Source organism: Helianthus annuus, chromosome 15 (genome assembly GCF_002127325.2).
Source record: "Helianthus annuus cultivar XRQ/B chromosome 15, HanXRQr2.0-SUNRISE, whole genome shotgun sequence".
Taxonomy (NCBI): domain Eukaryota; kingdom Viridiplantae; phylum Streptophyta; class Magnoliopsida; order Asterales; family Asteraceae; genus Helianthus; species Helianthus annuus.
In genome coordinates this window covers 22,065,811-22,136,865 of record NC_035447.2, presented here as the reverse complement: position 1 = coordinate 22,136,865, position 71,055 = coordinate 22,065,811, and the positions used below count along the sequence as shown (strand labels likewise).

Below are 71,055 nucleotides of genomic sequence, written 5' to 3'. Positions count from 1 at the left end.
AGCAATCAATTGTGCAAATTAAACAGCTAAACAATATTTGAACGTGCAATAAATGCGAAATAAGAATCTTGGAAATTCGAGTTGTCACATTATCCCCAACTTAAAAGAAATTTCGTCCCGAAATTTGGTACGCACTCACTGAGGAAGCTAGGTAAGCTGTACTTGTTCACTGGTTTTCCTGGGGTGTCACATCATCCCCCCGTTGATTTGGAATTTCGTCCCGAAATTCAGTAGTAGTAGCTTCAGCCTCAGTAGTGGATGTATTGGTTTCGAATAACTGGGGGTACTTTTCTTTCATCTGATCTTCGCGTTCCCAGGTGTACTCTGGGCCACGTTGGGAGTTCCAACGAACTCGAACAAGAGGGATTCTCTTGTGTTTGAGGACCTTAACATCCCGGTCCGTGATTTCAATTGGTTCCTCGACGAACTGCAACCGCTCGTCGATAGTGAGTTCCTTAAAAGGAATGGTGAGGGTTTCATCCGATAAGCACTTCTTTAAGTTCGACACATGAAAGACATTGTGAACTGCTCCGAGTTCAGCTGGTAAGTTCAACTTGTAGGCTACTTTGCCAATCTTTTCTAAGATTTCGAATGGTCCGACGTACCGCGGATTCAGTTTGCCCCTTTTGCCAAAACGTACCACACCCTTCCAGGGTGAGACTTTCAATAATACCCGGTCCCCGACCTGAAATTCCAAAGGCTTTCTACGCTTGTCCGCGTAGGCTTTTGACGGTCGCGTGCTGCCGCCATGCGTTGTCGTATCTGTGCTATCTTTTTTGTGGCGTCCACTACAATCTCTGGACCCGTAATTTGACTATCCCCCACCTCTGCCCAACAGAGAGGTGACTGGCATTTACGTCCGTACAATGCCTCGAATGGAGCGGCTTGAATGCTGGTATGGTAACTGTTATTGTACGAAAACTCCACCAATGGGAGGTGTTTTTCCCAGCCGTTGCCGAAATCGATAACGCATGCCCTAAGCATGTCTTCAAGTGTTTGAATCGTTCGCTCAGACTGCCCATCCGTCTGAGGATGATATGCTGTGCTCATGTCTAAACGTGAGCCGAAAGATTTATGCATTGCTTGCCATAGCTCTGACGTGAATCGTGCATCGCGATCCGAAATAATAGAGGTGGGCACTCCGTGCCTCGAAACAACTTCTTTAAGATAGACGTCTGCGAGAGTGGAGAACTTATCCGTTTCCTTAATCGGCAGGAAGTGTGCAGACTTGGTGAGTCGATCAACTATGACCCATATTGTATCATTCCCACGCTGAGATCTAGGTAAGCCTGTAACAAAATCCATGGAAATTTCTTCCCATTTCCATTGCGGTATCTTAGGCTGCTGAAGTAGACCAGCTGGTTTCTGATATTCAACCTTGACTCTCGCACAGGTCAAGCACTTGCCAACATAGGTGGCGATGTGGGCTTTCATACTTGGCCACCAGTATGTTGTTTTGAGATCGTGGTACATTTTACCCGACCCTGGATGTACCGAGTAGCGAGACTTGTGTGCTTCATCCATCACAAGTTCTCGTAAATCGCCATGGGGTGGGACCCAAATACGCCCCGTTACATAGTAGGCGCCGTCTTCCTTTTGTTCCATACGTTGCTTTGAGCCGCGTAAAGCTTCAGCCTTGACGTTTTCGGGTTTCAATGCTTCTATCTGAGCAGCTCGTATCTGTGCAGGAAGACTGGACTGAATAGTAAGCTGTAGCGCTCGCACGCGCTTAGGTAGAGTGTCTTTCCGACTGAGGGCATCAGCCACAACATTGACCTTGCCTGGATGATACTTGATAGTGCATTCGTAGTCGTTCAGTAGTTCAACCCATCTCCGTTGACGCATATTCAAATCATTTTGCTTAAGAATATGCTCGAGACTCCTGTGATCGGTGTAAATTGTGCACCTGGTACCGTACAGGTAGTGTCGCCATATCTTAAACGCGAAAACAACAGCTCCCAGCTCTAAATCGTGCGTCGTGTAGTTCCGTTCATGAACCTTGAGTTGACGAGAGGCGTAGGCAATAACTTTATCCCGCTGCATCAATACACAACCAAGCCCCTGTATCGATGCGTCACAATAAACCACGAAGTCATCCGTGCCCTCGGGCAATGAGAGTATAGGTGCGTTGCATAGTCTCTCCTTCAAATACTGAAAAGCGGTTTCCTGGGAATCTCCCCAACGGTAGGTGACACCTTTCTGTGTCAGCATAGTAAGTGGCTGCGCGATCTTGGAGAAGTCTTTGATAAATCGCCTGTAGTAACCTGCCAAACCCAAGAATTGGCGTATTTCAGTCGGTGTACGCGGTGCTGGCCAGTTTCTGATCGAATCAACCTTGGATGGATCGACATGAATCCCATCCTTGTTTACCACATGGCCTAAGAAGTGGACTTCACGAAGCCAGAAGTCGCATTTTGAAAACTTGGCGTACAGTTGCTCCTTTCGAAGAAGTTCCAAAATAAGACGCAAATGCTGCTCGTGCTCCTCCTGATTCTTGGAGTAAATCAAAATGTCGTCGATGAAAACGATGACGAACTTGTCAAGATAAGGTTTGCACACCCTGTTCATAAGATCCATGAAGACTGCAGGCGCGTTTGTAAGCCCAAATGGCATGACAAGAAACTCGTAGTGACCGTAACGAGTTCTGAAAGCGGTTTTGGAGACGTCCTCATCCCGGACTCTCAGCTGATGATACCCTGACCTCAAATCTATCTTGGAGTAATAACACGACCCTTGCAACTGGTCGAATAAGTCATCTATGCGCGGAAGAGGATAACGGTTCTTCACCGTCACCTTATTGAGTTCACGGTAGTCGATGCACATTCTGAACGTACCGTCTTTCTTCTTTACAAATAACACTGGAGCTCCCCCAAGGCGAAGAGCTTGGACGAATAAAGCCCTTTTCCAAGAGCTCTTGTAGCTGCTTCGACAGTTCTTCTAGTTCGGTTGGAGCTAAACGATACGGTGCGCGGGCTATTGGTGCTGCTCCAGGAGCCAACTCAATCTGAAACTCAACTTGACGATGAGGCGGTAAACCGGGTAAATCTTCAGGAAACACCTGAGGGAAGTCACGTACAACTAGGATATCCTCCAGCTTCTTTTCCTTTGCTGATGCGTCAGTAACTAGAGCCAAAATTGCGGTGTGGCCCTTCCGCAAACATTTCTGAGCCTTCCAGAAAGAGGTGATGCCAACCATAGCACCACTCTTGTCGCCTTGAACTTCGAGAGGTTCTTGACCCGATTGAGGAATGCGAACAATCTTTTCTTTGCATAGGATTTCTGCTGGCTGTTGCTGCCGGCGATTCCGATTTGCAGGTCGTGGACTCCTGAATCCTTGGCTTCTGCTGTGCTCTGGTGATCACTATTCTTGCGCTGCTGCTATGCTTGAGACTGAACGGTAGCCGAACCCTTGCTGGAAGTGGTAGCAGAAGTGGTAGCGATAGTAATAGGGATGATACAACTAGGCAGCCTGTTATGTTCCACTGCCTGGTCCGTGAGGCGATGAGCAAGACGCTGAATGTCTTGGATATTGTCGAGGTTAGCCGATGTATCATGGCTCTGAATCTCTGAGGCTAGACCCTTGAGGTACAATTCGATACACTTGCTTGGAGGGTCCACCATGGTTGGACACAAGATGGCCAATTCGTTCGTCCGTTTCGTATAAGCATCAATTCCTGACCCCGTCATTTTCAAATGGTAAAGCTCCACTTCCAACTTGTGGATGTCATAACGTGTGCAGTGTTCCCTTTTAATGCGTTCTTTGAATTCGTTTCATGGGGTGGCGTTAGCAGTTGCCAACCCTAGTATCCGTACTTGCGCGTTCCACCAGATTAGCGCGATTTCTTCCAAAGTACCAGTGGCGTACTTGACCCTGCGAGCCTCAGGGCATTCACACATCTCGAATACCGACTCGAGCTTCCCAAACCAATGGAGTAGTCCAACTGCTCCTTCTGGGCCACTGAATGTGTTTGGACGACAGTCCATGAAGTTCTTGAATGTGCAGGCATGTTGCTATGCGTTCTGACCCGTTGCGCGAGAAAGATAGGTCAAGGTTAAGCGCGAGAGTTGGGTCACGAGAGTAGGATCTAACATCTTAGAATAGGTCTGGAATAGCAGGTTATACCTCCTGCTTGTGCGGCTGCAAGTGCCGCAGCAACTTGTTCGTTAATGAGAGCCGTCAACTGGGCTTGAGTCATGTCAACACGTCCAGACATGATCGAACAGTAAAGATAGCATAAGTAAGAATGGTTCACGAATAGTGCGATGACAGAAGAGTGTAAGCACGTATGTGTTCTCAAGCAATAACAAGTTGTGAGCAAAGTAATGTAAGCATACTACGAGCAAAGTTCTATGCAGTTCTAGCAAGCAGGTAACAAACATAAACCTTATTACCTAGGATGTCGAGTCTTGCACGTGGAGCGAAGCGTCGTTGTGGATCGTTGAGAGCACTGTTCTGGTTATAGTCTGGTTTTAATAAAAACGTTTTCCCATATTAAAACCAAGTTCTCTATAACCAATGGCTCTGATACCAATCTGTCACACCCCCAAAATCCACCTGCGGAGTATCACCGCTTGGGAGCGTGACTGACCAGGATCAAGCCACCAATCATATTGAACATGTAATTAATATTAAGTAAAATAAATGTAAACCATCCATCCAATACGATAGGTGTTCAAAACATAACCATAGTTTCAAAGTGTAGCGGAAGCATAGTAAATAATCCAACAATAGTTAATAGTTTTAAATGTCATAATAGTTCAACGTAGAAACCACGATCCTTGTCCACAACGACCCGCTTCTCCAGTGCAAGCTCCTAGTACCTAACGATCTGCAAGGCATGTAACAGAATGATCAACAAACTAGTTGAGCGAGTTCACAGTAAGTAAGTGCGTAACAGTAAGTAACGGGTGGCTCTACTGGGCCAATAGTAAGTTATACAGGTGGGGGCTTCCCATGTTATGTGACCACTAGACTATCCGTATCAACTACTCGTATCATCCCTGTTCTTCATCCGAGAACAGTAGCGCGTATGGGGTGTACGTAGGTTTTACGTACGTATCCTTCATAACCGAGGATAGGAGACGCGGGGGTGTACGTGGGTTTCACGTACGTATCCTTTGTACCGAGGATAGAAGTAATGCGTACACGTAGGTTTTACGTGCGTGCCTGACATCCGAGGCAGTAATTGGCATATGACCACGTAGGTGTTATCCTAACCTACGGAACCGTCCTGACATCCGAGGACCATGATAGGTGATAGTCTAGGAAAAGCATTTGTACGTTCTAAGTCAATTGAAACCTTTAACCCATTCCCACGACCCGGGAATCCCATGCCTTAGTAGGAGTGTGAACTCACCTTGGTTTGCTCGGTATGTTATTGCTTCTAGGGTTTATAAATCTCTAAGTCCGTAACACACGACCTAGGATGTGTTGCACATGATACGATGTAAGTGTTTGCATCAAATAGGGTTTGCAAATCGTTGTCATTCAAGCAGTTGTGTCTTGTGTGTTTATTGTGTACATGATGATATCATATAGAATGTTCACGCATGTAAAATCATACAATTATACATATACAGAATCATCCCTCACACAAACGGTTAATCATATTCACATAATTCATGTGTCACGTCTTTGTTTTCATAGTTTAGTCTAACGTGTATAACAATTTAAGGATCACCGTTATCATACTTAACAGATTAACATCAACTAAACTTCACAAGTTTAACGTAGTCAGGGAATCAAGGTGTCATACATAGCTTAACAGAATCAGCATAATATATCATGCAGCTACTTGTTTCAAATTGATCATTATACAATATCAGGCAGTTACACATCATCAGGTAATTACACAGCATCAGACATAGCACAACATCAGACAAGTGTGGGGGGGGCTTCCCCTGTTTGAAAGTCGGACATTACTTGGTCTCTTATACTAAAACTCGGTCCATATGTTTATCAAATAACTCGGTCCATAACACTGGTATATAACTCGGACTGAACTCTATTTAATTAAACTCAGACATAAGACTTTAATACATAAAGTTCGGACCAAACAAGGGCTGCTAAACTCGGACCATATGCATTAGCAATTAAACTCGGACATAGGGGCTTTGGGGAGTTAAACTCGGACTAGGGGGGTTTCTTAAACTCGGGCAGCCTTTAAGGTGTTTAAACTCGGACATGGCATGGCACCTTAATAAACTCAGACATCAGATTCATCAATTAATTCGGACCATCTAAGCCCCAAACAAATTCGGACCACATGAAGGCATTATATTCGGCCCACATTGAGTTCATTAAACTCGGACCACTTGGACTTATTATACTCGGACCACTTGGCTTTATTAAACTCAGACGAATAATCAAACTCAGGCAAATAATAACTCAGACTAATCAACATACGAATGTTCAATACAGAAGACAATCACATCGGTCACGTTCTCATACGACACAAAACCCTAATTCATACACACTGGCGGCAGAATCAAAATCAACTGATCGATGTCAAGCAACAGTAATCATCTCAAGAACAATCTATCAATTACGCAGTTAATCATCATCATAATCACAATTATCCATCATCAAACCAAAATCACAGAGTATAATATGAGGAACTAGGGTTTTCCATGAACACATACTCAAGAAATCTATAAACAATAATCATTTGATAGAACCAAGAAATCAACAAACAATAATCAATTACCTTGTGATAATCCTAGAGAAATGTAGATTCAAAAGTGATGAATGCCTTGTGCCAATGATGGTGGTGATGATGATTGCTAGAGAGATGAATGTACGTGCTTTGGTTTTTGTGCCAAATGATTAGTGAAAGAGTTTAGGGTTATGTATTACTAGAATTCCCCTAATTGTCCTCTACGTCCTCAAGTATTATATTTTATAATAGTGCACTATTCCAATTAATTACACAGTTTCACCACCAAGTTTACACATTTGACAAGTTTCTCATAATTAACACATAGTCATGCACAATTACACAATACACTTCACTATACCAAAACGTTTATAATTCCATAGCAATCAATTGTGCAAATTAAACAGCTAAACAATATTTGAACGTGCAATAAATGCGAAATAAGAATCTTGGAAATTCGAGTTGTCACAATAGTAGTCGCGCTGTAGCAACTATCAAATATTTACACGCGCGCGTCTACCCAACACAAAGGAAGCATTTTTAGCACTTTTTTTTCTAAGTCCAGAGCTCCAACCACTTGCCTCGCGCATGGTGCAGCACTGCACTGGGGGGACTTGAAGGGGTATGGTCCTAAAAAGCCGCGCAGACCTTCATTCAGGTCACGCGCAGGACCATACTCCTTATTCATCAAGTTGCTTATTGCCAACCTCGCGCGGGTGACGTCATCATGTATTGATCTCGCGCAAGGTCTCAACAAGAGAAAACACTACATTCAACACTTAGCATTCTGAATAAGAGCCTTCAACCACCCATGCCCTGCGCGGGCTAGTTACGTGTTCAGCAAGGGTCGCGCAGGGCCATGGCGCAGGGCTACTTCAGAAGGCACACAAGGTACAAGTGGCAGAAGAAAATGGCCAATCCGCGTCCTCCAGGCTTTGCTCAATCGTGCTCCACGATCGTCTGACGTGCAGGAGACAGAAAGTACTTAAGGATGCCTACGTGGCACCAATCACCTGGCAGAGACACCTGCCCCGCGATCTCCACTTACCTGCTGATGGCAGAGGGACAACAAGGCCGACAACAGTGACACGTGGCTCCACTCATGGTGCGCCAGCACCGGAGAACTTCTAGAAGCCACTAACGGTCGACGCCTGTGAGACAAAGAGCATATCCTCTAAGTTGTCGCCTTACGGCCCAAGGCCCATCAGCTCATCTCCTCTTACACCTCTCCTGCTATAAATAGGACCCTTCATTCACAGGTTAAACCATTCTCTTCTCTTCACTCTCACCCTTTACCACACACTTATTTCCTCAAAGCAGATACCTATTCTCACGCCGGAGTCTGGTTAAGAGAGAAACCCCCATATTCCCCTCTTAACGAGCTAATGGTGTTCTGTTTTGCAGGATTAGCGGATCATTAAGGAGCTCAGAAAGTTGTAAGAAGATTAACCCTTATGGCAGAAACATAAACCAAACTAATTAACCACCGAATTAGTTCAGTGTTTCTTCAGCGTAAAAAACGGGTTGTAAAAAACCAGGTGATAAAACGGGGCGTTAAAAAACGGCGCGTAACACCGGGCGTAAAAAACGGAGCGTAAAAACGGCGCGTAAAAAACGACGCGTAAATACGAATATTAAAAAACGGCGCATAAAAACGGGGCGTAAAAACGGCACGTAAAAACGGGTCGTAAAAAATTGGGCAAAAAAACGACGCGTAGAAAACGAGGCGTAAAAAACGGCTTGTAAAAACGCTTTTTGTAAAAAGAATCCTGAAAAAAATTGTTTTTTTGTAAAAAAATTAGATTTTAAAATGTTTTTAATTAAAAAATCTGATTTTAATAAAAAAAACAATTAATTTAATAAGACAAAAAGTAATAAAAAACAATAAAGACAAAAGAAACAAACTTACTAAACTACCCTTTTGACATTAAATTATTAAAAACATAATAAGACAAAAAGAATTTAATATTGTTTTTATTTTTTTTAACGGCCAACAAACTCAATCCCGAGCACTCTCGGGGCACCCACTGGACAAACGGAGTACTCCGAGAGTAACCTGAGTCCACCACCAATTCCGGGGAAAACCCGGTAACCCACCCGCCCGTAGGCACGACAGTGAAATTACCGGTAAAACCCGTTTGGCTCAAGGATCCAACTCAGGTTTCCCTGGGTCTCCTATCATTGCCCACCACTGCCTCACTCTGCACCAAGTGGGAGTCGAACCTGCATCTCTCAAGAGAAATGCAAGCCCTCCACCACTTGATCTAGAGATCATTGGCTATTACTTTTAATCTCATCTATCCATCTTTTAATCTCATCTATCCATCTTCCAAGATCAATAGTTGGAAAGTGGTTCTTGTGGTTCTCTTAACTGAGAGTGGTTTTCATTTTAGCGGCCCCCTGTATGTATAATTTATATGTGTGTATATATGTGTGTGTGTGTGTATACATTTCTTTTTTTTGAAAGGTGTCAATTATTCGTGAATTGATAGAAAACGTTTGAGAGGTAACGAAAAGTTGTATTGAGGAGCGAGAGAACAAAACACAATGGAGGCATTAGGTAAAGTGTAATCTCGCTCGTTCTTTTTCCTCAAGGTGTTTAGATTGCCATGTGGCATTTAGAGGTATAAATTTACGCCAAGTGGCCAAAGTTAGTTTTCATTTATGATAATTTATTTATAGATTATATATTATAAACATAGATTATAGATTATATTTGAAGGTATAAGATCTAACTCATAAATCAAGAAAAAACCGTGTCTATGTTTTAATTTGTGATCCAACATGACGTCCCCTTTGCCTAGAACAAGTCCTTGGTACTTTCTAAAGTTTGGATAAGATTGTTAGAGAAGCTTAAAACAATACTAGTATATCAAGTTTTTTATTGGGTAAATTGCATTATCTCCTTTAACTTTTAACAAAATTTTAAGGGTTATCCTTTAATTAATAAAATTAAAACTGATGTCCTTCATATTCTAATTTTTTAGTGTCCTTTCTCCCTAAATATTATACATACTCTTACAAAGTAGTTAAAATATCATATATATCCAACTAGGTTATAATCTCGTGTATTACACTGGTTGAATAAATGTAATTTTATATACTAAATTAAAAAAAAAATTATTCTTTAAAAATCTCGTTTATTACACGGGTTGAACAAATGTAATTTTATATATTAAAATTATGTCTCTAAGAATCCCATGTGTTGTACTGAATAAATGTAATTTTATATACCAAATAATAAAAACTCGTGATTTGTACGGGTTGAATAAATCTAATTATATATACTAAATAATAAAAAAAAATATATATTTAAAAACACTGTGTATTACACAGGTTAAATAAATGTAATTTTATAACCTTGTATATTACTCGGGTTGGATAAATGTAATTTTATAAACTAAATAATAATAAAAAATATATCCATATAAACCTCGTGTATTATACGGGTTGAATAAATCTAATTATATGTACTAAATCATCATCATCATACTCAGTAAATCCCACCAATAGCAAATCTAAGGTAGGGTCTGAGGATGGTAAGTTGTAGAAGCTGCTTTCAGTGAGACCCCGGGCTCGATAGTAGTTTTGCATCAAGCCTTGGACATAAAGCACATAACACTCAGCAATCGGGACAAAGACCGATTAATGCATGTTCCCTTTTGTCTTTCTGTTATCAATGCACCACATGATGATGATGATGATGCATTATTAACCGTCCGCCGCTTTTAACGTTATTTTCACGAACTTAGTAAAATAACGTTAAAATTAGTGTAGTTTCATTTTTGCCCTCCGAGCATCCACACATATATATTATATGCGCATACCGCAAGCGAGGCCAATATACGACGTTCAATGTTTATAAAAAAATATATAATATGTGCAACATCTTAAATGTTTGTTGTTAGAATCAATTCAATGTTATGAATAAATAAGAAAGATAAAATACGAAGGGAAAGAAAGCATTATTTAAAAAATATCTTTAATTTATAACTTAAATTTGAAGATAATATATTATTAGAAAAAATATAATATTTATAGCTTAAATTTGAAGATAAAATATTATTAGAAAAAATAAAATGATTCTATCCGACATTCAAAGTAAGATAAGATTTAATATTAATTGATTATTTATTATTTAATTAATTGACATAAGATAAGTATGAAAATGCAGGAAATTACAAATATAGACGTCTTCAATGAATGACACGTATCACTTATTGGTTTCTTTTATTATATAGTATAGATATAGATTCATTAAAACAATTTAATAAATGACAATATTACCCTCGTTTTCTAAAACTTTGAAATCTCATATATGACAATTAACTTCAAATATCATATTTCCTCATTTCTAGCATAATTTATTTAGCTTAACTATTATATATGGAGTAGGGGAGGGTTATCTTGAGAATGCTAAATATTGCGAGAACCGTGAAAACGAATGAAAAACTAATCAAAATCAATTTTCTAATACAAACTTTATTATAGTTAGAATACAATACTTAAAAAAAAAGAAATTACTCTTTAAATAATTCACCTTTCCTCTCAAAATCACTCTTAATACAATTTTTACCCATGTGTAAATACAACAAATTTACACATGCGTAAATTTTCATTATTTCCGAATACATGTAAATTTAATAGTGTAAATTTAATTTCTAATATTGTATTTGAATAATAACAATAATAATAATAATAATAAGTGTAAAAAGAAAATTTTGAATTTGAAATGTTTTTGACCAAGTTTTTGCAGTTTTTTCATTCGTTCTCACGGTTCTCGTGATATTTAGCGTTCTCATTTAAACCTTTCCCATATGGAGTATAGTATTGTTTATGGGTAAAATTAAAAAATATATAAAAATAAAAATGGGTAAAAACAAATTTAAGCTAAAAATGTGTTATATAAAAATATGAAGTTAAAAGACGAGCATATATGAAAAGTTGAAGTTTATAAAAAAGTATAGGTAAAATGATCATTTATTAGATTGTTTTTAATAAATTTGGTATATTTGATGATGTTTTTGGTTTTGGTACGGTATATATGAAATTTTCAAAGTTTGTAAGGGTGTATATGAAATTAATCTTTTTTTTATGTCTATACTTATTGGGTTATTAAGGGTCTGTTTGGCAACCTCTTAATGGAACCATTAAGAGGCTACCGGCGAGATTTAAGGGTGTTTGGTTCATCAAAATAAAACATCTGAATGGCTGAATGAGCCTCCGAATCGCTCCGTTGTAAAACAACGTAAAATGAAACTGAATGAAAAACAAGACACATCTACCCTCGTTGTTCACACCCCCACCCCCACCTCCCATCCTCGTCGTTCTCTTCTCCCCACACCACCCTTTACCCTCGTTGTGTCCATCGAATTCAGGTATGTACTAATTTCTTCAATATGTGCAATATTCAGACCTAGGTGCTTCGATATAGTATTTATTTTTGCCCTAATTTCAACTTAATGTGATGAATTTGATGTGATAAAAGAACCATAAGTCAACTTATTTCCTACATGCATATGGCTTTCCTGTTTTCTTTAGTATCCTCAAGATTAATGTCACAATTCTTGCAAATAATGATTATTAGAAATATATATACATGTTCCTGTAACCTTACAACTATAATGATAAATACAAAGTTTAATTTGGTGATGGAGCTTTGTAAAAATACAAAGTTTTAGTTTATTATTTTGGTGCCCTTCATGATTTTTTCATATTGCAACTGTCTTGTTTGTAAGGTCCTTAGATCATGTAAGATAGAATTTTATAGACTTTCTTATTTCATATTTGCCAAATGCCTAGCTGGAGTTGCATCATGTTCATCCTCAACGTGAGCCCCTTCTTAAATAGAAAATGTAAAGCCATATTTTTAGAGATGATGATTTTAGGTGGTAACTAGTTGATTGGTTTTATGAAAATTTTATGGTTGTTTTGGTCGATTGTAAAAGAAAATACAATCAAAATAATCTATATTAATGGGTTTATGTGGTTTATAGATTATGACGCAATTTCATAGCGGATCAAATACAAATGAAGAACCGTTGTGATTCTATGATGTTTTGTAAATTTTTTTTAATTATTCATCATTCAGTACAGTCACTTAGAGCGCTAAACAAACACATATATTTCATTTAGCACAAAGTAGTTCATATGGGTAAAAAAGTCATTTTCCACAGTCATTTGAAGGTCTAACCAAACAGCGCTTTACTGGCTCAGCACTTAGTGGTTCATATGCTGCATGGTCTGAAATTCCAAAAAACATAGGACTCGTCATAGAGAATAAATACTATATTTGTCCTTGTAACTGATCGGTAAAGTTGCAGTTTCGATAACTAGTGTGATTAATAACATTTGGTTATATATGAACATCAATAGATATGCAATGTCGCAAGTCTAAAGCAACACCACATCATAGACCATTATAGCCTTCTTTCATCATCCCCCAACATTATATATAAATAAAACATAATTACGCAATGTTTTCTGTATGTGCCTGTACAGTTATGGATGAGCAAATGGTATCGGGTATCAGTTCGTAACCGGTACCGAATTTCCCGAATTGACTCGGTACCGATTCGGTACCGACATTTAGGGTTTTCAGTACTTGTCCGGTACCACTTCAGTGCCGGTATTTACAGGTTGTTAAATTCAAATACCAGTCTGTCCGTACCGGTACCATGCCGGGTATTTTCGGTAAGGGTACCCACAAGAATTTTCAGCTCCGGTACCAGTTGGTACCGATCTCATCCCTACTCTGAATTAAATAACAAAATCCGTTAATGGTCTAACCCTTAACCAAGCAACAACTTAAATACGATATGAAACTTATCAGTTTTTGTACATAGAATATAACATATGTTTAACCATATGTAAAACCAAACTAATCAAAAGCCGTTAACCCGTCTATTTAAACTGGCCAGCTTACCAACCTATTTACGACTTGCTTACCCAATTATTAAAACTCGTTTAAAACATTTACAATTTGATTGCAACCTATTAACTGCCAACTAACACGTTTGATGATACAACCCGCGTATCTGACACACGAGATTGCTATTATTTGGATATGAACTTATAAAACATACCCTTAAACACCAATATCGAAAGTACTTTACCATAACATAAAATTCAACTGAAAAAAGGTTCCGTTGATGTGCATTTTTCACGATCAACCAATCCCAAGCCACCTTTAAGAATTAATAAAAAGCAATACAAGAGTACACTGCATTTGCTGCTTATATGAAAACGAAACGAGAGAAAATTATAAAGATATAAAAGAGTCGTTAATTTATTTAAGTACAAAATGCAGCCTCACGTTACATAATTTGATCCTACTTCGTCCATTACCTTTAACGGCATTGTAGACGTCCAAATTTACCTAGACTTCTTACTCCGCATGCCCATCCTCGATTTAGCAAACCTAAGTTTATGGTCAAAGGAAACATGCCCTAAAAATATTTATTAAAAAAAATAAACGGGTCAACCCATGAACCCGCCAGGTAGAATGAAATACAACACGTTTAGATAAACAGGTTCACGGGTTCAACCTGAAACTGACTCCGACCCGTTTGGAATGAACCCAAAATAGTGAATTTTATGTTAGTTTTTGAACTCAGAAACCACATGATATTGTTTGGGAACGATATAAATGAACAAAACGGGTCAAAAAAGAAAGCAATTGTGGACTTAAAAGGATACTCTAACCGCATCCCTTCACCAGCCACCGATGAGTGTAGAACGGTGCCTTGTAACTGATTCAAAGCTTCGCTAGAACACGCAGTATCCTGCAACAAATTGTCAAGTATACCCCATATAATTAAATTCCATGTATTAGAATATTCGCAGAATCTATACTATATAATAAAAGAAACCAATTTTGGGACACATGTCATTCATTGAAGGTATCTTCATATTATTACTTATCATATATTAATTAAATAAATAAATAATAAATTAATATTAAATCTTAATAATTAATAATCTCAAGCGAAGCTGGTTAACAACGATATTCCTGCATTTAATTAGGAAATCTCATATTTGTATAAAAAATTTAATCATGAAATCAAATGAGTAGATGACCATGAATTAATTAAAATCGTAGATTATCATATAATAATTGCATTTGAATTCTTCCATCTATTTTTTATAGATAATTAATATCAATTAAACGATAATTATAAAATTAAATTTAATAAAATATTAATCAATGTTTATTGGTTCTATACTTTTATTTTTGTGTTCAACTCCCAACTCAAATACAGTAATCAATATGTTTACGTGACATTTATAAATACCATCACCGCAATCACTCCATCCAACGTATATCGAGTATATCCGTTAGTTTTTTTTAAAGATATAATTTTTTATTAGATTCATTCAACCCGTGTGATAAACGGGTTTTTTAAAGATATAACATTTTTATTTTTTATTATACAAATTACATTTATGCAACTCGTGTAATAGACGGGGTTTTTAAAAATATAACTTTTTTTATTATGTAGTATATAAAATTAGATTTATTCAATCCATATAATACATAGGGTTTATAAAGATACAACTTTTTATTGTTTGATATATAAAATTACATGTGCTCAACCCGTATAACACATGAGGTTCTTAAAAATGTAACTTTTTTCATTATTTAATATATAAAATTATATTTACTCAACCCGTACAATACACGAGATTCTTAAAAATACAACATTTTTTTATTATTTAATATATAAAATTACATTTATTCAACCCATGTAATAAACGAGATTTTTAAATATATATTGTTTTATTATTTGATATATAAAATTACATTTATTCAAACCATGTAATAAACGAGATTTTTAAAGAGATATATATATATAGGGGTAGGTTAACATACAAAAGGGCTTATCATACTTCACGTACGCTACGCTTCCAACCGTCCGATCAGGGGAATAATCACGCTTTGGACATGTAATCACGCTTTGGACATGTAATCACACATGGGGGTTAGTTTTTTTGGGAAAATCACGCATGGAACCAAAAATAACGCACGTTATTTTGCTCAAAAATGTAATTACGCACGTTATATCCTTTGTCGCGTACGATAATGTAGGATAAGGCCTTTTGTACATTATACTTATTCTATATATATATATATATATATATTATTCGGTATATAAAATTACATTTATTCAATCCGTGTAATACACGGGATTCTAACCTAGTGAAGATGTATAAGAAAGATACAAATTATATGTACAAAACCAACATACCGCAAAGTCAACAAATGCCACTGGGGTCCCGTATGTACTCTGAATCTTTAATTTCAAAAATCCACGACATCTGCAGATTAACAATGACGGTAACAAACAAGAAAGTTATGCCAAGCTCCATACTTGTATTTAAAAATAAAAACTAAAAAACCGACGAATAAAATGTCCCCGAACCTTGAAAATACTTGAGTAAGCTCTTGCTCAGTACAAGCGGGTCCCAAATTAGCCACAAATATTGTTGGACATGGGGGAGCGGAAGAGTTTCTCTAATCACGCATATGAATTGGCTAGTGTTAATAATCTAAACTTAAACTAGGGATGAGCAGAAAACTGAAAAGACCGAACCGAAACCGAAAAAAACCAATTTAACCGAACCCAAAAAAAAGAACTGCACAAAAAACCGAAAAAACTGAACCGAAACTTACGATTCGGTTACTGTTTTGCATTTTATGAAAACCGAAAAAAAAAAGCAAACCGAACCAAATAACCTAAAAATCAATTTTTTTAATGTTTGTTATACATTGATTTAGGAATTATTAGTTTTATTCTCAAATTTTAAGTATTTATAATAAAAACATTAACATGTTTATTTATCTTTGAAATGATTTATCCATTGCCTACAAAAAAGAACAAAATTTAACATAAAAATTAAATGATTTTCAAAGTATTATAAAAGAAAATGACTTAATAAAAACTTTGGAGAAATACAAAAATAGATTAGAAGTTTGGTTTATGAAAACGATATTAATAATAACTTAAATTTAAACATCTAAGAAAGATTAAATCTTGGATTATACTTTTTTTTAATCTTACTTAATTTTGTTCCAAAAACCGAAAAAAAAAAAAACAAACATATCGGTTATGGTTTCGATTTTACCATAAAACTGAACCGAACCGAACCAAACCGTGCACACCTCGAAATTAAACAAAAATAATAATAATATTAATAAAAGAAACATCGGAACATACCACGCTTGCACCAGTGTTCTCAGGTCGAACATCAAAGCTTCCGTGACTGAACAATTAAAAAGAGAAGTATGTATCTTATTAGAGAGAGTTGCTAATTCTACACGATGACATATGTGTCCTTTTTCCGGCCATTTAATACTAGAGCAACAAGCAATCATGTAAGTACATGTGCGAGTTACGGTTTAAGAAAACACGTTTTAGACAAAAGTAATAAAAATTGTGCTTAAGCAGTGCAGATGACCTTTGTGCAGATGGATAACCAATCATGTTGTAAGCGGAATTACTCAATCCAGGCAAGTGAACGCTGCCAACACCTGCTAGTGCCCAAGCATGTGCAAAACATGTGCAATGTGAGCTTCTAAAATGACGTGTGTACCCCTTACTAACTCGCTATTATGTGATTTTGTCTGGTCATAGATATCAGAAAATAACTGCACGACTAACAACTTGAAAAGTAGCAAAAAACTTTATTCGTGTTCTCTGAACATTTAATTTACACATGACGTGTTTACCCCTCACTAACTCACCAGGATCAGAAATGCCCCTTGTATATGTTGATGACCCTTTTGCCCTCTTGTCAGATCCATGCCTTTCATCATCTAGTTTTACAGTTAACCAAGTTCAATCAAATATGTTTGCCAAATAGATATTAATAGGTAAATATAACTTAATTAATAATAATAATATACCTATTCTTGAGCGTTTAGACCTTGAATTTGATTTTGCGAGGTCAATATGTAGTGTTGAACCCTTCTCGAGATCGAAGACCATCCCCTGAAAACAAACAAGGTGATGTACACCACAAAAAGATAACATTTGCTTATGTTTTTTTTCCTTTGGAGGCAGAAAGCATATGAGAACCTTGGTTTAAAAAGTGTGCCTAGACGTGAGGCCGCCCAACTCAAGGCGTGCGTTTTACAAGAAGCGCACCTGAGAGGAGTTTTTTTAGCAAAAAGTACGCCTCATGTATTTCCAACATTTATGTGCAGCAAATTGTTGTTGTACAGCATGCTTTTCAGGTTGTACATGTATGTAACTTCAATATTAAAACATATATAAAGCTTATTTGTGTCTAAATATCGGATAAATGATGCTAGAAACCTATAGGAAAAATATAAAGAATTATATAATTATTTGTCTCCGTACGAAAAGCGGTGCGCTTTTGCACTTGGCGCCTCGGTTTTAGACCTTGTCGCTTTTGTGCGCTTCTCGCTATTTAAAACCAAGATGAGAACACAAACATCAAAAAGATTTGATATTATTGTAGGTTACTTGTTTTGAAGCAATTTTATCACAAAAAAAGGAACTACGATGCAACTATTTCTGTTTTAGTTTCCAGTATAAATGGATAACAAAGAGCAAAGTGTCATTTTTCACAACTTCATAACATGAAGTTGGAGTGTGTTTGTTGTAAATGCAACATATTACAATTTGCAAATCAGAATTCAGGTTTTAACATATATTATAATTATAAATAAAACATAATGCAAATCGAAATTCTGGTTATAACATATGCTCTAACTTACGTCGTTTATTACTCTAGCCTATAAGATTCCACGTTAAGGATATTACAGCCAAAAATAGCTGACATCATCAAATATGATCTTAGCACATGAGACTTGAGAGTAAAACAAAATACATGCTACCTAAAAAGTTATTATTATCATCTCGACTCTCGAGATACTTCCACAGAAACTCGAAGATGAAAGATAATGGTGCTTACATGTAGGGCGTGCAATGCTGCAAGTGCAGAAGGCTGATCCACGAAGACGGCAAACCCAAATGGCTGGTTAAAACCCATAAAGTTAATTAGAATCATCAACACAAAAATGCAGATAAATAGATAATAGCCGTCTCAAATATAAGTAAATAAATCCCACCCGTAACTTGATAACTTGCTTTACATTTCTATTATCAATCCAAGCAGTTGAAAGCACAATCAATTACAATATGGTCAAGATAATCAATATAACCGAACCATACAAAAAACTAACGGTTCGGTTTCAACTTACACTATTTAGCCAGTGTTTTTGGCAAAACCTAAAAAAGGAAATTGAGCTGTGCCCATCATGAAAACCGAAAACCAAACGGCTTTTTAAAACCAAATTTTCGGTTTTTGGTTACCTAATTGCCGAAATTTTATTCGGTTAACAACCCCTGCAACCCACACTTTATATCTCCATACAATTTCTTACCTTTTTTGTCTAATTGTCACACTTACATGTGCTTGACAAATAACAACCATTTAGAAAATACAATTTTTAAAAAAACTCCAAGATACCTGTGTTTGTGTAGGACTAGGGCTACGAAGGTGACACGATTCATAACCAGGAAACTCACGAAACAAGTTATAAATCTCACGAGGCTTCACGTCATCAGGAAGTCCAGCAATGAACAGCGTACGAACTTCGTCTTGAAACGACGGCGTATACAGCGGTGGAGCGTACGATGCGAATGGAGGTTGCTGCTGCTGGTGGTGGGGGTGGTGGTGGTGGTACGGAGGTACGGCGGCAGGTGGTGGTGGTTGTGCCGCTCCCGGTGGCGGAGGGGGTGGGTGGTGGTAGGAGTATTGCGCCGGTTGTAGGTAGTATGCAACCAGATCGTCCATTGAGGGTTTGAGTTAGATTGTTTGAGCCCTAATTCCCCAAATTGTGGGTTAATGTTTTTGTTGTACAAGTGTTGTTTTGTTGATTATTTTTTGGAGTTAATTATTGTTTTCGTCCATTTGCTTTCTCAAAAATCACTATTTCAGTCAAATAGTTTAAAAATTACGATTTCAGTCCCTGTGGTTTCGCTTTCATAACCATTTCAGTTTATCTCATAACCATTTCAGTCCATGTACTAACAGAATAAATGGATTGAAATAGTTACGAAAGTGAAACCACATGGACTGAAATGGTTACGAAAGTGAAACCACATGGACTGAAATCGTAGTTTTTAAACTAATGGACTGAAATAGTGATTTTTGATAAACCACATGGACGAAAACAGTAATTAACTCTTATTTTTTGTGTTTTGATGTTGCGTGTTTTGTCCTTTAGTTTTGGAAAATGTGATTACGGTCCCTCGAGTTGGTGGTTAAAAGGATTTAGGCGAGAATGAGCCGTTGAGGTTAGGGATGTGTGTGGGTCGGTTTTGGCCGAAAACCATAATTATAACTACGATGTCAGTTAATGGATAACCATAACCGATCGGTTATGGTTAATTGATTTTGAAGGTTATAGTGGGTCGGTTATGGATGGTTAACCACTAATTTGGGCTTAGCTAAAAATAACTCAATTTTTATTAACATAAAATAAATATTATAACATATTTCTGTAAATTAGCATATTACATAGTATACATATAATTTATAATATTAATACAAATTATTACCGTATATTCAAGCAAAGTTATATGATTTATTCCATAAATTAATATAAACATTCAACCAAAACGATATGGAATTAACCAATAACTACTAAAAATGTTCAACCAAAAACATTATACATTAAAAAAATGGTGAAAAGTCCTAAATCCGACAAAGATTCTACTGCATGTCGGTTCGGTTCGATTATGGTGGGTATGAAAACATTGATAACCATAACCGACCCACTACTTTTGGTTTTCATAAAAACCATTAACAAACCCATTGTCTTTTATTTGGTTCGGTTTTTCGGTTAATTCGATTATGAGTCGGTTAATTCGATTTTTTGCACACCCCTAGTTGAGGTATGATATTATGTAGGCGTTAAGTTAAATGGTAAACAGTAAAAGATTACTGTTGCCCCCCTCTCTCTCTCCCTACTGAATATTCGAATTAAAGATGCTTTTAAAGCTTTAAACTAGTTAATCAATCAATTAAACATATAAAAAGAAAAGGAAAAATATTAAAAGGAGGTGAAATCAAGCATATAAGCACTAAACTAAAATTCAGCTTCTTAAGCATTGTGTTGTGTGCAAGTGTAACTCAAATAGAGTTGTAAGCGTTCGATATGGCCCGTTTAAAAAAAAAAGACCGAACAGCTAAGTATAGTTTTGAAAAAGTAGAAACCAAACCAACCAAATGAATTTTTCGGCTAAACTAGTAGCTTTTACAGATTGACAATTTAACAGCTGGATTTTATTGATTGAACAATTTTAATTTTTTTCAAACCCATTAGTTTATACATAAATAATAAAGGTTAACTATACGGTTCAGTTTGCAGAAGGATTCCACGTTTCAAGACGAACCAATCTGTTAAAACTACAAAACCGTAAAATGATATGTTTGGATCTCAAACAGGCTAAACCGTCAACTTGTTTTGACAGTGCAGTCAGTTTCATCGGTTTTAACACCACTGAACTCAAGATGCTGATTATAATGAGTGCTCAAAATTTGACAAAAAAACAACCTTCTCCAAATCATATTTTACCAAACTCTCAACTTGAGCTCACATCAAGCGTGCCTTTTAGACTGCTGGATGTGGGCGTTGGAGGGTGGGCGTTTTGGCTCTTCAAAGCCGGGTATTCCACCCCAGGTTGGCGTTTTAGTTGGCGTTGCCCGCTTGGCGTGGAGATTCTGCCTGGCGAGGGGGCTGGGTGATATGGCGGGCTATGGTTGGCTGGTTCAAAGTAGTTTTTTTTTTAATTTTCTTTGTAGTTTTTTAAAAAATTCCACATGGCTAGCCACGCCCAGCTAAGCGACGCCCAATCACACCCCTAGTTTTTGAGTATTAGCTTGTGGATCCCACCCTCGCCACGTGTCAAGCAATGCCCCCAACCCAAAGCCCTTCCACACCCCATAGTCTTAGTGAATAGTTTGAGCTTTTGAATCTAGCTTACCGGCTAAAAAACACCAATCGTGCAGGACATACGCCTGAGGTTTGAGCGATTTGGATCCACAAAATCAAAAGCAAATGCATCTCTCGATCAGGGTGTGGCCTTCATCCAATCACCCAATATGCATAGCTATTCAAATGCAACAGTGGATGACTGATCAATTTATGCCCTGATCACTGATCTACAATAAGCTCATAAGCGGCATAAACAGATCTACAACCCAGAATATGTTGAAACAGTAGAGCACATAACCACATTAAGATTTTCTTTTCGAATATTAAAATAAGTTACATCCAAGAGAAACAGGCGTCACAGAAAATCATCAAAAGTTCATCAAGATGGTCGTCCTACATGAAATTAACACAAACGATAGCAAACCATGATTTCATCTAAACGAGCGCGGGATATTGCTTTGCTTGCTGGCGGACCCGTTTCTTGTACTCAACAGTATCCTGCATTCATTTTAAGCATCAATCAGAGTTCAAGATCAAAAATCTCAACTTTAGGCTATTTCTTTATACCACTAATAATTCACTATATGATGACACAATCTGATCCCTATGGAAGCCATCATGATATGTATTGCAGTATTGCAGATATTGAAAATGTAAGTAAATATTTTAGGTAAACATGGTTACTTGGATAAAGAGGTGATATCCATCGGTCTGGGCAGGATCAGCAGGGTTGGGGGAATCCAATAAATCCTGGATGCCGACTAGAATTTGTTTAACTGTTATTGCTGGCCTCCAACCCTAGAGACAACAGATATACACAAAATAATAAATCAAAAATAGATATTATTTACACGACAATGATGTTGTGAAGGAGATGTGAGAACTTACACTGTCTTCGTTAAGGATGGACAAACAAACAGTTCCGGAAGGGTAAACATTGGGATGAAAGAAGCCCGGAGGGAATTTACATTTGGGCGGTTTGCTCGGGTAGTCCTCGGTGAAGTGGAGGGTTAGGGGGTAATAGCCGCCCTCCCAGTCAGTCTGCAACAGTAAGACGTAATAAACGAATTACAAATCCATTGTCTTCATACAAGGCTGGCCTAGCTACAAACATTGATGACATACAAATACCTACTTGTAATATACGTTCGAAAAGATACACGAATTTTGTGACAAACAACAGTCTGCATGCAGTAATAGATTCTTGAAATTACTATACTAAATCAGTGAATCTTATTTAGGTTTAAAAACTCGACTACGACACTCACCGTTGGCTTTCGTTTAACTAAGTGTAGTAATCATCACAAAGGACCTAAAACTAGCTACTACCTAATGAAATACCCATTAACATAAGCTGTCATATAATGCTGTAAGATATGAAACCTTCAAAATGTCACAAAAGTCAATGGTATATATGTGAAATCAAAATCTAACAGTGATGCTATACAAACGCCACCCCCAATAGTGTAAACTAGTTTCTGTCACATCATACGTGCCATATGATGTTAAATCAATTCTGCACACCAAAGCATATCACATCATACAGGCTGTATGATAGAGCGAAAAATGGTCATACACGGTACGCCTAATCTATGTTGTCAAAGACGCAAGGCGCAGGCGAGGCGCATTGGCCTCGCCCGTAGCCTAGGCGCAAAAAAAGCGTGGGCTTTTTTAAGAAAAGCGCACAGAGAGAAAAAAAATTATAAAAAATATCTTATGCTTTGAAAATAAATAAGATTCCACATATAAAATAAAAAAAAAAACTATTATATATGCCATCTAAGATCATGTAGGTAATAGTTAGTAGCAAAAGTTTAGGACTTATACACACGTAATGATGCCAAAAGTTACTAGGACTTATACAAACGTTTGCGGTTACTAAAACATTTAAACTAATAGTTCATCATCAATCATCAAAGTCATCAGAACTTCCTTCAACATCAATTGGATATTCAGCTTCGCCTCGCCTCGCCTCGCTACGCCCGAGCGCCTAGGCGCGCGCCTTTTGCGCCTGAGCACCGTTTTTACAAAAAAAAAAAAAAAAAAAAAAACCCATTTCTGCGCCTAAGCTACCACCAGGCGCTATAAGCGCGCCTCGCTGCGCCCGAGCGCCTAGGCGCGCGCCTTTTGCGCTTTTGACAACTATGCGCCTAATGACTTTGTCAGTGATCACATCAGTCAATTCATTGTCAGTCAAGCACATCATACAGGTCGTATGAACTATGATGTGGCGAACACCAACTCATACGGCCCCTCATACAATCCATATGACCAACCCAAATGACCATTTTCCCCTATCATACGACCCATATGCCCATTTTCCCCTATCATATGACCCGAATGACCATTTCCCCCCTATCATACGACCCGAATGACCAGTTCCCCCTATCATACAACCCGAATGACCATGTCCCCCTATCATAAGACCCGTGTGACCATTTTCCCCCTATAATACGACCCGTCTGACCATTGTCTCCTTATCATACGACCCGAATGACCATTTTTGCCCTATCACACGGCCCATATGACATGTCAGTTGTTTGTTTATTAGCACCGACCAAAGCCAAACCTTGGGCATCCTAATTCTGGAAACCGACATACGTACATGACACGATTTGCTAGTTGGGACATATGAATAGATGCAATACTCTCATCAAATATATAAAAAAAAACTTTATTAATGAAACTCACATAATATCTTAAACAAACTTTAATTAAATTCCAGCATACTGAAGCAACATGACAATTCTTAATTCATAAACATGAAAAGTTCAATTAACAAACACAAATCAAAGAAGAAGAACTTACCCCAGTCTTACCGGGAATCGTACAATGCCAAATCATCAAATTCACAGAACCATCAGGCAAACTCTCAGGCTTCGCCACAAAACCCTAGGTACCAAAACTCAAAATCAAACTCAATTCCAAAACCAAATTGAACATCATAAACATATTATGAAAGGAGAAACAAAAGTGAAGATGAAACGATGTGGTTTAGAAGACGAACATGCGGGTGATTCTTTCGCCATGCTTTGCGTTCTTCGGTGAGACGACCACGAGCGATACCACCGGACATGGTTACTTTGGGGTTTCTGGATCTGTTAGTGGAAGAAGAATTGCAGATTGTGAGAAGTCTGCAACTGCAACTGACTTTTTATTGTGGTGAAGAAGACCAAAGTCTTATTCTATTATTCCTCTCAACAACACTCCGCTCCACAATCAATGATGGTCATCAAAAGTAAGAGATTTAGGGGTTATTATGGTTGATTTTATATTTTTTTTTAAATGTACATTTTTCTTCTTTAACTAAAAATAAAACTCTTGAAAATCTAACTAAAAATAAAACTCTTGAAAATCTATCTATACTTTCTATAAAAGGAGAAATCCCAGTGACATAAGAAAAGTTGATGTGTCAGCAAGAGAGCATGTCCAACAAGGTTTTTCTTATGTCATTATTACATCATAAAGCCTAATATATAAATCAGTTTAAAATACATTTAATGCTCTATCAAATCATTGTCTTGTGTATTTTCAAATTTTAAAGGTCTGGCCCACATTCTAAAGGGCAAACCACTGCCCATCTACGAGAAAGTAGCAGCTGGTTCCTTTGGCAAATGTATACTTAGCAGCAGTTGTTGTTATCTTCCGTAATACTTTTAGATCAGCAGATGTTTAACGCTAATTACCGGGAAATTCAAATTCAAATATGCATGGAAATAAGTAATTAGCAATTAATGCATGTCACTCATATTCAACCTCCTGTCAATCATCCTTCTTATATAAGGCTTTTCTTCTCATTTCCCTCTTTATATTTCATCACGCTTTCATCTTCTCTGATTTTGAAATTTGAAATTTAATCACAATCCGAATTCTAAATTAGAAGCATGTTAATATCAGTTGACAATAATAATCTTAGTTTTGTTAACGAATTGAATCCTGTGAAGGATATGTGGAACATGAAGGCGAGAATTATTCGAAAATGGAATCAGGGTTACAAGATGGAGATCATCTTCATTGATGAGAAGGTAATTTGTATCTCTGTTTTTCCGTTTTATTTTAGAAAATGTAGTGTTGTATGCTAAGAAGATAATTTTTTTAAATGTTCTTCAGGGTGCTAAGATTCAAGCAGGTATTAAGAGTCATCTGATACCTGTTTTTGATGGACAGCTGCAAGAAGATGTTGTTGTGATTCTGTTGAAATTTGGTGTTGGTGAGAATAAAGATTTATATAAAATAGTAGTGCAGCCTTATAAAATCAACTTTTATAGATGCACAACTGTTACTCGTGTGAGAGGTTGGCAATGTGTTGAGTATGGTTTCAATTTCAGAGCTTATGAAGATATTCTTCAAGGAGAGGCGTTAAACGCTTTGAGTGTTGGTAGTGTATATTTTTGTAATCGTGTCTTGCTTGTATAATATTAGAGAGTTTTACTTATATTCTTGTATAATGTGATCATATAGATGTTGCTGGATCTGTGATTTCTTGTGGAGATCTTGAAATCTTTGATCGACCTCCAAAGGAGACTAAGAAGATGAATTTCGATATTGAAGATTTGGAATAAGTTGTTGTTTATATGTTCAGTCATGTAGTGATCATAAAATGTATTTAATGATGTTAATAAATAAGATGAAGAATGTTTGTATTTAGTGTGGGATCATGTAATGGTAATAAATGAGGTTTATATTGTTTGTATGTAATGTTGAATCATGGTAATAAATGAGGTCTACAGTTTATTCTTAGGCTGTAGGGTATGGGGAACATCCCCCACCCCGTCGAGCTCCAGCGACGCTGGCACACCACGCCGACCCCCTCCCGTCCCGTCCTCAGCGGCAGCATCTGGACGTTGGCGACGAAGCAAATCTGGTGGGCCCCCTTTGTTTGTGTTTGTGTTTAATTTGTATTTGAAGGTTTAGGTTTCTGCTGTATATTAATGGCGGATTGTATATAGATATAAGAGTGATGTGGGGAAGATGAGAGTACCAGTTGTATATTATAATATATAATATATATTTTAGCCCAAGTATAGCCTTATTTATTTGTTTTGTGACCTGTAGCCTGTAGGTCCGGTCAGCAAAGAGAATTCACATGGGCTAAAAAAGTCATGTTTTTTTTAACTTTTTTTAAGTCTATGTTTTTTTTAAGTTTATGTTTTTTTTTAAGTTTATGTAATGGATTTTAATATTAATAAAATTTTTTTGTTAATTTATTTGTTAAATATTAAAAAAAAAGTAGAAGATTAAAAAATAAAAAAACATAAAAGTGGTGGGGTAGAATCATCTAGGACCATCCTCCTATACCCTCTAATTTTGTGAGATGGACCATCCTTGAGAGGACTATGATGTGGTGCCTACGTGACGAATCATTCTTCAAAGGAGGATAGACACCATACCCTCTGGTCTTAGTGAATATAGTACTTAATTTATAGCTCATTTGTTACTTTAATAAATGTTATAGTTTTACTGATTTATTTTCTGTTTTTATTCATTCAATGTTGTTTTGATATGAATACTCTTTTCATGTAGTGGTAAGGTTTTGCGGTGTACTGTGGGCCTATGGGGCGAGTCACTAGTAATCATTAAACCCTATTGCCATTAGGCTAATGGGCTTGTATGATATGGGTTGGCTTTAACTGACCAACACTAATTTTTACTAACTTATAATAGACTCGTAGATGTTAGACTTGTTCCAAGACTTACATCATAAGATTAAAAGAAACCAAGCACAAGACTTTCGTAACTGGTAACCAAACACAAAAGTATAGGCTAAGTTAACCAAAAAATTCACATGACATAAGTTAAATGCCAAATTCAATCCAATCAACACATTCGGTTATGGTTCATTTAAAATGGAGTAAATTTCAAAGTTCGTCCTTTATGTATGTCTAATATATCAAAGTATGTCCTTTATCTTTAATAAGCTCAGAAAACATCCTTAATGTTTGAAAAACCAATCAGGTTATGGCCTTTACCCTAAACCTTGTTTGTTTTCCCAGTTAAGTCAGGTCACATGTGAAGCACATGAGGGCATTAATGTCATTCTACCTACCAATATATATATATACACCCACACATACATACAGAACACACACACTGTCATCTTTCTCTCTGCTCTCTCTCTCTCTCTCTACTACCACTACCACCACCACCCCACCACCACCACTACCACCACCGCAAAACACAACCTGCAACAATACACCTCCGACTAACACCACTTCAGCCACCACCACACTTCAGCCACCGACCACACCACATCAGTCCCCCGTCGGTGACCATCACCTCCACAAACAAAAACAAAATCAAATCCAAATTAACGAAAGAATCAAATCAAATCAAATCCAAACAAACCTACAAACAAAATCAAACATACACAGGCCTCTGCCACCGCGCCACCTGACCACCGCCGCTGCCACCGCGCCACCTGACCACCGCCGCTGCCACCGCTCCCCCTACACAACCCTTTTCCACCCGAACCTACACCGTCTGAGTCATCAAACTCGCCACCACCACCGCCACGTAAACCACCAGCCACCACCAATTTCAACCGCCGGTCTGCCAACACCACCTCCACTTGCAATATCTATCACGAACAAAACCTGCCACCATCTTCCAAAAGCCCGATTCCTTTGATTAGATGATGAATCAGTAGGGTTTTCGAGTTTTTTTTTTAGGTCAACAAAAATCCCCAAATTTCACCACCACAACCGTTAGATTAGAAAGACAGGGTTTTTCTTTTTGTTTTGTAGAGAGAGATGATAGTTTACAAAAACTTGAAATTGAAGAGGATTGTAGGGTTTGAGTTTTCGTAGAGAGAGAGAGAGAGAGGGGCTGGTAGTAGAGAGAGAGAGAGCAGAGAGAAAGATGAGAGTGTGTGTTCTGTATGTATGTGTGGGTGTATATATATATTGGTAGGTAGAATGACATTAATGCCCTCATGTGCTTCACATGTGACCTGACTTAACTGGGAAAACAAACAAGGTTTAGGGTAAAGGATATAACCTGATTGATTTTTCAAACATTAAGGATGTTTTCTGAGCTTATTAAAGATAAAGGACATACTTTGATATATTAGACATACATAAAGGACGAACTTTGAAATTTACTCTTTAAAATGCATAACTAAGCCATGTACACCCTTACCCATGGTTTTCAAGACCGAACCGACCGCTTAAACCAGGTAAACAGAGAATTGGACGTCATACCGTTAGACAAAAATAGACAATTGTGTTATGGACCATACAATTTAGAGATTCCAGTCGAACTACTAGACACGATTTACATATAATCTGAGCATACCATAGAAAAGCAGATCTAGACGTATCACAATGAAACAAATCTAGGCATGGGGGTGACCATGGTGACTCCCACACAAGTGGTTGCACGTAAACAAAAACAAGGTTAACACGATTAACTAAGACTGCGGGGTGTAGGGGGCTTGAGTTGAGGGCATTGCTCGACACGTGGCGGGTGCGGGTCCACAAGGTAATTCTTTAAAAGGAGTGTGGGGTGGCGTGGCCAGCCATGTGGATTTTGATAATTTTTTTTTGTTTTAACTATTTAAAATATCATTTAATTAAATTAACAAACTAACTAAAATAGAAGATTTGCATATATTTTTTAAAAACTACAAATAAAATAAAAAAAGTTACATAAAATAGAAAAAAAGATTAAAAACTTCATGATTTATACATGTCATATTTTTTCAAGATTTCTTGTTTCATTTGCAACGTCAATTCCAATTTTGAGCCGGTAAGGTGATTGACGGGCATGACGAGAAATTTCATATCTTCGCGTTTTTCTTTTAGAGATGTTTTTTATCATACGACGCTTGGATATTTTTCCTCATCTCGATCCTTTGTTGTTGGATGATTCTTTTAGAGATGTTTTTTTTATGGTACGACGCTTGGATAGTTTTGGTTAAATGGATGTATTGTAGAGAATTAGGTGGGTTGAATTTATAAAAAAAAATATAGAGATAGAATAAGTAGAGAAGTGGTAAAAAATTGGTGAGTATTTATAATTTTTAAAAAAAGAAATATTTTTTTTAAATAAAGTAACCGTTTGGCAACGGCTAACCCAAATGGTCATCTCTCACCAGCCAATACAAGCCAGCCACCTCACCTCCCCCCCCCCCCCCCGCCCCACACCAGACTTCAAATCCATACCAGCGGGGCAACGCCATAGCCAATGCTAATCTGGTGCGATTTAACAAGCGTTGCTTGGCAACCCTCGCCTCAACCACGTCTCGTAGCCTAATAGCAAAAACCACTTTCAATTCCATGTGCTCTAACAATATAATAAAACAAAAAATGAAAACCTTCACTATATACACTTTGCCAATTGGATTCCACCATTAGAGTAGGTACACTGAGTGAGTAACCAACCGTAATCATAATCTCCGGCACCACCATCACCATGACCACCAATTTCCAATCAATCCCTCTCATCGGTAACTTTCTTCTTTCATCATACAATTTCTCCTACTTCCACACCAAATCAATCCATTCAAACACAATATTATCAATTCACTTCACCTTATCTGCATTTATAAATAATTACATAAAGTAGATTCAGATTCATCTTTATCGGCACAAATTGTATTATAAATCTAGAAGCATATATTCCATTTTTGAGTAAGAATATAGTCAAAATTGATGAGAATTCGTTTAGTTGCACAGAATTTGGTGATTCAATTAGCAATCAGAAAAAAAAAAAAATTAATAATAAGTGTCTAGATTTATATCATCTGCTAATATTATAGTGTTACATAGCATCTCCTTATTGCGTTTCTGAATGTTTTGATAACGTAGATTCAGATTCGCCTTGCGATATTCATCGTCAATTATCGGCACTGATATGTGTTATGAATCTGGAAGCATATACTCCATTTTGAATAACAACACATAAGAATTGATGAGAATTTGTTTGTTGCAGACTTATAAATAAATTAGCAGTTAGAAAACTATGATTTGGAGCTATATCTTGTTTTAGATTTGGAAAGTAGTTTTCTGGATTCAGGAAACATTACGTTTTGATGTTTTGTTTTGTGTGAATTAAAAAAAAAAAAAAAAAAAAAAAAAAAAAAAAAAAAAAAAAAACCTGTTGATTTGTAGTATCTGGTTTACTTTTCATGATGTGGCAGATATTAGTCCTCTGGTAGCTAAGTGCGATGATCCAAACGCCATGGAGGACAAAGGTTTCGCCGAAGTTGTTAGACTTCTAGATAGTGCTTGTAGGGATGCCGGTTTCTTTTATGTGGTAATTTCTCTCACCTTTGTTTGCAACCTTGTATAAGCTTCTTGATCGTTTAACAAACAGATATTAATCTGTTATTTAAACAGAAAGGTCACGGCATTCCTGATTCTCTTATCAAAGACGTAAGAGATATAACACACAACTTCTTCGATCTACCTTACGAGGAGAAACTCAAGATTGAACTATCTAGTGAAACTGGATACAGGTTTTCCCTGAATTATATTAACATCTTCACTTCATCAAAGTTAATAGAAAATACATTTTTACAATCATCCGATGTTTAAAGCGCAGGGGATACCAGCGAGTTGGTGTGAATGTAACTAAAGGTGTACCTGATAGGCATGAAGCTATTGATGTAAGCTTTATATTGCTGCCTTGTGTACTTCAAACTTTATAGGTGGTTCTAGGGCTGTAAATGAACTGAACAAACATGTACAGAGGCATGTTCGTGTTCGTTCATTTAACTTTAACCGAACACGAATGTATAATCGAACACATTTTTTTGTTCGTGTTTGTTCATTAAGAAAATGGGCATGTTCGTGTTCGTTTAAACCTAAACGAACATAAACAAACAAACTTAAAGGAACATAATTTAACAAACATAAAACAACACAAATAAACATCATTTAACAAAAACAAACGAACACGAATGAACATAATTGACCAATCATAAATGATCACAAACGAGGATAAAGTAGTTGTTCATATAAACTACTGACTAATTATGATAAATTTTATTGGACAACCCAACTACTAATTAGTTTAAGAAGTTAGAAAGGTCTTTTGTATGTTTATATTTATATAAATATAACTACTTATGTAATTTATTAAGATCTAAACGCACATAAATAAAACGAACATAAGCGAACGTTAACGGACATAAATGAATGAACAAAAGGTGTGTTCATGTTTGTTTGTTTAGTTAAATGAACAAAAAAAAATTGTCCATGTTCATTCGTTTATTAAATAAACGAGCTTCCCGCCGAACAGGTTCACGAACAGTTCATGAACGTCCGGTTCGTGTACAGCCCTAGGTGGCTGTATATGGCATAAACTTTATAATTAGTTCCATTTTTTGGTTCTTCGCTTAAATTGATAAGAATGTAATTCATGGTTCTTTAAGTGTAAGCTTGTGCAGGTCGTCTCATGTACGACTTCTATCCACTTGGTAGATGTAGTAGAATTTGTTTCTTATCATCTTATAATTGCCTTTTTTAATAGTGTTACAAAGAATTAAGCAAAGGGATGTATGGAGATCTTGGCGACCCGTTAGTCGGTACCAACAAATGGTATGTGACACTTTGAACTCCCACATTCATATCACAACTTGGGATTGTTATCATTTACAAAAGAGTAAAGTACACAAACAGTCCCTGTGGTTTTCCATAATTTTGGATTTGGTCTCTAGCTTTCCAAAAGTACACAGATGGTCCCAGTGATTTGCACTTTGTAACGCATTTAGTCCTCAACTTTTGCCAAAATACATGGATGGTCCATGTGGTTTGCCCTTTGTAACGCATTTAGTCCATAACTTGAACCTCCTGAAACCTTCGGATTTGTTGGTTGAGGACTAAATGCGTTACAACCACAGGACCATCTGTGTACTTTTGGAAAGCTATGGACTAAATCCAAAATTTTGGAAGACCACACGGGCTATTCGTGTAGTTTACTCTTTACAAAATTTGGTCTTAGAGTTTTAGTAGATCCATACTTGAGCGGCCTATGCACATGTTAAGCTCATTGTAAATGTTATCTTTTGTATATATAGGCCAACGGACCCCCCTAACTTTAAGAAACTTATGGAGGAGTATCTTGTCCTCTGCACAGGTATCTTAATTTAAATGCCATTCAGTGTTATTGTTTCTATGAATCATTGATCATCGATTGCTCGTAACTAGAGTTATCAAGAAAAATCATGCGAGGGATAGCTCTGGCACTTGGTGGCTCCGTAGATGCATTTGAAGGAAAAATAGCCGGAGATCCATTTTGGGTGTTGCGTATAATAGGTTATCCTGGTGTCACGCCTATAAGTGATGAGTGCTTGCCAAAAAATGATATCGGATGGTAATTCAGTTAGTGGTATCGATTATCGAACAGTTTCGTTTTTTTTTTTCCTTCAGATTTGCTGGCTCTCATTATGTTTCTTTTCTTGTTATGTTAATTGTTACCATCTCTTGTCCAAATCATCCAGTGGGGCCCACACAGATTACGGTAAGTTTCTCAAATTCAGACTCCGGAGTCTCTCGTTTACAGTGTCGTTAAAGGAATTTATGTGTCGTGTTGCAGGTTTATTGACATTGGTTAATCAAGACGATGACAAAACTGCACTTCAGGTATCTGTTTTCTTAAAAATAAATATTTTTGATTATTCTTAAAAATGCTAATTTGCAATTACTGGATTTGTGAAGGTGAGAAACCTTTCAGGCGAGTGGATATCAGCAGTTCCCATCCCTGGAACATTTGTCTGCAATATCGGTGATATGCTTAAGGTACATAATACAGAAGGGCCCCCACTTTATGCACTAAACTTGTTGAATATCCTATATAATGTTCGATATACTGCAGATTTTAACAAATGGTGTTTATGAATCAACGCTGCATCGGGTGATTAACAACTCTCCAAATTTCAGAGTCTGCGTAGCGTACTTTTATGAGGTCGGTCTTTCTTTTTGTGTTTTCTTGTTTGTTGTTGTTTTGATCTTCAATTGCGTATTTTCATACTGTGAGCAGACAAACTTTGATGCTGTTATAAGTCCCTTGGATGTTTGCTTAACGAAGACGGGTGGAAACAAGAAACTTGCAACAGCTGTTTATGGGGAGCATCTAGTTAGTAAAGTTACCACTAATTTTGCATATTGATGTTCAATTGAGGACAGAATTGCTATTCCATATTTATATCAAAGTGTATAATTAAAACAAAATGTGGTTTTGTAACAACCGGTATCAGCTATAAGGTGTTAAGTTCACTTCCGGGCGCTTTGTTTTCACATAAAGAGGGAACCGAACACCACGAGCCCGAAGCCGATCAACCACGCTATAAAGATACTCAAAACTGAGCTTCCGTTTAACATTGAAATCATCGCGTATATCAGGATGCGTCTCAAACCATTTCCTTAACATCCCGTAAACATGAGCAATTATAATATTCCATCGAACAGGGTACTTCTCGCAAAGCTTTAAGTACTCAACCACCAAGTCACCACGATCCAGTTTTCCGTCTTCGAAACCATCTTCACCATCTTCAACCCATTCACCACTTCTGAATCCACCAAATAGTGCTGGGTTGTCAAGGAGAGCCTCTGCTGACATCACTCCTTCAACACCTGTAGTTGCATGTTTTGGTTAACCTGACTCGTATTTTGTATATGATATGTTCCCCAATATAACCTGTAACCCGTTACCAAACCTCTGGGTGAGCATGGGTTGGTTCGGTTATGGGCTAAAACTGAACGCTAACCAAGTTTCGGTTTCTAGATTTTCATAAATAATCGGTTTTGGTTATAAACAGTTCGGCCGGATCGTTTATTAGAAAAAAAAAATGGTTCAGTTAATTTGGTTATTAGAAAAAATGGTTCAACTAATTCAGACATGACTAGATTCAGGCTGATTTCAATTAATATATTCAATCATATTTTGATCACATAAAATATAAATATTATTAATCTTTTTATATTATAAATGAGAATAGTGACAAGTAATATGTTTTTATATAAAAATATGACAAACCTTTCCCGGCATAAACCCTTGTGTATGCAGGAGCTTCGTGCACCGGGTTTGCCCTTTTGAAGTAAAAAAAATATATATATCAAATGTTGCTTTTAGTGTCGGTTCGGTTAATTTGGTTGTTTTTACATACATAACCATAACCGGATCATCAAATTCAGTTACAAAAGTTCGGTTATTTTAGCTCAATTTTCGATTATGGTTCAGTTATTATTATTATATATTTTATCACCCCTAACCATACCCGCTCATTTTGCCACCTCTACCTGTGGTTTTCAAACAGCTTTGAACATCATCCATGTGACGGATATTCCCGTTTGCAAGAACCGGGATTTTGACAGCGTCTTTTACAGATTTAATGGCATCCCAATTAGCCCTTTCTCGGGTTCTTCCATCTCTTGTTCGGCCGTGAACGGCTATTAGTGAACAACCGGAATCTTCTAGTAACTTGGCGTAGTTTATAGTGTCTTGTAGTACTGGAAATATACGGATTTTGCAGGATACAGGGACACTAAGATTGGTGGCTAGTTTATCAACTAGAGATTTAACACGAGGAAGATCGTCCATAAGAAACGCGCCATAGTTTCCGGTCCGGGCAATCCGTTGAGGACACCTTAAAATATAGAACACGATATACGTTAGACGCAGAAGAATAGACTGGTTCGTGATCTTCATTCACATTTTCGATGCATTCAAGGGTGTTAGAAGACAAGGCTTACCCTAAATTAATGTCAACATAATCACATAAGGATTCCACTTGGTATGCTGCGTCTAGTAAGATATCTGGATCGTTTCCACAGAACTGGACAAACAGTGGCCGATCTTCCTGTTACATGAAAATGCAAATTTTGTATCTCACAGTTCAGATTGTTAGTTTTTTGTTGCAGACACTAAAGTTGAAGCGATATATCTCTCTAACAATGTCATGAATATCATAAACCATAGGCTGCTGAATTAATTCGATACGGATACTGTTGGCCTAAACATGAGATAGAGAGAGAGAGTCTACTCACACTCACACGCACACTCAAGCTGGTGTAACCGAACATTTAGGGGGCGTTTGGTTCGCAGGAATTCAATGGAATTTAAGGGAATTGGAATTTGAATTCTATCACTTAACATGTTTGGTTCACAGAATTTGATGGAATTGGAATCCAAATTCCAATCTTCATGTGTTTGGTTGACAATGGAATTGGAATTGGAATTAGGTTACGAATTCCTTCAAATTCCTTTAACTAAAGGAATTCAAAATCCTTCCTATATGTGAAGGAATTAAAGTAAATTCATTGGAATCTTCATCCGTTTCGACCCGCACCGTTTCAACCCGTACCATTTCGACGCAAACAGTTTCGACCCGTAACGTTTTGATGCGAACGGTTTCGACCCGTACAGTTTCGAATCGAACCGTTTCGACCCATATCGTTTCGAACCGAACCGTTTCAAATCGAACCGTTTCAACCCGTACCGTTTCGAGCAGTACCGTTTCGAACCGAACCGTTTTGACCCGTACTGTTTCGAATCAAACTGTTTCGACCTAAACCGTCTCGAATCGTACCGTTTCGACCAGTACCGTTTTGACCCGTACTGTTTCGAATCGAACCGTTTCGAATCGTACCGTTTCGACCGGTGCCGTTTCGACCAGTACTGTTTCGACGCAAACCGTTTCGACCCGTACCGTTTAGAATCGAACCGCTTCGATCTGAACCGTTTCGACCCGAACCGGTGGTTGTGGGTGCCGGGGTGATGGATTCCAACTCATTTGACAACCAAACACAACAAAAATGGAATTGAGATTCCAATTCCAACAATTCCAATTACAATTGGAATGTTTAAATTCCAAATCCAATTCCTTCAAATTCTAATTCCTACACAAATTCCAATTCCAATTCCAAATCATTCCGCGAACCAAACGCCCCCTTAGTGAACTGTTTGGTGGAAAGTTTGTTTATATAACAAACAAACCAATGTTTTAAAATCCGGTTTTTTAATCATACCGGATTAGGCACAAAAATGGTTTAACCGGTTGAACCGGGTTATGCCGGGCGGTTCAACCGGGTTGACTAGTTAATTGTATAATTTCAAAAATTACAACATTAACTCAAAAAATAATCCAAAATTGGATTAAAATGAAAATCTGGAACGGACGATGGGGTGATGGAAGTCTGGAACAAGCCACGAATGATGGAGTGATGAAGCAAGTTTTGAATTTGATCGATGGGGATAAAATATTAAAAGTTGTTAGGTTAAAGCTAAGAGTAAACATGGAGATGAGACGATAAAAAGTAAAATCCTAACCCAAAAACAGACTTGAGACGGTACCGGTATAACGGTTCAAACCGGTATACCGGATTTTACCGGCGGTACAAATTCTATGCCGTTTCTCCTACTTACCGGGGTGTTTCGGACCGGATTTACATCCGAAAACGGTAATACCGGTATAACCGGCCGGTATTTACCGGTTTTTAAAACATTGAAACAAACATGAACAAAAATTTATGCTTGTTTAGATTTCTAGCGAACGAACATGAGAAACACGAACATGTTTATTTCTTAACGAACAAAAAAAATTGTTGATCAACAGTTAGACAGTTAGTATTAAGGTTCCAATGCCCCTGTTTTTGTTTAGTCTGTTCGTTTACAGGCCTATATGAGTTTACAAGTAATACTAAACTAGACTAGGAACTCGCCGAAGATGCAAAAAAGTGGGTACCGAATCGGTACAGAAGAAAATGATTCGAATTCGGTATCGCTACCAAATGCTCATCCCTAAACTAGTCTATGAAGCTGTAATCGTGTCGTATTTGTATTTGTATTTCATTTCCAATCTTGTAATTCGATGTTCAAAAGTTGAAACTTGTTATTAAAGCTATTGAAATTAGGTACAACATTTAGGTTTTAAATTAACAAAAGCAATTACGTACCTCACAGGTGCTAAATTCTCTTAACCGAAACTTCTTACTCTCCGCAAAGCTGCGAGAGTGAAGCATCGGCGTGTAAGCAGCTTCGGCGCCGTACTTCCGGCAAAGCATTCGGAAGGGGAGCTCTGAACCGTCGTACATTGGCGCCACTATAAGTTTCGGCTGCTTTATTTTTCTCCAGTGGGCCCATGCTCTCTCGTTTGACCTTAAATGTTGCTCGTCGGTAACGTAATTGCAAGTATAAGAAGGAGATAACATTCCGCACGTGGTAGGGTGGTGAGGCGGTGGATAGACAACGGAAACCGTATGGTGTGTACTGTGTAGGAGTGATTGTGGATCATAAAATTGGATAGACTGTTTGTTGATGTCATCTGACTTTGACAACAAATATAATCACTTTTCATTTATTTATTTTATTAAACGGGCGACAAATTACGCGATAACCTCCTCTTGAATAGCAAATCTAATTCTAGAAATAACAAAACTCTGGTTCTTCAGCGTCGAGAAATTACGTGCATGACCTTTTGCACTCTATCCAAGAAATCGGCAGATTTGGGGGCGAAGGACCCAAAAGTATCAAAGGCAAAGGGAATGAAGACATATTAATTATCGGCACAAGCTTTTTCATGCTTAGCGACTTTCCCTGATTCTGCCTTCAACACAGCTTGCCAGCCACGAAGCGGTTTCCCTGAGCCCAACAAGAGGGGACACCCTGGTACGATCGACACAAGCGTGTTTTCCCACTTTCCCAACCAAACAGAAGAACATATGTTGACCGAAGAGTGGACCCCCCTTTAAGCGCGTCCGTCAGGAAATTCACATGGGCTTCTTTTTGTGGGGAAATTCATGCCCGCTTAAGCACATCACATAAGACATCCCTGACCAAGTCATGTTTGTATTTGAAACCTGGTAACTCCTTACGATGGACCGCATGCTTCCCAAAGTTATCCAAACAAACCTTGCGGCAAACTGGACAAGGCTCATTAACCGGGAACAATGAAATCATTAACTGGTATTTAAGGATGGACAGATACTCAACTGCTGACATGTGTTGGCCTAGACCTTCTATGGGGACAACGGTCAGAAAATCTTGATTATGGGGCCCCGAAGGCATTCTAACACCGCTTTCTGGTGCAAGGATAGGTCAAACTTCTCTCACAAACCCTGAACGGTTTTACTAAACGCCTATCGTGGAGAAAAAGGGAGATACGGGCGACAACGACGATTAGTTAGTCACACGACGCCAATTCACACATCCTTAAACGTCCATTAATGGTTGACGACAGATGAGACAACAAGTACATCCAGAAAGCGACACGTGACCAATCAGAGCCCGCGAACATACTCCCACACCTCTACGGACAGTAACTGTCATGGCAGAGGGGACCAAACGGATATTCCTTGACAATGATGCCTCTTCCAATCCTTCTCCAATGTTCTCCAACCTCTCGGCTATAAATACCTCACTTCTCCAGGGTGAAATTCATCTTGCATTCACTACTCTCACTCAAAACATATACGGTCTCTCTAGAAAGAACAATACTTATCCTCACGTCGGAGGGTGGTTACGAGAAGAACCCTCACCTCTCATTCTCGTAATGAGCTCATGGTGTTGTTAGTTTTGCAGATTCGTTGAAGGATGAGAGCTTATGAAGATCAGATAACTATCCACCCAGTTGAACATTAGGATAATCCGGTTCATTAATGAAAACTAGTGATAATCTCGTTCATTGGACGAGAAGTACACCTGTGAAGATCAGATGGCCAATGTTCAAACGAATACAGTACTGGTTTTGATGTTGTTTGGTCGGTTATAGATATAGAATTTGACAAGAGGTAGAGGGGCCAAAGAAGCTTAAAGACAAGAGGGCCAATGAAGTTTTCATGTTTTCCTTTTGAAACAATGTGCCTTGGACTGGACTCTTAAAATATTTGGTCCTTTATCAAGTACTATGACTTGATGATGAGAGAAAAGTAAAATGTGTGTTATATATAGGAAGCTATGGAGAGAGCAAATGCAGTAGAATTGGATGAGAGAAAAGTAAAATGTGTGTTATATAGGGGTATTGTTGCTCCCCAAGTGTTATATTCACTAGTTACCTAGGGGTATTGTTGCCCCAAGTAGTTTATGGCAGCATAGATTCAGAAGCAGGTGGTTTAAAAAAATTAAACTAGGGGCAATTTATGAGATATGAATTTTAGTTTCACACAAGTAGTTGAACATGATAGCTAAATAGACAAACACCAGTCGAGTGGCATCATAACTCATAAGATATAACTAATCGCCATTCGAAATCAGGGAAAGTTTGAAAACGCAATTTGTCAGCCTCCGAGCGCCACATAACCTACAGATGATACACCAATGACAACGTTGCCGCTGCCAATCGTGGTTAGGGAATAACAAGGTGAGTGTGAAAGAGAAGGGTCAACTCGTTTTAAAATTTTATTTTTTAGGAATGTTGTTCTTTATAGGAGTATCATTAGCCGCAATGAGTGTGTAATAATTCTTATGGCACAACTTTTATGAAACAGAAGTACAAAAGGCAAATGTGATAAGAGCAACACTTTACTAATCATCTAATAACAAAAATCTCCATGAAAAGAGAAGAGGGAAACTCAATTGTCACATTAACATCTTTATTATTTCCTTCCCTTTCCCTTTCCCTTTCCCTTTCCCCTTTTACTTCCAAACTTACTCCCCTTCTTCGGGTTATTCTTCATAAAAGCGGCTTTAGTTGCTTTTGTCTGCCTTTCTTTTCGAACTTGTTCAAGATTTTTCACTTCTGAACGCACATGAGCGTTAGGAACCAAACGACTCTTGTTCCCACCTCTGTACCCTCCTTGCGTTCTGCGCCCTCCTGCTATTTGTTAACAACAGTAAAAAGCGATGCACCAGAATCAATCAAAGAGAATAATCTTTAGACGGAAATAAAAACTAAAATAAAAGAAATAAAATACTAGATGGTCAACTGCAAGCATACCTCTTAGACTTGTAGATTCCGCCGCTTCATTGTTTGATCCTTGGAAAGATATCTTACTGTGAGATCTTTCTTTCCATCTTTTATATATTCCAGTTTTATTCGCCTTTGCTTTTGAACCGCTCTCTGTTACTATCTGTTTACCGTTGCAAGGGGTGATTAAAAGAAGATCAATGTTTGTTCATAGGATGTCAGAGGTGTAAGTAATGTACCTTTCCACTAGCCGTGACGCGGTCGCCATTGTTCAATTTGACGTACTTTTTACTCCTCTGTCATAATATAGTTGAAGAAAGTTGAGAGAGAGGTAAAGTAAAGTAAAGAATAACTAGTAGAAAAATTACGAGTCCAACCAACCTTGTCCCAGTGATATGAAGATTTCTGCTTTTGTAATCCTCCACTATCATCTGCAGCTAGATCCAGGACAGCTGAGTCCAACCTAATTATTATTGAAATGGTTACGGAAGTGAAACCACAGGGACTGAAATGGTTACGAAAGTGAAACCATAGGGACCGAAATCGTAATTTTTAAACTAATGGACTGAAATAGTGATTTTTGACAAACCACAGGGATCAAAACAGTAATTAACTCTAAATTAATTATATAAGAGACAGTAAACCACATGTACCTGTTGGAAGCGAAGCCACCTTGGTTATTTCTGACTGAGAGGCCTGCCTCAAAATGCTGACATAGATATCAAGATTCAAATATAAGAATCAAACAAATAAAAAATTATTTTTAGAGTGTGAGGAAATGATAACCTACTTGATTAGTTGGCACTGAACTTATAAAAAATTCATCATCCTTGAAGCTCCGTGCCTTCCTTTTACTACCGGAAACTGACAAAATTTAACAAAACTTTATATCAACTAGTAGGGCTGTAAACGAACCGAACGTTCAGCGAACAGTTCGTGAATCGTTCGGCGAGAAGTTCGTTTATGTTCGTTCGTTTAATCATGAACACGAAATTTCGTTCGATTAGTTAAATGAACGAACATGAACAGAGGTCTCGTTCGTTCGATTGTGTTCGTGAACGTTCGGTAAGGTGTTCGTGAACATTCGTTGATTTACGTTCGTTTATGTTCGTATATTTGTGTTTTAATTGAAGATCTTTGTACTTTCTTATATTTATTTGTACTTTTTATATTATTAAACTTTTATTTATTTTATTACCCTAACAATGAAACTAGGAAACTCACTTTCACCTTGTTTATGCATCATTTCCATTTCATTTCTCATTATTTACATCGGTGAATACGATCGATCTCCGTTCCACAATAAGAGATTCAAGTTCGAGTGCTACTCTCTGAGCCATCTATCTTTATCCTTCGCCGCGTTCGCCAAATTTATTTGTGTTCGTTTGTGTTTGTGAACCGTTCGCGAACACGCTCATTTCCTTATTGAACGAACACGAACATAAAATCCCGTTCGATAAGTGTTCATGAACCGTTCGTGAACACATTTATTTCCTTAACGAACGACCTTGTTCGTGTTCGTTCGGTTCGTTTACAGCCCTACCAACTAGAGATATTGACATGCACAAATAAGGAACAACTAGCAGCCCTTAACTAAAGTTTCCATTTTCTTCCTAAGCAAGTACAGGTGAGGTGTTCAACAAAACGCTAAGAGACGATAAACAATTGCAGCATACTGAACCAGCACGTCAGTTAGTTCACTAACCTTTCTTTCCGGTGCCTGTTGAAGTATTATCTGTAGCTTCAACTTCCTGCAAAGCATAACGTGTCAGGCTGTAAGTTCCCTATGATAGATATATATATATTAATGTAGGACGTCAAGATATCTATCACCTTTGCTAAAAGATTGGTAGAGTGCTGCTGGTTTACTTTATTAATGACCCCCTCATGAATAGCTCGTTTCATCTTCATAACATCAACCCATTGACTAGAAGGTCCCTGAAAATAATACAACAGAACAAGCATGACCTTCAGATTCCAACACAGTTTGCTTCGCTCTGGTATTAACGATAAAGTTATTACCTGAAGATGCTTTGCTTTCGCAGCATGACCTTCAGATTCCAAGACGGTTTGCTTCGCTCTGGTATTATTAATTAGCCACCCATTTGTTAGAAGATAAAAAAAATCTTATCTACGTAAATCTTTTGTAAACAAATTTACCTGTATGCTTTTAAGCTCTCTGAAAATGCTAGTGCAGATAATTCATTGTCCCCCAGTGCTTTCATAAACATTGGATGCAACCCTTCACGGGGCGAATTTTTAGCTCTTTTAACAGACTCCCTGGACGGCTTCTCTTTTGTTTTGGTGTACAAACGGAACGCTCTTTCACAAGGCCTCAACAAGCAGTCCAATTCTGTGGACGAATCAAGTATTTCACGAACTCTGTCTGCAACAAGATCAATAGCCGTTTGGGGGAAACGGCCATACACAGTTTCACCATTCGCCATTGCCTGTTCGATATTTGACATAACGCCCTTCATATCACGCACAAACTCTTCTTCAGTGGGTGCAGGCCGGATTGGTCTAGAAAGAAAAAGATGTAGATCTAGAAGATAAGCCATGTCTTCAGGCGTGACGAAAGAAAACGCAGTACCGGTCCGACCAGCTCTCGCAGCCCTACCCACCCGATGAACAAATAGTTTCGGTTTAGGAGGAAAATCCCAATTGATAACGTTGTCAAGCAGTGGAATGTCGATCCCTCTAGCTGCAACATCCGTCACAATTAAAAGCATCGTCTTCCTTGATCGAAACCGCGAGACGTTGATCTTGCGATCATCTTGATCCATATCACCATAGCAAACCGAAGGTTCTATACCCTCTTCTCTTACCAGATGATCAAGAAACTGAACATGATGTTTCGTAGAAACGAATATCAAAGATTGCTCATCGGATCGGATATGCTCCCTAATCAAATACAGCAAAGCAGCTAATTTTTCTTCATGCCTTAAGGTGAAAAACGTAAGTTTCAAATCAGGGCTAATTTTGGTCTCCAAATCAAGACGCACAAGTTGAGGGTCCCGGAGACCGGCTTTGGCAAAGTCAGCAAGAGCACTAGGTAAGGTTGCACTAAACAGCAAGGTCTGCCGGTTATCACCGAGCTGCATGAGGATTCGGTGCAACTGCTCAGCAAACCCCATGCTAAAGAGACTGTCGGCTTCATCAAAAACCACGTATTCAACTGATCGTAATGACATATCGTCCACCTCTTCCAGATGATGCATCAGCCTACCCGGAGTTGCGATTATGATATCGGGACTCTGTGACAGTTCTTCAAATTGACTTTCCATGCTATCGCCACCAACCAATAAACTAACCCGAAGGTCTGTAATGATGAGAAAGAAATTAATAAAGAACAAGAAAGCATTTGCAAAGATAGTATGCTTAAAGTATCTAAAGGAGTCAAATGTTAAAGCTTGATTTCGGTTACTACAAACAAGACTGATTTTGCATATTGGTTGTAAAAATCGCACCTAGCCTCTGTTTAATCGCTAGTCGGGGGTTCACAGATTAATTTTCATCTAATCGGCCAATTAATCGCTAGGCGGTCAACAGCAAGGTTTAAAAAACGAAAACGAGTTTCGAGGCGTTTTCTCGTCGCCTCACGAGGCGTAAGCCTTGAGGCGAATCGAGACATAAGCCCGAGGCAGAATTAAAAAATAAATATAAAAATATATATCTTGTAAAATTAATAATACTAACTAAATTCATCATCAAATGCATCAAAAACACACATAAAAATAAATAAATTGCTTGAAATTGACACAAAAAGTCAAAAACAAATATCAAAAACCCCTGAGACGCGCCTCAGAATTGTTTTTTGCGCGTTTCGCCTCGAGGCGCACGCCTCAACCCTTTTTTAAAACCATGGTCAACAGTGGTCAAATCTGGTCCTAATCGGCCAAAAATCGGTGGCAGTCTAGCGATTCCAACCAGATTTCGGCCAAAACTTGTATATTCCACCCTTCCAGCAAATAATTGAAAATTTCGGCAATTAATCCTATCTAAATATGGGTCTAAAAAGGTGTCAAAACATGTCTATCTAAACAAATTACATATAAAAAAGTGTGTATATACATATAAAATCCCAATCCGACTAATCCTGAAATCCCAATTAATCGCTAGTCAGAGTCGGTACCCCACCGGCCGACTAGAGCCTACCGATTCTTACAACACTAATCATCAAATAATGCAGTAAGTCTACAATTGCAAAGCAACACCATAATTCAAATTCAATCAAAAAGATGTTACTTCCATAGCATAAAAAACAAGCTCAGCTTATAGATTTTACCGGTAAATCTGCCGAGCTCTTGGGTAAACTTAAGTGTCTGAAGAGCAAGATCACGAGTGGGAGACAAAATGAGGGCTCTAACACCAGACTGAGAGACATGCTGCTGCAGCTTCTGGAGCATGGGAATCAAGAAAGCTGCTGTTTTACCAGACCCTGTTCGAGCCATTGCGACCACATCGGCACCAGAAAGAATCAAAGGCATGGTTTTGCGTTGTATAGGTGTTGGGACTCTATACCCTTTACGTTTCACGCCTCTAAACACATTTGAGGTTAGATTTAGCGATTCGAACCCACCGGATTTAGCCTTTTTGTCTCTCTTCTCTTTTTTCTTTAGCTCTGTTACAGAGCTTACAAGACGACCCATTCCTTCCTGAAACAAACATAATCCACACATGTTTTCAACTGTCTATATATAGTCAAAACAATCTGGTGGATTTTGAACAAAAAGCAATGAAATGGTACCTTATAGAAAGAAACAACTCTTCCAGGAAGAAAGAAAACTGTGGTTGCAGCGGCTTAATTAGGGTTTAAGAGTCAGAAAATAATTTAGACCATCGGTAGCTTCTGTATATACGTCGGTGTATAGATAGATGAGGGTAACTTCGTGAATGGGCCTCTAATGTCCATTGGGCCCAAAATGGGCTTCTCAGTCTGCTTAGGAACTCGCTTTTAATGGTGATTTTAATGGTTTAGACTTCTTATTGACTCAGTATTTAATGGTTAAACATTATACTAGATCTTAATGGTTCAGACCTCTTACTGGTTCAACACTTAATAGTTCAGATCTCTTACTGGTTCAACACTTAACCTTTCAGAAGTTGCCATACAGCCCCTTAATATTTATGTTACAACTTAATTTTTTAATCGTAAATGGATCATGTTTTTGGTAGAATACGATATTAAAATGTTTATGTCGTTTTTTTAATTTTTATTTATTATCAAAATTAAATTGTTTAATATGTGTATTACATGGGTATCTAACCTGATATCTATATTAAGTAAATCATTTGTGGGACACATGGCGATCTATGTGGTGATCTCAATTTTATTTTCTTGCCTAAATAAATATATATTATGAAAAGTAGTTTATTGATTATATTAATTGCTAGGACCTGGAACGGTGTTTAGAAGGAAGTTTGGATATATATAATACTAATTCGGTAGAAATTTTGGCAGCATAGCATTGAGTCAACCCGATGCTAGGACCTAAAACAGTGTTTACACAAAAGTTTGGATAAAGATAATACTAATTCGGTAAAAATTTTCGCAGCATAACGTTTAGTCAAGCCGATTTTATTATCTTCCAATTCATCCCGAAAGAACATACATCATTAAGCTCTGGGAGAGAACACACAGTTCGATCTCCTCTCAATCCTCAAACTACCAAACTTATGAAGTTATGCGTATCACTACCCTGTTTATAGGCGTATGACTCCAAGCGCATAACTATTGTGCACGCACGACTCATCTGTACGCAAGACTCCTGCGTGCGTATGAGTCTAGCATTCCTTTCTCACTAAATCACACTCTCAACTATGCAATAATCAACACACGCTCTATCTAGCCTATACGCACAGTAACAGACACACAAAATGCACTAACAGATTCCCCCTTGTCTGTTGGTGTCGAATCCTAATCTTCAAATATGAAAGCCATGTTTGAATATTCTGCAACTTCAATCAAGCATTTGTTGATGTCGCAGCACACGTCAACAAAGTCCTCCTTGATTTATGCTTCGGGCTTGCACTAACACATTAATAGATTCCCCTCAAATTGGTGCTTAAGGTCTTTATCTTCACGGTTCCTAACACAATCCTCTGATTTGCTAAACTCCAGTATTCATGAACCATTCATGAACTTGAAACCAATCACTGCAGCTTCTCCATTTCGACGTTAACCACATCTGAGTTTGGTTCTAACGCCCTCCTTGCTCGATCCACTAATCTTCAAAAACCCAACCGGCAATAGATAGAAACTTTTAATACCACACTGGTCAAATTCAAACAAGCAAATACCCACGAAAATCTAAAATCCCATTTTCCGTAATCAACTTTATGTTTCCCCAGCTTCAATGACAGATCATTGTAAATGGTAATCTCCACAATCAACAAATCTGTGACATCCCGCATTTTCAGGTTAACATCGAACACTCATACGTGCATTCATACTCTTTACAAATTATAAAACACTCGTACATGCATTTTATGCAACACGTACAAACTATAACACACGATAACATAATGAACTAGAAGTATTGATTCCGTACATACTTTTAAAGTTAACTTGTTAACTTTCTATACTCTATTTCAAAGTTTGAAACACAAGGGACTTATCTCGTCATAATACAAAGTTATTTAATATAACTTCTTACTCAAGTTTGAGATTTGGGAAACATAAGGGACTAATTGTGCATTTTAAAACAAGTTTTATATTTGCCCAACCCTAATCTGCCCCCACATATCTCACAATCTCTCCCTCTCGTTTCCCTCTCAACGAACACACACACACACACACAATCATCATCATCGACCTCTCCATCTCTCGGCTCTCTCACTCTCTCTTGGATCTTCTTCTTCGCAAATCATAAATCTCGATAAACCCTATATGACTAAGCTCTATTGGGCGGTGGCTTATCGAAGCACTACTTGATAAGATCAGTAATAAAAAGAAAGACCTGCCCTTTCGGTGAAGTTGCTTTCTTCTCTTATGATATTTCTAGTTGGATTCAAAGAGCGCTCCTAAATGCCTTACACAATTCAAGAGTTAAGAAAGGCTCTTATTCATTCTTTTTATAATATTGGAAGAAGGAGATCTGACTTCTTAGAAGGAAATGAGCTACCTAGACCTTTGTTTTTTTTATGTACAGGTCTCGTGAAGAAAGAAGATAGGAAGAGGAGTATGCGAAAGGAGACTGTGAAGTAGCTAGGTGATAAGAAGACTAGCTCGGGCTTGTTTATGTGTAATGTTTATGTGTAGGGTTGCATGTATAGGTTGATTATGAAAGTATGATCATATGCAAATAAAAAATATGTGTATTGAAATGTGAAACAAATGCAAGCCTAGACGTACATGTGTATGATCGTATGTGTATATATATGTGTATGGAGATTTAGGTTTGATTAGAAGCACGATGTTGTTAGGATATATGTTACAATTGAACCACAATGAGTCATGCATGATAAAATAGCCGAAATTATGATAACAATGGCCGTATTCGCGTTTTAGGTTACTGCAGTATGATTTCAGCTTCTGTCTAGATTTTTGTGTTAACTTGTAACAGCTGTATCTTGGCCGAAATGTGATGAAACTGGGTGGTTCTTGATTCTAGAGTCAAGTTCAAAGAAATAACTTTCAAATCCCACTGGATTCGTATTTTCCCGAGGAGTTTTGGCCAGTCAAAAGATTTAAATGAAAACAAATATTTGAAGCTGTGTTTTGTTGGTGCACTTATGTCTGTACTTTGTCTGTATTTCGTCATGATACAAAACGATGTCTTTTGTTAGTCTGGGTTACGTCTTAGGTTTGTTATTATGTGTGTTTGATGTAAGTTTGACCAAGTCAACCATCCTCCTGGTTTGACTTGGCCAAGCAGTTAACACATGGTTTGTAACATATGTTGTGTCGAAGGATGTCATCGAAGGATTGTTTATATCCTTCGATGAGCTCGAAAGATAACCTTCGATGGATACAAATGGACCTCGAAGGATATATCATCCTTCGAGGTATATGTGGATCCTTCGGTGAGTTTCTGGTCGATAGATGATCTTTCAACCAGACATTCTGATCCTTCGACCAGTGTATCTGTGACGGGTATATATACCCATGTAGTGTGTTCACTTCATTCTGAGTGACAAGCAGATAAGGAGAGACACTTCACAGTGAACACACACACACTTAGAGAGTTTACAAAACAGATTTGTAGACATTGAGCTTGTAACCGAACCTTTCATACGTATTAATACAAGTGGTGTTAATCGGTGAATATTGTGTGTCTTGTGTTTGTGCTTGTTCCATCTCGGTTTGCACTCTAGCTTGGATTCCGCACTTGCTAGTGTGTTTCACATAACAAGGTTAAGGTTTGACCTCATCCTCCGAGGGACCTACATGTTTTTATGCAGAAATTGCAATCCATTACACTTTTTCTAACCTAGATAAAAGAAAAAAGACCGCCAGGGACGAACTGGAGAGTCACGATCGACGAACATAAGAGTCACAATATGTGAAGTAGCGAACTATAACTCAAAGACGATTCCATTTTACGAATCAAACTAAACAGGCAGAAATGATTAATTATGAATTTTTGATCAAAGATGGGAACCAAGGACGATTAAACATGAATTTCTAATCGATTCTAAATTTCCGTTCGACTCAAACCGACCCAAAAATTTTGAGGTTGGATTGTTATAAATCCGAGTATCGAAAAAAGGATACCATAGGAAAAAGTTCTTGGCTCCACCATAGCTCACTCTATATCTGATAATCATACTACGGTTAATTCGTAAAGCGTTAAAATTTATTAAAATATCTAAACTGAAGCAAAGTCGGTGTTCTTGCAATTAGAGATTTATATAGCTCGCTCCACGATGTATGGTTTTAAATACCCAGTTTTACGGCTTGATTCGTGCAAATTGAATCAACTGTTTAACCTTTATAATTTCTTTTTCATTTTGGAAATATCTCGTTATGTATATACCTATAATTATGAATCATCCTTAACATTTATTACAAATTACAAAAAACCGCTTCAGGTTGTCAAACCGAAACGTTTTGATCGGTCTGGCCTAGTCGACCAAACCAAAATTGTTTCCATTTTCTAAAACCATAGTTAAAAGTTTAGTTTGTTAAACTCATGCTCGAACTATTTTATTAAGAAAGCTTCATCTTAGGTTCATGTTCATGCTCAAGCTCATTTAGACTTAGCTTGCTTTAAAATTTTAGTAGGTCCATATCAAGTAGTTCAAGAGCAACTCGACTTCGTTATACCTTGTTATGTGCCAAGTTTGAGACAATAGTCTTAAAATCATTTTTAATAGAGTTAATAGCCAGAATGGTCCCTGAGATTTGCTCACTTTTGCCACTTTAGTCCAAAATTCAAAATTTTTAAATCTGGGTCCTTAAGGTTTGCATTTTGTTGCCATTTTGGTCCAAAAACAAAATCAGGTCAGATTTTCAAAAAAAGCACCTGCTATTTTATCTTTATGCTCAGGGGTATTTTAGTCATTCTGCCTCTCTCTCTTGAATAAAAACCCCTCTGCCATAGAACACAGATCATTCAAGTCTCTCTCCTCTCTCTCAGTTTACTCTATAATATATATATATATATAACTCTCTCTCTCTCACTAAAACACAGATCATTCAAGTCTCTCTCTCTCTCTCAGTTCTCTCTCTCTCTCTACACATATCTGCCGCCCCACAGAACCACCTGTTCTTATCACCATCTTCAAGTTCAGCAAACCAAACTAACTGATACAACAAAACATAGGGGTTGTTGAAATATAAAGAGAATCACTGGCCATGAAGATGAATCTCGACTTAAAACCCCTGATTTCTTCTCATCCGTCTGTTTCAACCCCTCAACAACACTCGCCGGTCAAATTTTTGAAACAGGGGAAACCATAGCTCCGTCGAGAAGCTGCGAAAACGACCGGCAATCAAAATCTCGGTACTGATCAGAGAAGTAATTCGAAACAAGAGTCATGGCTGGGTTTCGAACAATGATTGCGATGGCAGAGCAATCGGTGGAACGAGAACTCACCGTTGCGGAGGCGGAGGCAGTGATTCGATTGAGCCGACGTTTGTCCCCGCCATGTGGGTTTTTGTTTAATTGCAGATTGATGATGATTGTGGTGGTGATTGGTGGTGTCAGATTAGTTCTCTCTCTAGAAATTGGGGGATTTTGTGTGAACTTGTGGATTAGTTGTTCCAATTTGGGATTTAAAGTATGGATGCTGACAAAGGGAGTGACTGATATTGGGTAATTAGAGAGAGATGATGGCAGTGGTGGACGGCAGTGGTGGAGTTCGGTGGCGGTGGTGTTCGAGAGAGAGATGAGAGAGATGATGGCAGTGGGATGGTGGTGTTGGCGGTATTGGGATGGTGGTGGTGGGGATGATGTGGTGGTGGGGGTGGTGGTAGTTCAGAGAAGAGAGAGAGAGAGAGAGAGAGAGAGAGGGAGAGAGAGAGAGAGAGAAGAGAGAGAGAGAGGTCGAGGGGTGTAAATTCTGACCTGATTTCGTTTAAGAGATAGAGGCAGTTTCTATGGCAGGTTCCTATGGCAGGGGGGTTTTTATTCAAGAGAGAGAGGCAGAATGACTAAAATACCCCTGAGCATAAAGACAAAATAGCAGGTTCTTTTTTGAAAATCTGACATGATTTCGTTTTGGACCAAAATGACAACAAAATGCAAACCTCAGGGACCCAGATTTAAAAATTTTGGATTTTGGACTAAAATGGCAAAAGTGAGCAAACCTCAGGAACCATTTTGACTATTAACTCTTTTTAATACAATCAAGCAAAATTTAATTGAAAACCATATCCAAACAAATACCATAACAAAATCTAAATGATAGATAAATAACATCATTGTTATGGTCATTCAAGAGCATTTATGATCAATCTATAATAAAATATATTGTTGTGAGTTGTTTTCTTTTTATCAAAATAGTCCTAAGAAAAGACATGTGCAATTGATTAACCACATCATAATTGATAGAAAACAAAACACATAACCAACCAGTTTTAAATCCAATAATTGTGCATCGTCTTTTTTCAACCAAACCTAGCATTCATTACAACATATATGATTGTGATCCTAATTCCTTATTTTATGTGTCATCAATTACTTTTACTTGCAACCATCTACATATTTGCTCCTTATATATCAATAGTAACATACTAGCAACCCAATAACTTGATACACAAAGTTGTCACAACTTTGTACATCGAGTTCTATACCAACGACGAATCAACTTCATCTTGCATTCTTGTTAACACAAGTTTGTCGATTCATGCGCCAATCTACAACCTTTCACCAATATATTGCCAACGGATTGTGCACTACTGCACTATGCCTATTTCTCCACCATGGGTCTCCTTTCACTTGTCATACTAAATCCTAGGAACACCTTGAGTCATTTGTTTAGCTTACAGGAGCTCGGTTTCGGCTTATGAGTAGTTTTTCAAGCTCGAGCACATGTTGGGCTTGACTCGTTTATTTATTTATGTTTTTTTTTGTATATTTATAACTATGGGAAAGGTTTTTTGGGGAACCATATATATTTATAACTATGGGAAACCATAAAAAAGTGAGAAACCGGGGAATGATGGGTAATACCTGTAAAAAATATTTTTTTTAATTGAAAAAATCACTTTTCAATATTATTTCAAGTTATTACATATAAACATAGGTAGAAGCGGTTCAAATAAAAAACTCACTTTTGTAAAATAAAATTTGTATTTTACTTTTTTACGAGTTTCATTGGTTTTTAGACGTCGCTTTGCCATATTCCAGGTTCTACCATATCTCTTTTTCTTTTTCAAAACTCACATGGAAATATACATGAGTTAGAGCAATTTATTTTTTATTTACTAATCTCTAGGTATATCATTATCAATTGTACAAAAACGAAATGAAGAATTATCAAGGTCGGGTCTCTATTTCATTGGATTTGAATTTTTCCTCAACATCAAGATAACTAAAATATCGCAAGTCACATTTTCAAAATTTGTAGATATTTTATTAAAATCTTATTAATTAATAATAATTTTCTGTCACCCTCACTAATTCGTGGGATCCATTAACATAATACATAAAGAGTGGAGTTACATAAGTGGTCCAAAACATTTCAAAGCATTATCATTAACATCAAAGATAATATACTTTTTATTCCCTTTTAATTATGCTACTTTTGAATATTAGAATGTTGACGAGTTGTTTGACCCGTGAAACATGATTGCAACTTCGGATTAGAAAAACCATCCATGCAACAACATGGATAATTACAACAATAGACTCCATTATTGTGTTTTAAAACAATTAAACCGCAAAATATATTGTCTTAAGAGGTTAATTAAACACAATATACACACCCGAGTTTCTGTTTAAAATAACTCAATTAAGTCAATGAAGTGGTGGTGGAATGGTAAGAGAGAGACTTGGTGTTCTAAGGGACCTAGGCTCGATTCCTGCTCTCCTCATTATTTTCTGCGACACCTGGTGATGATTGGAGACTAGACGAGTAGGCAGAAATCGCTAGTTCAAACTTGAACTGAGCGGGTTTAACCTCACTGAGTCACTGCACTGTCGTGCCTTCAGGCGAGTGATCACAGACTTCGGCCTTATGTGAGGGTTTTCCCGGGTTTGGAGGCGAGTGTATCTCGATGTGAATTTCACCAGAAGTCAATTTGGAGGATTTGTTGGCCGTTAAAAAAAATAATAATAACTCAATTAAAATAGATGAATATAATCTAGTTTGTTTGAAGAAATCGAACACTATTACTCTTCATATAACCCGGTTCATTAAAATCATCATTACTTCCTAAATATAGCCAGGTTTCTATGATGGAATCAGATACTGTTTCATAAAGATTTTTTTTTTAAAGAAAATAATAAGTTGTTATAAATATGATCAAATTTAAACACTACAGGAACAACATATGCTTCATCAGGATTTTTGGCAGCCAAAAACATTAACAAAGACGACACACGCCAGCTTTCTTTTTAAACGGCAAATATTATTCATCTATTTTACACCAATAAATTACCCTTTTGTCCAGGTTTGAACCCTAGACCTCCCCCTTAAGAGGCATGTACCTCTTAAGCGGGCTACCCCATATTGGCGACACACGCTAGCTGCCAGCATAGAAAGCAATGTGTATATATAGCAAGTATACTAACACACTAAAACAGATGAATATATTATATATTGCCAAAATCAATAAACTTAGGACTTAGACAACATAACAGTCTGAAGTAAAAGATCGGGTTTTATCACCGTGTGGATCTATGCTATAAGAAACAATCCGATTTCATGTTTTAAATGGGGTTTCTTTACAACAAACCAAGTCGTGTTACATTCTTGAACGCACAAGGATGTTATATAACCAGTTGGGTTACATAAATAACATTTTAAAATAGGGTGGGGTTCTAGAGTGAAACTAGTGTATTTGTGAATTGAGCGAACAAATCCTGACCATTGATTTACATCATTAAATCTTAAAATACATCAGTGTATTTTCATCATCAAATCCTGACCATCGATTTACACTTGTGTATTGATAATCAAGGGCTAGGATAAGTTCACTAGTTTTCACAATCAAGGGGGTTGTTCACAAATGAACCTAACTCTTTTAAAATAATTATATTTAGTTATATTTTTTAACATCATTCATGACAAATCAGACATTAATCTTCTACAAGTAATATCACATTTTACTGATAAGAGCAATGCTCATTAACTCATTTTCACAGTACAATGATAGTGTATTAAAACACAAGTTTATATAATAGATACCAAACTAACAATGTTACTGGTCAACCTGACCCGTTTCAACCCACGCTAAAAAGAACCAACTTCAATCCGAACGTGTTTTGACCCGCTATCCGGGCCTCTAGCATCCTATTATGTGACTAGACAAAGGTATGAAGCAAAACTGAATAATATTCACATTCACATTCACAGACAGCAACAAAGGATAACTGTATAAACAGTGAAGAAGATCAACACAACTCTGATTCGACAAATATACACAACACTTTGCAGCCTACAGAAACAACCAAGATAGGGTTAAACGACGTGTTTTTAGGCACGATCATGTGATACAAACTAAACCAAGATCAGCCCGAAACCCGCGTAAGAGTTTGTAACAGAGTGCCATGTCATATTCTACAACTGTTTCCATGTGACAAATAATTAAAAGAGAAGTTGAAAACAAAAACAAAAACAAAAACAAAAACAAAAACAAAAACAAAAACAAAAACAAAAAAAGTATCAAAAGGCAGGACAACTACAATCAAAGCCAAAGAAAGAACTAAACTTGAGATCAAATTCAAAAGTAAAAAAAAAAGGTGAATCATGCAGTAATTGAAATGAAATGCAATCAGCTATTAACACCAATATGCAAGCTTGTGAATCAATTTAAGTTCATATATGATAGTTCATGAGCTACCATTGGAATTGGAACTGCTATTACCATTTGACCATCTCCTGAAAGTGCAAGGCACAAGTCCCCTACCTCCAAGAAACCCGAATCTCGTCTTGAAGATAGACGTTCGACGACTGTTACCCGTCGAGTTGGATCTAATCGGAGGCGGGTTAGGCTGGCTAACAATCGGCGGAAACTCAACCGCATCCTCTTGCACTCCACCATCACTAGCGCTCGCATCCACCACCTCAGTCTCGACCTCACACACATCCAAATTAACCACCAACGAACCTCTGCGCGCGCGTAACCAATCCCCAACCTCACACGTCACATTCTTGCATTTCTTCACCTTAATCTTAACCAATTTCGGACACCCCCAAGCGAAAGCTTCAATCCCTTCATCAGACACAGGACACCCCTTTATACAAAGCTTCTTTAACGCAACGCATTTCGACGCAATACACGATATCTCCCCATCCGCTATCGTCTCACTTCCACACAACGCCAACCTCTCCAACTTCTGACAATTCGTCGCAATCGCTTCTAAACTAACGGCATTCGGATTAACCCCAATCAACACCAACTCTTGAAGGTTCGCGCTATGCTTCGCAATCGCTAGCAAACCCTCGTTCCCTATCCTATTCGTTCTCCATCCATCGATATGAAGCTTCCGCAAATACCTACAGTGTTCCGCGACCGCAACAACTCCAACATTCGTACACTCGGGCGTTTTAACAATATGCAGAATCTCCAATTTCGAACAATTCGATAACGAACTCAAACCAACATCACTCACTTGAACCCTATCCAAATGAACTTCAACCAAACAATTATCCGAATCAGTAACCTCCGTTAACAACCTATCCCAATCACCCAAACATCTTAACAACTTCAACGTCTTCAATCTCTTCGCACCACAAATCAACGAGCCAAACAACTGTCCGTTATAAAGCTCTTTCAAACAAACCGATTTCAACGAATTCGCAGCCGCGCCAATACCAATCGGCTCGGCTGAGCCGTCGTTAACATCTCGTAGCCGCTTAACCGAAAGCTCCTCAAGTGAACAACTGTTTTCAAGCAGCGCGTTGATCCCTTTCGCTCCAAACATACAAGATCCACACGAGAATTTCTTCAAAAACCTACAGTTTTTCGCTACGGAAGACATACCTACAGCGGATACCTCACGGCAGCCGCGTAGCTTAAGGCGCGTGAGATTAGGGCACCGTTGGGATATCAGAACCAATCCTTCGTCCCCTACAGATACGGATCTACGGTCGCAGCGGAGAGCGAGCTTCGTAACGGAGTCGAATCGGGAGAAGATAGATGGAATGAGTGGTAGAACGTCTGCTTGAGCGTTGAGGGCCAGGCGGTGGCGGCTCTGGCCTTCGACGAGGAGCCAGCGGGAGGAGACGAGGGAGCAGTGTTTACGGTCGGTGGAGGTGAGGAATTGGAAGATTAAGGCTAAACATTCGTCTGGAATTTCAGATGTGTAGTCTATTATTGTGGTGGGAATGATTTGATCTGAAATGATTATAGGAGTTTGGATAGTGTTGTTGGGTTTGGAGTGGATGAAAGAGAAGATGTCTGATCGGGTGGAGAAGGAGGAGGAGCGGTGGTGGCGGTGGGTTGACCGCGGTGGCGCGTGGGTGGAAGAGGATTGGCCCATCCAGGTGTGGTGGTGGTGGTGGTGGTGGGTGGGTGTGGTTTGTTTTATAAAGGGTGAGTTTAATAAAGGGTATGGGGTGAGTGGAAGTGTGGAACGGGTCGGATCAGGATCCGGGAGATAGTGGGTGTTGGATTATGGTGTGGAATTTGGAAAGGATGTGGTGGTGAAAGTTTGATACAAGTTAAAGTTAATGAGACTTTAAAGTTAACTTGTATGTATTATTTACTTTTAGTTATTTGTTTTAGGAAAATAACTTATCTAACATATTACTAATTCATTTCTTAAAAACATATGCCTTTTAAAGGAAAAGTCTCATGTTTAATTTTGGACGATTCCGAATAAATTAGAATTATTGGTGTAATGGTAGGAGCAAACATTCATCCTTTAAGGGAAAGGGCAACATTTAACACATCACGAACGCTATTGGGATAAATACTCTTTTGTGTTTACTTGAAATTGTTTGTTCGACTGTTTTAGAGCATTCACATCCCTTTCACTGAAATTTACCTTATGATTACACTAAAAAACAACTATAAACCACTATGCAACATCTGTTGACATTGGGGCACCTTGTGTGACCAATGTTGATTATGTCCCACCCTGGCCCTTGCAGCTTCGACAATTGTGGCTCTTGTTATTGCATTTGCTATATTTGTTGTGCTCCCCTTCTTGTAGTTTTATCTCCGGTAGAAAACCATGATTAATCGGATTTTTCTCATTTTTATGGGCCTCCCAACTTGCTTATGATGTTTTGGTGGAATCACTTTTGTTGGACACTATGTTGGAGTCCACATATATGGTCGAGTGATTGGATCAATTGTATACATGTACACCTTTTTCCATGTATCTAACTAATAAGCCGAAGAAACCAATTTTCTGGAATGCTAACCCGCATATCATTCATAGACATGTCCAAAATAGTCGTTGTCACATGTTTACAAGGCATTCCAGTCAAATTCCTACATAAGCATGTTTTATTCTCAACATCCACCACACACTGGGACATTAAACAACTCACCTACCAAATTATAAGTGAACATAGGAACTGAAGAACCTTTATATAAGGTGGTATACATAAAAGTCTTACTTGGTATTTTGAAGAAGCTGCCATTTGAACATTGTATTGTGATGCTTCATTGTTTATGGCATTAAAATTTACTGAAGCGGTTGTTGCTAATGGAACTTCACTTTTTTGCTTGGATCTTCTTCACATTGACAGTCCTTTTGGTAGTTGGTCTTAAGGTTTGCATCGCCCAAATGCACGTAGGTTTAGTATTCCTTTTTAGAAATTTTCTTAGATGTTAAGTTAGGTCCACACTAGTAGAAGACCCACTTGATCCCTTAAAAATTTTCCTACTTTGTCCCTGCGAACCTTCACCGCAACTCAAACATGGATTTGAACCCAACCAAACTACCTTAAAACGTAACCAAACTACCTTAAAAGTGCGACATGTCCCACTTTTGGAGGCAACGCTACCGTCGGCCATATTGGTCTGAGTTAGCAGGGATACAGTCCCGCAAGGCCGGTTTAAAGTTTTAATCGTAGTTTATTTATAAGGGATTCAAGTCGTTTTTACTTCTCCCGATTTTAGGCTATCTGCATCAAGGGAAGTTCTAATAAGCTTGAATCAAGTTCTCACAGGATCTATACATTGAACGAAGCAAGAACTTTACCCAAACCACCCTTTTAACCCCCTTCTAGGTAGTTAACATGCTTTATATAGATCGTAAAGACACAAAGGAGTGAATCCACAAAACATGAAGAGATGATCGAATAAAGTTCATTTTCAATATAAAAAACTATATACTAAAGTCATTAATACAAACACAATTAAAAAGTTAACTAAAACTTGGAAATCAAAAGTAATACATAAATGACTTGTCTTCACCAAGTGATGTAAGAAGTTAGCTAATCATGGCATTTGTTTGACAAAACTCTTACGATCAATGTTGGATCCGGAGACTACTACACACTTTAAAGATGGATGATGGATGAATGTGGTGGATGATGGTGGTATTGTGGTGGTAGAGTGGTGGCAGGTGTGAGAGAAGTGGTTTGCCAAGGGGTGGATTGCAATTGAACCAAGCACCCTTATTTATAGTTGGAAACAGACGGATTACACGGCCCCGTGCCTCCTTCTTCTTTGTCTTCATTTAATGAGCTGTGTTAGTCTGTATGCTTACACGACCGCGTGTGTCAACGACACGGTCCTGTGGCCCTTATACTTGCTGTACTATCCAAGATTCTACATATCTGGGAGTTGACCACGACCCATGTCTCTTGTCTGCATCTGTTTGTCTTTTTCTTTCTAAAATCTTGAGTTGGGCACGACCCCATGCCTTGGTGGCACGGCCCCGTGCATGTCTTCTGATTTGTTGTTTTTGGTATTGGGGTGAAGCTTGGAGGGTCGGTACGATGTATCAACTTCTCTTCTTTTGTATTCATGTTGGTTTTTGCCTTAATTTGTTCCTTTTGTACATTTAAGCTCTTTTAATCCTGAAAATCAAAAGTATACAAATAAACACACTTTTTCTAACATTAGTACTAAAAAGGGTTAATTTTATACCTTATCTGGTATAATTTATATGTTGCATTTGGTGCATATCAGCCATGAACATCGAAATGACCGCCCTTCTCAACAACAACACTTGGTCATTGGTGCCTCGACAAACCTCCCACAACGTTGTTGGCTCTAAATGGCTTTTTTTAACTAAATACCGCTATGATGGTTCTATCGACGATACTAGGCTCGTATAGTAGCCCAAAGATTCACTCAAATTCCCGGTGTTGATTATTCTTATACTTTTCGTCCAGTTGTTAAAGCCTCCACCATTCGCACGGTTTATCTTTAGCAGTTATTCATAATTGGCGGCTCCATCAACTCGATGTCAATAATGCATTTCTTCATGGGAAATTAAATGAGTTGGTCTTCATGGAACAACCACCAGGGTTTGTGGACCCTACCTACCCTAATCATGTGTGTCGCCTAAATAAAGATCTTTACGATCTCAAACAGGCGCCTCGAGCTTGGTTTCACCGACTCAATTTGTTTTTATTAAAAATGGATTTACTTGCAGTCGTGCGGATACATCTTTATTTATCTATAAAAGCAACTCGAACATTATGTATTTCCTAGTAATATAGAGGTGCGCCCGTCGAGTTAGTTTTTAACGAAAACGTCCTTACGGAGCTGCGTGATAAAGACATACATTTCCGGCTTCGGTATGATCTTGTGGAAGATCTACTCTACCTTAAGAAGTCAAAACTCGGAATAGTTTATTTATGGCTTTATAATTTTTTTATATATAATAAACACCATATATTAACTTGTTAAGTAAAAAAATAATAATATAGTTACATAAAACAAAATAATATAGTTAAATCGAATTATTATTTTCTAAAGGAAAATTGGTTTTTAATAAACCAACCTTTGTTCCGTTGGTAAATAATAATCTTACCTACGTAATTGGTATACAATAATCCTACCTATCAACATGTTGGTACTCAATGAACTTTCGTTAATTTTTTTAACTGAAGTTAGTTTTTAAGTTTTATTTATTACACAAACAGTCCTTGTAGTTGTAATTTACTAGTTTTAAGTTTTTAACTATTTTAAAACTAATAAATTACAGTCCCTTGATGTTTTTTTGTTTTATAAAATAGTTAAAACTAGTAAATTACCACTACAGGGACTTTTTGTGTAATAAATAAAACTTAAAAATTAACTTCAGTTAAAAAAAATTAACGGAAGTTCATTGAGTACCAACATGTTGATAGGTAGGATTATTGTATACCAATTACATAGGTAAGATTATTATTTTCCAACGGGACAAAAGTTAGTTTATTAAAAACCAATTTTCTTTTTCTAAATAAAAAAGAACTTTTTTAGTTACAATTCATGATAACCTTAATTCACCTTAAATAGCAAACTATTTACAAAATATACATTTATTATATTAACAAAATTCACTCACACTTTTAGAAAACAAAAAATGTAGCCAAAATCAATGGAATTTGAAATTTGAATGTTAACAAACGTTGACCACAATTATTTGAATGTTAGCAAACATGTAATTGAATTTAAGGTTTAACAGAAAAAAGACTGAAAAGAAACGGATTAGTAATTTAGAAAGCTCGAATTTGATTGAGAGAATAGATGATACGGGATTGAATAGCCTGAGAGAGAAAAAGTCTTGAACACCCTTGTTTTCTTTACCGCTCAAATTCTTTTAATGCCTCACAATACATTGTCACGTGGCAAATAGATGTTTAAAAGAAAGTTATATGACCTAAGATAGTTTTGATTTATTATAATTTATAGATTAAGGTGGCTATTGTGACGGATGACAAGTTGGATGATTTTTGATTGATGAGTAGAATTGGTGTATTTTTCATGTAAAAACACTAAGCCTAACATAAACACACTAAAAATCATGTCGTATTTTGAATCAACGTGTAAAATCACAATTGGAAAACATTACATTCACTTAAGAAATGAAGAGTTGCAAGAAAAATAAAAAAAAGTAAAAATAACAAACTTTAAACGGAATGTGTTTTTCCACAAAGATAATGAACTATAAAACTCGAAAACATAAACAAGTTAACATGTCAAACTATTTATTAAATGAAACGTATTTTGGGTTGACTTTAATATTAAAAAAAGCTATATTAACTAACACAGAACCTAATTATCGGGGACATCCGATAAAATTGGAACGATACAGAGAAAATTAGCATGACCCCTACGTAAGGATGACACACACGAATCGAGAAATGGTCCAAATTCTGCCAATGAGGTAGTTGTGGAGTGGTTGAGGAAATACTTGGTGTTCCTTGTGACTCAGGTTCGAGTCCAACTCTCCCCATTATTTTCTGCAGCATCCAGGTGAAGGGCGAATATGGGTGGCGCCGGTTCGTCTTGGATGGGAGACGAGGTTTTACCGATTATTCCACTGTCGTGCCTTCGGGCGGGTGGAGGTCGGGTTTCCGCGCATCAGGGAGAGCCAAGGGGCTGGCGGCGGTCAAGTAGTCGACCTTGGCCACAACACCCGGTGTCACGGTAGTTGGCACGTCGTTTCTTGTGGTTAAAAAAAAAAAGAAAATCTTCATGTCTTGTTTTAGAAAATATAAGGAATTGTGACTTATACTTTGTATCGTTAGAGGTGTATCTTAAAACTGAAGCCCATATACCTTTTACGGGTTCTTTACATGTTGCAAATCAATAGTTTCCGTGATTATCATTGTGGAAAAAACAAAGTTGCATTGATGATTTTAGACTTTTAGTTAAGTTTATATGCAAAATTCTCATGGGAACACTCATGCCATGCTTTCATCTCATGTTAAAATAAATTGAATAAATAACTGTTTCGAAGTTTGTAAAGGTTTCTAGTTTAGTAAGTTCAAGTTAAAAGAGAAAGTCGGTGGAAACCCCACCGGCTTTGCCTCCCCCTCCCTCATACTTTCACGATATTGTAATTTTAACCCCTTGACTTTGGTATCTTCAAAGTTTCATAAAATGACAAATTTAGTCCCTAAACTACCACTTTATTTTACAAATAGTTTGTTTTTGACACCCTAACGTTATGGTAGTTTCCTTTTCAGCCCCAACCTTGTTATAGTTTCATTCTTACCCCAATACTTTATCAAATTGTATCTTTACTCTTTCTTAGCCCTTAAGTTTAGGAAATGCAATTTTTAACCACTTAACTTTTTATGAACTTTTTAAATGGCACTTTGACCCCCTCGAGAGTTTTTGGTTTGACGATATAAATTCGAGTTAGTCGGGTCGCGTATAATACGTTATGATTGTACGATATAAATTCGATTTACGTTACGTTTTGATCCAATCACAATGCAACTATAGGATACATTGAGTTCAACCGGATACGTCAAAACATACGTTTTCATATGGTTCAGGGCCGGCTCTTGGGCCGGCCAACCCGTACCGTCGACAGAGACCCAAATTTTCAAAGGGCCCGAAAGGTTTTTATAAGCTTTTATTTATATTAAATTATATATTTACTATATGCAATCATCTATCATGTAAATAAGTGTTTGTGGAGTGGAAATAACCATTTCAAGATAATCTAGAGGTCTCAAGTTCAAGGCCATCATCAAGGTTTACTTTTTTTAATTAACTACAAATTTTGGGCCTAATTCTTTTTTGTCGCCCGGGGCCTAAATTCTTTTAAGATTTTTCAGGAACGGCTCTGATATAGTTAATACATCACATAACGCTTGGACTAATCCGTTCGATATCTGCGAAGTACCCGCGCCGCAACGCGCGCGAGTCTTATTACTAGTATATATAAATACCAAAATAACAAATAACTAGAATTGAGACCCGCCGCAATGCGGCGGGGATTCTTTAATTATAACTAACTCGATCTAGGACCCACACGTTATGTTAAAATTGTCAAATGGGAAAAAATAGACGATGTAAAAACGTTCACCCATACACGCACATTGCGTCGTGTTAACTCGCAAAATTTAGAATGAAACATAGAAACGTTAAACCAAAGACGCACGTTGCGATGTGTTAAGTCACAAACTTTAGAATCAAGCATAAAGCGGAAAATTTGCGGAAAATGAAAACTATAAAGGATCAAAGTTGAAACTAAAAAAGTTGTGAGAATAGAGTGCAAAAGATAAAAAGTTTTGGGTTAAAAGTAAAAAAAAAACAAATAGTTTTGGGTTAAAAGTAATTTATGAAATACTTTTGGGTGAAAAGTAAAAATAATCAATTTTTTTTTTTGGAAAACCCCTAAAGCCAAGGTTACAACAGCCATATGCATAACCATTTTTTCTTTGGAAAACCCACAAAGCACACCCCGCGTTGCGGCGGGACGTAAAACGGTGTCAAATAGTACTAATGTCACACAACCGTGATAGACCACCAACACTGACTCGACCTAGGATCTGCGTGTTGCGACCAACATGTCAAACATGAAAAAATAGAGGTAAAAACGTTGAAACACACATGCACGTTGCGCCGTATTAACTTGCAAAATTTGAAACAAAACATAAAAAAGTTGAACCACACTCGTACGTTTCGTCGTATTAACATGAAAATTTTAGAATTATACGTAACGAAACGTAAAAACGTTAAACCATAGACGAAAAGTATAATTGACAAAAGTTGTGAAGTTAAATTGCAAATAATGAAAAGTTTTGAGTTAAAGTTAAAAAAAAAACAAATTTTGTAGGGTTAAAATTGCAAAAGGTAAAAACCTTTGGGTTAAAACTAAAATATCAAGTTTTTTTTTTGAAAAATTCCCAAAGCACAAATTACAAGTGTTGATGCATGGAAAAGTTTCTTATTTATATATGGAATAATACATCCACTTATATTTCTTTTCTATGTTTTCCTGTGGTGATCGGGGTGGGGGTTTAAAAAATATTGATCATAGATCATGGCTTTAGATTTCCAAAATCGAGGCTGATATAGCAGAGGAGTGTTTATGTGGAGGCTAGTAATGATCTAGTATTCCGTAAGGTGAAGTATTCTTTTCATGAGTTTCCCATAACATTACTTGGGAGAGTTAGAGCGGTTCGCCATTGTCCTATTTTTAACTTGAGTGTCAATGACCTCTGTTTTGTTTTTTTTTTTAACGGTAAATTTGGATCACTGACGGACTACTGGAGTATCATCGTGCCACCAGTAGAACCACCCGATCATATCCATCTCCACTAGACAATAATGCCTATACACCAATTCAGGAGGAAACCCAATAAATCTGGGAAAAACCTCCTTTGTGAGAATCGAACCCATGACCTAATGGTTATAAGCCTTATCCCACCACCAAGATACCACTAGGCTATAATGCCATGTGTTGAACTCTGTTTTGTTATGGTAAGGAATTAAGGATGTAGGTTCGGGATTGTTGTATTCATTTATTTTTGGTCTCTTTTGTCTTTCTGTATTATTTATTATACACCCCGTTGTCTTTTGTTTCATCTTATTGGTGCTTTCCGTTAAATAAATATATGTCAAGTCCATAATATATTAAAAATGAAACCATGTCTAACTCTAAGTAAGTTGCTACATGACATATACGTCTAGTTTTAGTTTAGTTTTAAAAACATTGAGAAAAAAAGTAACCTTTACATGACAATAACATCTTTACACGCAATTAACCTTATCTTATATTCTTATACAACTAAAAATGACATAAAGGCAACTAAAGTACTTTATAAATAATACTCTCAATGATGTCATAAAAAAAATTCATGTCAGATTCACTATGGATAGCCACCACCACTTGCTTCACCTACAAGTCTCAAAAGTTACTCAAAACTTAAAAGGACACTGATTGATACAAAAGTCATGACTCTGCGAAACCTTGCTGCTCATAACTTTTTTTTAAAGTTCAATAAATCTTCCAAATATGTTACTGACAAAATTTACCACATAGGGATACACTCGTCTCCTAACGGGGGAAAACCTTCACTTAGGGCCAAAGCCCGTGAACACTCGCCCGAAGGCACGACAGTGCGGTGAGATAAAATCCATTCAGTTCAAGGATTGAACTAGCGATCTCCACCTATTCGCCTAATCTCTCATCATCACCCGGTGCCACATAAAATAATAGGGAGGGCAGGCAGTGGCGGATCTAGGATTCCGACCAAGCGGGAACGTTTTATAAATAAGCGGTAACGAAATCGAAAAAACGTCAAATTTTTCCAAAATTTACACTAAAAATGTCAAAAATTTTCCGACCAAGCGGTAGCGGAGGCTACCCCTTGATACACTATACATCCGCCCCTGAGGGCAGGAATCAAACCTGAGTCTCTTAGAACACCAAGTCTCTCCCTTACCACTCCACCACCACCACCTCATTGGCTTGCCGCTTCATAACTAGAGTTGCAAAAAGCAGTTCGGTTTTGGTCAACGTAAGTCAAAATATGCTCTTGCTTAAACTGATTCAGGTTTCAAATTGTTTTTCAAGTGAAAATGGATTGGTTCGGTCTGTTGTAACTTGTAACCGGTTGCAAGGGTATTTGGGTTTCGTCCTCACATCTTATTGGGCCTATGGGTTTGACCCAATCCATCCCCGAAGATTAGAGTAAACGATGTGGCCGGCGTTGAAGCTGGTGTGGGGCTTCAACCACGCCGGAACACCGCCCCTAACCTGTGTGGGCAGTGGCGGATCTTGCCCGTTGAACCTGCCAGGGCCGAAAGACACGGGCACTAAAATTAGCACTACGGCCGAAAAACTTGCCAGGGCCGAACATAGTATATATACAAAATTTCGATCGAAATGCGAAAAATTAGCACTACGGCCGAAAAACTTGCCAGGGCCGTGGCCCTACCACTAGTCCACTAAGATCCGCCCATGTGTGTGGGCATGGTGGCGTGGGAAATCTCATGGGCGTGGGGAGATGGTGAAGCTAATGTGGCGCAACCTGATTTGTTGGTTTGTTTGTTTTACATAAATTTAATAAAAGAACTGATTGTCACGTGTCCTTTTACGCCCCCTCCCACCCTGCGGTATTTGGTGCTTGAAGGGGAAATCCCTCTCTGCTGACATGGCTGCCACATAAAGTTTCATGCTCCTTCTTCAAGCCTCTCTGTACCGTGCAGTTTAAGTAGATAACCTAGCCTTTCCTAACCCTTTTCCTCTTAAGTTACACAAAATCCAAATATATTTGGATAAAAAGGTAATTTTACCACAATTATAAGTTTATAGCACACTTAAAGGAGTTTAGCGTCTTAAAATGAGAGTGAAATTATACTTATGTCCTTCTACTTAACCTATATACTAGAGTTTATAAAGTTGGAACTCCCAAACACAATTTGTCTCATATCGATTGCTTGAGGAAAAACTGCTAAAGAAAAGCCTTTTACATAGAGGACAATAATTTAACAAAGTTCCTTAGCAGCTTTGTTTAGCTGCGTCGATGGACCCTCTCGCGTGTTTAGTTTTAATTTTTTCTTGGTTCATAGGACGGTTCAAAATTGAACCGCACCAAAATTTTTGGTTTTGGTTATATAGCTTCAAACCGAATCGAACTGTCTTATGCACACCCTTAAAATCACCAACCTAAGTGTTGTGTTCTCCGTCGCATTGTATGAGCACTACTCTACTACTCTAGTATATTAAATGAACAAATACAAACATAGATTTCTTCTTAACAAATCAAACTGAAACCTCTTTTAGATTTCTTCTTAAACCTTTTTTTTCCCGTTCAAGTGTTTTTGGTTTGTTTGTTTAATTTAACTTAAAAGGACAAACATGAACAAACCTTTTAGGTAACCAAAGCTTATATAAATTTGTTAAAGAACATAAACCGAAACAATTGTTGGAAAAATAGGTGAAAATAGCATTTTTCACAAATATAGGAAATGATTTTTTCCTATTTTGGACTAGAAATAAATATAATAAAATGAGCGGGTTTTATATATTTATTTATGGGTTTGTGTTCTATGTTGGAAGAGCGTCGAAACGCACTAAACCACGTCCAAAACGGAGCTAAGATGAATGAGATATCGATGCTCAAATGTAGGATCGTGTGTCGACCCGAACGAGTCGTTCAGAGAAGTTTTCGTCGATTACAGGTGCGGAAAACAAGTAATCAACGTAGGAATAGCTATCAGATCACTTTAAACGCCTCTTTGTATTAATATTTAACAGTTTACAGGCAAATCTCGATCCGGCAGCACTTCGGTACGAGTTTCAACATCCGTTCTAAATGATTCGCTCTTGGGACTATATATAGGTGTACTAGGTCCGCTCCAATGGACGTGTCCGTATAAGCGGACCTCCATTGGACAGATGAGCGAACCTACATACTTGCACTATAAGCGAACCTCTATTGACCATATGAGCGAATCTACCTCTAAACATCTATACAATATCCTATTTTCTCGTAATACGTGCCCTGATCTAACACTCTAAGTATATGACTCGATCCAAGACGAAGTCAACAGATGAAATGCACCAACAGACTCCCCCTCAGATGTTGACGGAGTCGTCCATCGAGTCATGACACTGTTTAGTCTTCACATCTTCAGTCTTGATCAGTCTTTGGGCTTCTCTCTCTCTATCTTCATCTTTTTCTCTTTTATCATCAACAGACTCCCTCTCACTATGATGTTGACATCTTTTGAGATTATCAAGTCCAACATGTACTCCTCCTCAGATGTTGATTCTTCCTACACAACAACTCAACTACAACATAAGTTTCATGATAAACGTTTAAGCATATAAACATCACCAAACAACAAACTAACCAGCCAATCAGATACTGATGAATCACTTGGAATTGTAACATTTTTCTTATAAAAAACAAACACAAACACAAACACCCAAACCAATTATTCATCATGTTTAGCACTTAGAATTTTGAAAATCAGCTTTTCAACACCAGTTGTCGAAAATCTTTTTGACTTTTCAAAAATTTATGCTAAAACACACCAAAAATCTTTTTGGATTTTCTGAAAGAAGGTACATGCAGAAATGAACTATTTACAGACAATATTTTTGTGAGTTCGTGCAAGAGGATCATATCAGTATATGAGACATATCACCAACACCGTTATGCTTTAAACATTCTAAGTTCTAAACAATTTACCTAGATTGTTAGTATAATTGTCCACTTAAATTTTCACACAAACTTCAATCGATTCGAGATACGATATTAATGTTTTAGAGACTTAAACTTAATTGTGTATCACTCCACTTGAATATACTCCTATATCCAGATCCCAAATATTCAGTCTTACAGGTGAGTATACCACAGATGATATCTGTAAAGGGGTAGTATGCGAGGGCCGTGAGAGCTCAGGTCGATACTTCCGTATACGCAGAGAGATGACGGCTTCGACTTTAGGTGGGTCCCCTTTAGAGGATCTTTTGATTTCAACAGCAGCGACTATCAATTTTATTGTTTCATCAGCTTGCTGAGGGCGATGCTATGTTTCAAGCATTTTGCAGAAAGCATTATCCGGGGACTAGGTCAGAACTACCATTCAGCAGAAGTCCCGGGATAATACCCCAGATATCACTGAGTATAAAGACCTAGTATCTCAGAATACGGGACCTTTCAAACAAGATTTCGGGGGTTACCCATATATCCAAGAATAGTTACCCACGAATCAAGTAAGTTTGAATTTTAGGTTTATATCTCGTTTCAATTTACTAAATGTGCGAAAATCTACTGACACATCCGCAGTAAGATTGTTTATCACATTTTGACTTTACATATCTTTAGCATGCTGTGATAGTCCACTGATGTACTATCATTTCCTCTTTTACGCAACAAAAACTCATTTTTCAGTTTTATCATGTTTTTGTCTTTTTCAAATTTTCTAATGTTTTTGGATTTTCTAAAAATTTCTACCCCCCCTAAAATGCAAACACATTAACGAAAATTGAAAACAAACTGTACAGAAACATGACAACCGATATCGAATTACATCAATTCGCCATTCACTAGCGCATAAACAATCAGAACTCCCCCTATCAACAAACTATTTTCCCATTTAGATTTCAAAACACTTAAGTTTGTTTTAATCAAAATGGTTTTTCCGGAAAATAAGTTTGATTGATTTTACCACTTATAGGTTTATCAAACAAATGTTCGGGGTTATGGTTCATCATCTTGTCTTCCAACCATATGTAGGAAAATACAAGTACAAATTAATGTCCTTGATTTACCATTTGCAGTTCAAAAACCTCTGTACCACTTGTAAAACATAAACTCGTCAAAGACCATTTGTAAGAAATGCACAAACAAACCTCTTTACCGTTTGTATGATTGACGTTACTGAATAAAATTCAAGAAATATGCCGATTCATGCTCCACGCTTACCAACATGGGAGCTCCGGCAAGTCCTGAGACTTATTGTTCATAATATGTACCATCCCAGTCACAAACCAGGGATGGTTCAACCTTTTCTTTCCTTGTTTTCTTCTCACAAAATTCCTTAACCCCTTTGACTTTTCGATTAATCATCTTGCCAAAGATGTGTTTTACCTTGGGGTTAAAGACCTTCTCAGCATCAAACTCCTGTTCATCATTATAAAATTGGTTAGAAATTTCAATTTTACCAATTTTCTTTTTATAATTCTCAGCCCGAAGTAATGGAAACTCCTCATCATTCACAATCGGCACTGATTTTTCATTTTTGGACATTAGCTTCACATTTTGAAACAACTTGTGGCTCAACTGACTTTGTGGAATCAGTTTCATCGCCTGAAGATAGCTCCTCTGATTTTGACCCATCAGAATCATCGCTAGAGCTTTCACCAACCTTCTTAACAATCCATTTCTGGTTGTCAGATTTTGCTCTTTTCTTGTAAAACTTGTTTGAACTCTCACCAATTTCAAAAATAGAATTTTTAAACAGTTTGGTTCGATCAATTGGTGGTTCAAACTCAACCACTTGTTCCTTAAGTTTACGAGATTCTCCCTGTTTTGACTTTATTTCCTTAGAACAATCCTTGGCAATATGTCCAGCATTGTTGCATTTGAAACAGGTTCTCGAGTCTCTCTTCTGCTCAGCTATCTTCTTCAACTCAATTTGCTTCTTCGTCAGAAACTCACTGCTTGATTCTCTCCAGAAGTTTGTCTTTTCTTCTTCATCAGTTGATGTACCTGAAACAAATGATATTTTGGATTTAAAATCACGAACATATTTTTCATTTTTCTGTTTTTCTGTAGGAATAAACCCTAAACCTTTCTTTTTGAAATTACCGTTATGGTTTGATCTCTTTTGGAAATCTGAACCAGAACTGTAATTCTTTTTCTTGTTTAATCTCTGTTGAACTCTTGAGGTGTAATATCTTGGTTTTTCATTAAGACATAAGCCTTTTATTTCAGAAATATTAATTTCTGTGAGTACGAAAACCTTGTTTATCAATTCAGTTTTGACACCCTTTATTGGAAATTCTTCATCAGAATATAATTTGTCAGAATCATTCAAAGTATAAGCAACTTTAAAAAATCCATCATCCAAATTAGATTTTGGCAATAGAAATTTTCTATCATAAACTAATTTGTCCTGTTTTTCTGTTTGTCACTTTGTGCTTGACCCAGACTTTGACTCTTCAATGTCATCACTCTCTAACACATGATCCACGACTTTCTTCATCAATTGAGACTGTTGATCAGTGTCAGATGATGTAAACACAACATCAATACTTTCTGGAAGATTTACTGACGACTCTGACTCCCACTGTAAATTTGTTGCCTTTTTGACTCTTTCATCATTTGGATATCTAGGCAAATATCCATTTTCCAGCGGGGGTGGACACTTGTTATAATTGACACCTTTCTTCTTACCAGATGATGTATTTTCAGTGTCTTTTTTCTTGTCATTCTTCTTCTTATCAACAATCTTTTCATCAACACCTACTCCAGCTGCTTTCTCTTCAGTTACCTCATCATCTTCCCATACATTCATACTTTCAATTGTCGGGTAAATCCTGTCAATGACATAGGAAGTACATGAGTAACTTTTTAATAAACGATTAACTCTTTCA

General features: G+C 37.5%; 7 protein-coding genes and 1 non-coding gene across 10 annotated transcripts; 3 read left to right on the top strand and 5 right to left on the bottom strand.

The window, feature by feature from the left end:
- Positions 1-13,783: 13,783 nt before the first annotated feature.
- LOC110911098 lies at positions 13,784-19,543 on the bottom strand. Of its 2 annotated transcripts, none has more exons than XM_022155677.2 (10): positions 19,155-19,543; positions 18,597-18,659; positions 17,563-17,647; positions 17,401-17,472; positions 17,115-17,187; positions 16,874-16,919; positions 16,079-16,170; positions 15,905-15,974; positions 14,355-14,440; positions 13,784-14,076 (listed from the first exon to the last, which is right to left on the bottom strand). In XM_022155677.2, exons 1-10 carry the CDS (start codon positions 19,479-19,481, stop codon positions 14,031-14,033), a joined length of 960 nt encoding a protein of 319 aa, XP_022011369.1. In that variant the 5' UTR covers positions 19,482-19,543; the 3' UTR covers positions 13,784-14,030. The 2 variants fall into 2 exon arrangements, with proteins under 2 accessions (XP_022011369.1, XP_022011368.1); XM_022155676.2 differs by having other exon boundaries at positions 17,115-17,190; positions 19,155-19,542.
- A 2,358-nt stretch (positions 19,544-21,901) lies between these two features.
- Positions 21,902-24,858, bottom strand: LOC110911096 (SUMO-conjugating enzyme SCE1). The gene is made up of 5 exons (XM_022155674.2): positions 24,635-24,858; positions 24,436-24,519; positions 22,516-22,668; positions 22,312-22,425; positions 21,902-22,125 (listed from the first exon to the last, which is right to left on the bottom strand). The coding sequence occupies exons 1-5, from the start codon at positions 24,701-24,703 to the stop codon at positions 22,063-22,065; spliced, it is 483 nt and encodes a 160-aa protein (XP_022011366.1). The 5' UTR covers positions 24,704-24,858; the 3' UTR covers positions 21,902-22,062.
- On the top strand, positions 24,779-26,266 carry LOC110911097. The gene is made up of 4 exons (XM_022155675.1): positions 24,779-24,865; positions 25,572-25,652; positions 25,738-26,005; positions 26,089-26,266. Exons 2-4 carry the CDS (start codon positions 25,575-25,577, stop codon positions 26,187-26,189), a joined length of 447 nt encoding a protein of 148 aa, XP_022011367.1. The 5' UTR covers positions 24,779-24,865; positions 25,572-25,574; the 3' UTR covers positions 26,190-26,266.
- A 3,644-nt stretch (positions 26,267-29,910) lies between these two features.
- Positions 29,911-33,849, top strand: LOC110911095 (probable 2-oxoglutarate-dependent dioxygenase At3g50210). The gene is made up of 12 exons (XM_022155673.2): positions 29,911-30,073; positions 30,767-30,882; positions 30,966-31,084; positions 31,171-31,234; positions 32,101-32,168; positions 32,648-32,706; positions 32,778-32,943; positions 33,071-33,090; positions 33,166-33,212; positions 33,288-33,368; positions 33,445-33,534; positions 33,610-33,849. Exons 1-12 carry the CDS (start codon positions 30,040-30,042, stop codon positions 33,736-33,738), a joined length of 993 nt encoding a protein of 330 aa, XP_022011365.1. The 5' UTR covers positions 29,911-30,039; the 3' UTR covers positions 33,739-33,849.
- Positions 33,605-37,892, bottom strand: LOC110911094 (tRNA-dihydrouridine(16/17) synthase [NAD(P)(+)]-like). Its single transcript, XM_022155672.2, has 4 exons — positions 37,524-37,892; positions 35,322-35,428; positions 34,869-35,215; positions 33,605-34,202 (listed from the first exon to the last, which is right to left on the bottom strand). Exons 1-4 carry the CDS (start codon positions 37,776-37,778, stop codon positions 33,823-33,825), a joined length of 1,089 nt encoding a protein of 362 aa, XP_022011364.1. The 5' UTR covers positions 37,779-37,892; the 3' UTR covers positions 33,605-33,822.
- Positions 37,893-40,010: 2,118 nt separating this feature from the next.
- LOC110911092 (putative DEAD-box ATP-dependent RNA helicase 29) lies at positions 40,011-45,345 on the bottom strand. Of its 2 annotated transcripts, XM_022155670.2 has the most exons (12): positions 45,222-45,345; positions 44,760-45,129; positions 42,632-43,793; positions 42,494-42,551; positions 42,305-42,409; positions 42,177-42,222; positions 41,262-41,335; positions 41,125-41,180; positions 40,853-40,934; positions 40,711-40,767; positions 40,502-40,634; positions 40,015-40,381 (listed from the first exon to the last, which is right to left on the bottom strand). In XM_022155670.2, the coding sequence occupies exons 2-12, from the start codon at positions 45,121-45,123 to the stop codon at positions 40,161-40,163; spliced, it is 2,358 nt and encodes a 785-aa protein (XP_022011362.1). In that variant the 5' UTR covers positions 45,124-45,129; positions 45,222-45,345; the 3' UTR covers positions 40,015-40,160. The 2 variants fall into 2 exon arrangements, with proteins under 2 accessions (XP_022011363.1, XP_022011362.1); XM_022155671.2 differs by lacking the exon at positions 45,222-45,345 and having other exon boundaries at positions 40,011-40,378; positions 44,760-45,123.
- Positions 45,346-54,438: 9,093 nt separating this feature from the next.
- Positions 54,439-56,625, bottom strand: LOC110911091 (F-box protein SKIP2). Its single transcript, XM_022155669.2, has one exon. The coding sequence runs from the start codon at positions 56,566-56,568 to the stop codon at positions 54,916-54,918; it is 1,653 nt and encodes a 550-aa protein (XP_022011361.1). The 5' UTR covers positions 56,569-56,625; the 3' UTR covers positions 54,439-54,915.
- A 4,624-nt stretch (positions 56,626-61,249) lies between these two features.
- Positions 61,250-61,357, top strand: LOC118487834. Its single transcript, XR_004882777.1, has one exon. It is a non-coding gene; the product is annotated as a U6 spliceosomal RNA (small nuclear RNA).
- Positions 61,358-71,055: the final 9,698 nt, after the last annotated feature.

Coding starts and splice junctions, on each gene's coding strand:
- LOC110911098 (XM_022155676.2), bottom strand. CDS start 19,481: ATGGACGATCTGGTTGCATACTACCTACAACCGGCGCAATACTCCTAC. Junction 18,660..19,154: donor CTAGTCCTACACAAACACAG/GTATCTTGGAGT, acceptor GGTTTTAACCAG/CCATTTGGGTTTGCCGTCTT. Junction 15,975..16,078: donor CTTACTCAAGTATTTTCAAG/GTTCGGGGACAT, acceptor GTTAATCTGCAG/ATGTCGTGGATTTTTGAAAT.
- LOC110911096 (XM_022155674.2), bottom strand. CDS start 24,703: ATGTCCGGTGGTATCGCTCGTGGTCGTCTCACCGAAGAACGCAAAGCA. Junction 24,520..24,634: donor GGCGAAAGAATCACCCGCAT/GTTCGTCTTCTA, acceptor TTTGGTACCTAG/GGTTTTGTGGCGAAGCCTGA. Junction 22,126..22,311: donor GATATCACCTCTTTATCCAA/GTAACCATGTTT, acceptor AAATGAATGCAG/GATACTGTTGAGTACAAGAA.
- LOC110911097 (XM_022155675.1), top strand. CDS start 25,575: ATGTGGAACATGAAGGCGAGAATTATTCGAAAATGGAATCAGGGTTAC. Junction 25,653..25,737: donor TCATCTTCATTGATGAGAAG/GTAATTTGTATC, acceptor AATGTTCTTCAG/GGTGCTAAGATTCAAGCAGG. Junction 26,006..26,088: donor GTTAAACGCTTTGAGTGTTG/GTAGTGTATATT, acceptor GTGATCATATAG/ATGTTGCTGGATCTGTGATT.
- LOC110911095 (XM_022155673.2), top strand. CDS start 30,040: ATGACCACCAATTTCCAATCAATCCCTCTCATCG. Junction 32,707..32,777: donor GTATCTTGTCCTCTGCACAG/GTATCTTAATTT, acceptor GCTCGTAACTAG/AGTTATCAAGAAAAATCATG. Junction 32,944..33,070: donor CCAAAAAATGATATCGGATG/GTAATTCAGTTA, acceptor CAAATCATCCAG/TGGGGCCCACACAGATTACG.
- LOC110911094 (XM_022155672.2), bottom strand. CDS start 37,778: ATGTTATCTCCTTCTTATACTTGCAATTACGTTACCGACGAGCAACAT. Junction 35,429..37,523: donor GAGAATTTAGCACCTGTGAG/GTACGTAATTGC, acceptor TTCATGTAACAG/GAAGATCGGCCACTGTTTGT. Junction 34,203..34,868: donor AAGCTGTTTGAAAACCACAG/GTAGAGGTGGCA, acceptor ATGCAACTACAG/GTGTTGAAGGAGTGATGTCA.
- LOC110911092 (XM_022155670.2), bottom strand. CDS start 45,123: ATGGGTCGTCTTGTAAGCTCTGTAACAGAGCTAAAGAAAAAAGAGAAG. Junction 40,635..40,710: donor GCGTCACGGCTAGTGGAAAG/GTACATTACTTA, acceptor AACGGTAAACAG/ATAGTAACAGAGAGCGGTTC. Junction 40,382..40,501: donor GGAATCTACAAGTCTAAGAG/GTATGCTTGCAG, acceptor GTTAACAAATAG/CAGGAGGGCGCAGAACGCAA.
- LOC110911091 (XM_022155669.2), bottom strand. CDS start 56,568: ATGGGCCAATCCTCTTCCACCCACGCGCCACCGCGGTCAACCCACCGC.